The sequence below is a fragment of the Orbilia oligospora genome (genome assembly GCF_000225545.1).
Source record: "Orbilia oligospora ATCC 24927 unplaced genomic scaffold scaffold00215, whole genome shotgun sequence".
NCBI classification, from domain to species: domain Eukaryota; kingdom Fungi; phylum Ascomycota; class Orbiliomycetes; order Orbiliales; family Orbiliaceae; genus Orbilia; species Orbilia oligospora.
Window position 1 is genome coordinate 2,139,564 of NW_011645772.1, and position 68,158 is coordinate 2,207,721.

Consider the following 68,158-nt stretch of genomic DNA (forward strand, 5'->3'; position numbering starts at 1 on the left):
GCACCTGAGATACGGAGATGTGAAGCTTGAAGCTATTTGGTCAGCTAAGCCCTTGGTATATTACTTGGCTCTATTGCTGGGGAGGTTGATTAATCCGCATGTCCGTCTTGTGTGAATGGTTTTTTTATACAGAGAAAATTCGCACGATTGCAATTGGAACCGGTCCTTTCAAGATGGTGGGGACAAGGTTCCGCTAATGTCAGGGATCTTTGTCTCTCCTGTCCTTTGCCATGCTCGATGATATGCATGCGATGTATGGAAACATTCCTGCACCCATTGACGCACAACCACCAAGTGAAGTTTGGGGGTGCCATTAGCTGGCATGTTGGTTGATTTTTTCCAATACAAAGCTTCTTTTCCTGACGTAGTGGTCCGTAAGCAAGTCAGAAGCCAGACTCAGCAAGAAAAACTCTCGCCCGGATCCGCTTTAGCTTTAGAGACACCCACCAGCCTGTTCGAATTTCCGCTCCGGCACAGCTCACAGTGGCACGAGAAAGCGAACATGATCACACAAACATGTTTCAACTGTTCCCAGCAGCGCCCAGAAAAATGCCGCGCGTCGTTGAAAGGAGGTTGGTTTGGGATATTCCTTCTATTTGGGTATTAGGGTTTGAAGTTGGCCTTCGAATGCTTAATGTTCCGAGCCATCGTGACCAGTTTAACCCTGTCTGCCATGCTTTTTGATACATAAGGATTGTCGTTCTGTCCCGGTGTTCTAGTCTGGATAGGGCATCCTAACGGCCCTATCATCGAGCCACAGCCGCAAAATTTGTCAGCCTGCCGGTAGACACCATGCTGTAGTAAATACATACGTCAAGTACACTTCCCGCGAGGAGGGGTGCGGTTGTGGTTGTTATGGTGGTGCGACAGTCAGGTTTCGATGGTTATCCCATGTATCCTTTAGAATCCAAAGGTGTCTGGACCGCGAATGTCTGCGCGCCTGCAGCGTGTTGTGCAACCTCACTAAATCGAATCACGGACCTCCCAATATCTCCATGCTGCACGCTGGAACTATAGCCAAGTGTAGGCAAGTACTTCCTTATATCAAAGAACTTAAGTATCAGATATGATACAAAAATGACGAAGTCTATTTATATGCCCCTCGGATATTCCTGCAGGGCCAGAAGCTGCAGCACGCAATTGTGTTCATTTTCGCGAGGGGAGAAATCTGACAGGATGCAGTCGCCCAATGGCCCGTGCATAATCAGTAGAGCTCGCGCTCGACGGGCACCATCGTCAAGTTAATTAATGCAATGGGACACTGCGAACGGGCAGCCAGCAAGCAAGCAAGCCGGCCGGCTAGCTATGTAGAGCTCGAGGTCCGAGTACTATCAACTTGCTTCTCCCGCAATCAACGGAACTCCCTCCCAGTATGCGATTAGTTTTACGGTAATACGGCATGGAAAGCTGACGGTTATCTTTGCCAACGTTAATCAAACTCATATACTCACGACCTTGGCAAGTTCGATCCGTGATCTTCGAAGCAAGCTGTCATGAAGCATACCAAGCAACCCTGGCGGGTCTGATCTAGCTTAAGCTGCTTAGCTACCCCTCTTGCTTGGAGCTTCTCGTTTGATACATTTCTTCCATGCAGGTTGGACCCACCCCATTTACCCGATGTTTGGAACCGAAAGAACGGTTCAATTTCGTGGGCGGGCGTATAGCAAAATTCCCTCGGGTTTCTCGGGTCCTCATGTGCTTTTGAGCTTTAACTGATGTTACGCTGGTTTAGCTCGAAACTACTTAGCTCCTCGAAGTTGAATGCTGCATGGTTCTTGTGGAGCTATAGGTTCCAGTTTTGCATGGTGGGAAGGTTGGAATTCTATAACTAGCGGGCTGAGCTTGGGCAAAGCTACTGCAGAACTAGTGGATCCTGTATCGTTTAGAGCCCTTGTTAGCTGCATGTGCGATTATCTCATAATTTGCTGATCTGGTTTCGAGAATAGCTGCACGCATGCTACATAGTAGCGTAAGGACCTGGCATGGGGGGGTTCTGGGGCGGTTGAAGGGGTTCTTTGGGTATTATATGCCCAATTGCAAGCTTAAATTTGGCTGTTTGATATATGTTATGTTATGTTATACGGTGCTTGAACACCACCCCCTCTGAAGGTCCCTTGTCTTGAGCTGTACCCCGTTCCACAGCCGACGGCTGGCTACAGATACTCCTGTCTTCTTTGCGAATTGATCCCATGCCATTGCAATTGGGAGGTGCAGCTTATTTTTCTGGGCTCTGCATGCAACCTGCAGTCGGTACTTACATTCTAGACGGAAGACTATGAAGCATGTGCCCCATCTATTTGGGAGGCGGTGTGTGAATCGTCGGCTCCAAAGGCTTGTCTTTTTTTTCGTGGTCAGCCTCGAAAAATCACAAGTAGAGAGTTTTCAAGAGAAAAAAATGATAGGATCTTTGGGCCGTGGTTCCCGCGGGTTCGTGGTGGGTTTTCTTACAGACGATTGAACTTCGGGATATGGGGGTATACGGATATACAGTCCCAGCTTTGCCAGCCCGAGTTAGTTCTGTTCTGAACCCTATATTCGGTGGCGCAGAGCTGTGAGCCCTAGAGCTAGCCAGGATGCCATCGTCGACCATGCTATGCTGTGTCAATCAGTTTATGAGCTAGGAAAAGTATTTCGCGCACGGAAAACAACAGCTAAGAAGCATCCAAGTTCACCCAAGTTCATGCGTGGAACATGCGAGTTTATCTTGATCAAATCCCTTTTCTGAAAAAAAATATGGAAGAATGTAGCAGGTATGGGATTTTTCTTAGGTATGCTAATATGTTAGCATCCCTTTGCAGGAGATAAGAAATCCAAAAACCTTGACCTTGACCTTGACCTGTTACCTATGTTATTTACGGCGCTCGTTTATCTAAATACCAAGCTCGATATCGATATTTTAGATCTGGCCGGAACATTTAGCTAGGTCAAGTACCTGAACCAGACCCTGTTTGGCAGCCCGCTGCAATTTTTTCTCGAAATAAAATTAGATGCACATATTAAAGCTTTTTTTTCCTGCCGGGCTGTCAAACTGTATGGATTAGCAATCACAGTCAAAAAAAAATACGACCTCGTCTGCACAAAAATTTGCTAGAGGCGAAAAAGCTTGTTTGTATTCTGCTTACTCGATGGGAACGTAATTGTAACTTTGGCTAGAGCTCATCGACAAGGTGAAAATTTTCTCTCTATCCAGCTCCCAACCGGAAAGCAACCGCGAGGGCATAATTTTTACGTCTGCTTGTTGAAAATCTTCACCAATATATGACACCCACCACCGGTTTTTCCGTCATTTTGAGAAGTGCTGTCCAATCGAACGGCTCCCATTAGAACTCTTTTAGTCACAATCGACAGGGACCAACCAGTGCAAGTAGCTGGTCGCATCCTGTTGTTTGGAAACGACCGCAAGGCAAGTCGCCTAAGCTCTCGTGGCAAAACAACTGGTGCCCTGAAACGAAAGAAAGCAGGAAGAACAAAAGGAACCACGTAAGGCTCAAGTTGCACCTCCCTTTCATTCGGTTTTCAACTGGGGCGTTAACAAAAAAAAAAAAAAAAAGGCGACAGATACGTTTTGTACCACCGCGGCCGCGGATTTTCCGGCGGGATCCTCTCTTGTTCACCGTTTCTCGACGCAGGTGCCGGATTCATTGGAAATCTACGAAGTGGGTAAGTGATCAGTTAGTATGGTTTACACAGTAAGACGTTTCCCGTAACGTATGTAGGGTTTCCCGTGCGAATTCAATCATCAGTCCGCAGCACGCCGCGGGTGCCCGATTGGTTTTTTTCTTCTGCCCTTCTTTCCTTCTTCCTTTTCGGTTTGCTTTGGCGGTAAATGGACAGATGCACAGGGTTTTCCGGGCGAGTGGCAGGCCCAACGTGCCTGTCTGGCTGCATCAGCGAGGCCTGCCCTGCGTGCGCGCGGGGATACCTGGATGAACCATGACCAGATGCATTTATTTTGCATTCGAGCGAACTGTGGGCACAGTTTATAGTTAGAAAAGACGGGGCGCCGTCATAAACTGACTTCTTCGCCTCCTGCAGCGTCTTTTCCGACCTCGAATTTTGGTTTACCGCCCTTTCCTAGTGGTATATTAATCTTTTATCCTGCTGCATGTCGACTTGGATTTCCTGTTTTTCCTTTGCATTCAAACATTCATTCCATTCGATCAATCGATTTGATTCAAGTCCCAACTTGATCCGGGCAGAGAAGCTGGTTAGGTACTTAGTTAGCTAACAAAGCATCGAATTTCGCACAGCCACCAGCGTCCAATCAATCATAGTTGAGATTGACGTACCTGTACAATATTAAATATCACCTTCCCTGATCCCAGATCGAAGCCAATAACTGGGAAAGCTGCCCGTTGGAAAGTATCGGACGAATCGCTTGTACTTTGGGTGGCAGTTGCGCTTTTTCTCGTAAGTTTACCAAATCCATTCCGTAAAATGCGGGTCAGCTGGGCTGCTTCCGAGCAGTTGGAAGAAGCAGAGGAAGCATAATAACAGTCCGAGTGCCCCCCTCTTCCTCTGCCCCCTTCTGCTCCCCCCCTTCGAATCTGCTTCCTCGAGCTAGTTAGTGAGCAAGTCGCACTTACTTGGCTAGTAGAATAACTGAGGCCAAGGATCTTTAATTAACAGAGGAGCACGGAGAAGTAGTTGGAGATATTAATTAACTTACTTTTTTTTGAACATCCAGCTTGATCGATTTATAATCGTCTCTTCCCACTTCTTTTTCTTTCCTCCTACTATCATCATCACCATCATCATTATTATAATCATCGCCAAATTCCCATCTCATCAACACTACTCTTTATTCGTTACCCTTTCTCTTTCTTTCTTTCTTTCTTTCTTTCTTCCCTTCTTTCTCTCCAAGTCGCGAACAATTTTATAAAAGGAAGAACTACCAGTCTTTTCAGCCCGGAGAGTACGAGCTCAGCTCAGCCAGCCAGTGTCCCATCCACCAACACAAAGCTTGTCTAACCCAGCTGCTCTCCCACCGCATTCTCAATTCAACCATCTCCGCAACGACATCTCCAGCGTCAGTGATTCCGTCCTCAGCACCAACCAAAATCCAATCCAACTTTAGAATTACACCATCAATATTCCCAACCATGGCGACAAGTGCTGAGACCGAAAGCAAATCCGAGGGCCCTTCCTCATCGAAACCGCCTAATTCGCGGACATCTACATCGAGTAGTCGCCTCGTCGAAAAGCTTAGTCGCATTACCCCATCCTCTTCTCCAAAACTAAATGGTATCGTTGCTCCAACGGCAGACTCGGCTTCCGAGCGTAGCCCTGGTGCTTCTACCAAGCAGTCCCCTGTCCTTGGGGCACAATTGTCCAAGCAGTCTTCACCTGTCGAGCTCCCAGCTCCCGTTATCCAAGCCCCTGTTCCACAGAAGCCGAAGAACTCGTTGCAACGAATGTTCTCAAGGACCGGAAAGAAAGAATCACTTGAGGTGACACCAATTCACACCAACGCTTCTACACCCGTTAACGGCGAGAGGCCGTCCACGGATCGTCAGACCAATGGAGCCGACAAGAAATCTGATCTAAGAGGTCCTCTGAAGAAGAATAGCATCTCTGAAGAGTCAACAAAAGCTGTTACCAACAGCAAAACAAAAGATGCCCTAAAACGCTTTGAGGGCCTACCTGATGGCGGTCATATACATCAGCTAAAAAGTGCCAAGAGACAAGAGAGGCTTTCCGATATGCTTCGTGATCTTATCCTTGGGAAGAGAAAGGACGACCTTCCCGAGAGTGACAACCTCAACTTAGTATCCTCATGGGTAGAACAAATCAAGAACGATAAAGACAAGTTGGCAACCGACAAAAAAGGTGGTCCAAGTAGTACATCAACTTTGGTCGAAAAGTACGGTAAATGTCAAGAGGTTGTCGGTCGCGGCGCGTTTGGTATCGTCAGGATATCCCACAAAGCGGACCCAAACCACGAAGGCAAAGAACAACTGTATGCCGTCAAAGAGTTCAGACGCCGACCACAAGAGTCTGCGAAGAGATATAATAAACGTTTAACTTCTGAGTTCTGCATCTCCTCCAGTCTCCGACATCCAAATGTTATTCACACCTTGGATCTCCTTCAGGACGCCAAGGGTGATTACTGTGAAGTCATGGAGTACTGTGCTGGAGGAGACCTGTACACTCTAATCCTATCTGCTGGTAAACTCGACTGTGCCGAAGCAGACTGCTACTTCAAGCAGCTTATGCGTGGAGTTGAGTACATGCACGAGATGGGTGTTGCTCATCGTGATTTAAAACCAGAAAACTTGTTGCTCACAAGTCGTGGCGCCCTCAAGATCACCGATTTCGGAAACGGTGAGTGTTTCCGCATGGCTTGGGAGAAAGAGGCTCACAAGACGTGCGGTCTTTGCGGCTCTGCCCCATATATTTCACCAGAAGAGTATATAGAGAAGGAATTTGACCCAAGAGCGGTTGATGTCTGGGCTACCGGTGTCATCTACATGGCAATGAGAACTGGCCGACACTTATGGCGTGTCGCTAAGAGAGATGAGGACGAGTTTTTCCAAAAGTACCTGGAAGGTCGCAAAGACGAGGCCGGGTATGGGCCCATCGAAAGTCTTCATCGGGTAAGTTTAATTTTCTATCCTTTGAACTGCTGAACAATTTACTGATAATTGGAGCTAGGCTCGTTGCCGTAACGTCATCTACTCAATACTTGACCCCAATCCAACCCGCCGTATCACTGCTTCCCAGGTGTTGAAATCCGAATGGGGCAGAGAGATCAAAGTTTGCCAGGCTGGTGAAGAAGGCGACAACCCAAGTGTGCGAAACCATCAACCTCATTCTTCTTCGACAACTGCCCCTACGGACGACGCATTGAGCACCAAGCAAGTCAAAGCCTAAAGGGTTTTGCCTCGCAGCCTCTCCTACCTTTTTCTTTACTTTCTCATTCTCTCATTGGATGCTTCTAGTCATCCTCGAAATGTCCTCGAAGGATCAATCCTCCCCTTCTTCAATTCACCGCGTTTTAATCAAGCGCCAGGCTTGCCTCGTTTCTTAGATGCCAAGTTAGGCATTTGGCATATTACTTTCATTTAATCACGAGGCCTTTTCGGCCCTCTCCTTCCCGCGGACAGGCTCCCACTAGATCTCGAGGCTCAGTCCTTGGCTAATTGGAACTAATGCTTCTCTGGTAGTAGAACCCCTTTCTGGTCCCTTTCTTAATATGTATTATACACTCTCGTTGTTTCCTTGCACCCTTTCAATCTATGATGTTACGAAAAGCGGTGGTCAGAACAAAAAAAAAATACTTACAATCGGAAGGCGGAAACAAAAGTATTTTATGGTGAGGAATGGTTTAAATATTTGATCATAGACTTTTCAAATATGTATCTCGAAATACAGCATGTTCTTTGTTTTAGTTTATTGGGAGGGAACGTTTTCATTCGATTTTTGTAAAGCTGTCACGAGGAGTTCTGCTTTGGTTGTGATCTTTTTGTTTTTTATTTCTTCTTCTCCATTTTACCCTTCTTCTTCCCGACCCTCACTGACGACGGATTACGACCACGAAGGCGTTTTTTTGATTATTCTCTTCCCTTATGTTATTTTGTTTTTTGCTCCTTGGACCTCTTCTTACGCATTCTGGCGGGATACTTTTTCTATTGCTCAGAACCAGTACAGTACGGAGTCAGGATACGCACACCTATGTTTTACGATTTCGAAATTTCCCTTGTATAAAGATATCTACTTTTACTAGTTAATTTTCTTCCTATTCTTTATCATTCTATTATCTCTTTATCATTTTATGCATCTTTTTAGTATACCTCTCCGTTTTTGCCGCGAAGCTATAACAGTTGTTCGAATGCATACTTGGAGAGGCAAGATTGTGGATGGGTGGACGGACGGATCTCGATGCGGGGGGACCAAGCAGCCAGCCGCTACGAATTTCCTTATAACGAATTGTGTCTTCTGTACTGAACATTACGATATGCGATTTCGCTATTTTACGGTTTCCCCATTTCTTCTTGGTCACTGAGTCAAAGGAACCCCCTTCGACATGTTTCCTCGGTCTGGTTTGGATCGATTTTCTGCTTACGGATTACGCAAGCAGATGTGGCGGGCTTTTTCATACTTCTCGTCTATTCTAGTTTTTTTTTTTTTTGGCCTATCGAATCGAATCAATTGAATTGCAATCATGATGATGATAAATGATGACTACTCCACCACCATTTAGTTAAATTGTACTAAGGGAAAAATGAAATTCCGACGGAGAACTCCTAAGCCCCCTCAAATCTGCCAAAACTTCCCTCAATGCCCTCTCCGATAACCGTGCATTGTTCAACATAAGAAATAGCTATTCCAGCCGAATGCAACGATGATATCACGACAGTGATGCAAGGGAAAAGGGCTTAGAAATGTCTTTCTTCCCCACGTCTCCGTCTCTTGCCATTGCCGTCGCCTTCCACGGGGCGATTGAAAGTTGACCAATCGTTTCGAACGTTTCGGTTCTGAGAATGCTTGTTTTTGTCTTTTTCTCGACACCCAATTGCCTTCTATACCACCATAGGTTTAGATCGCGATCTACCATTGGTATTTCCCACTTGATTAGGGCTGTGGCTTGCGCTTAACCTCATTGTTTTCAATTTTGCTAGTCTTTATTTTATTTTTATTTTTATTTTTTAATTTTCCAAAGTGGCGGTGGGGATGTGACGTAGTGTTTGCGAAGGTGAATGTGGGGACCCTATCTGCGTGATATGGGTTTGTGACTTCTGACATGACAGGGGCGGGGTGAAAACGTGAATGATCGATAGCCACGATTCCGTATCCTTACAGACCAATAGTCCTGTATTCGAGATTCGATAGGTATAACCGTCATGTGTCGACTGACCCCGCGGCTTCGGGAACGGATTTGCAAAAAGAAGAGCTTTCTTTCTATACTTGCCCTTGGGAATATATTCCAAGTAATTGCTCATGTGTTCCTGGAGTAATTTTGCATGTGCACGCACACGCGACTATCCAGACGGTCTCGTCAACATCTCTCGTAGCCAGTATAGTAGTCCTCTGAGGCGGAGGAGACCGTAAAGGCTAACCGACGGCTTTGAATTGGAGAATACCGTGGCACGGTCGAAATGTCGTACACTTACGAAACGACATGGGGTTACACATGCGACGCCTTATCGATTATCTCGAACCCTTTCAGCCCATCGGAATTCGCTGAATTCCATGGATTCAATCATCCAGCGCTTCTTGAGAATCCGGAAAATTTGAAAGTCTGGCGGTACTGAACCCAGTTATGATATCCCATTCCGGGTTGAAAAAGCATATGAAAGGTTGAGGTTCGTAACAGCATCACGAGAGCATGGACCAGCCCGAACAAGGAAGCTGGTATCGGCAAACGATACAGGCTAGCTGCATATGCTTCACATAGTTGTCAAGTACTGGCGTGGACCCGCCGTACTGGAAAGCCTCTGCTGCACTTTTCGGTCTGTGGAAGAAGCACTCGCGACTTTGTCTTTATAACGGTTTTCCCTGTGTATTATAGGTTGTAGAAGTTAGTGAAGTATACTACCCTAAGGAATGCCAGTACTTAGCTCTTACATGTTGGACTGGGGGTTGAAGTTGTATACGTGAAACCGCAAACTGCCAGATCACATTCCTTAAGTTCCGTCCTTCCTCCTTCCTTGTCGGTCGTACACGATCTGGGCTGGCGGTGTGCTGATTCCCATTTGGAATCTAAATTTGGACTGTGGACCATCTCCCGTTCTCTGTTCTTTTTCTTCCCTTCCAAATCTCGGTTTCGGACTGCACAAGTCTTCCTCAGACATCATTTCTCGACGTCACAACATCGCATAGATCTCCCCATAGCAGCTAAACAGTGCCCCTCTACATCATCACATCACCACCATCGTTATCGTCAACCATCCATTCGAAAAGGGTTAAACGAAAATAAGAAACAACCATGCGATCCCGAAAACGTATCTTCCAAAAACCCGCTTCCGTCCTACTGCTCTCCGTCCTACTCTCCACAACAGCTTTTGCCGCTACCTCCGATGTCTCCGCCTCCACCGCCACCACAACGGCCAAAACAAAAGCCAAGAGCGATAAGATTCTCTTATCTCGAATACGCAGCTTGACGTTACGACATGGACAGATGACAACCAGTCGGAGGGTTTCGCCGATTCCTCAGTTGAAGTGTGTTGGTGGGGATGCGAAGAGTTTACATGTTCGTAATTTTTCCTTCTGAAAATCGACTTTTTATTTGCTTCGACATCTAGGTCTATACGCTGGCGTTTGGATAGTTTTAATGGGACGAATGTTGACTCAGTATGTTTTTTGGGGGGAGGTTAGGATGTAGATGTTATGAAATGTACGAATATGGATGCAGATTATGGTAGGTCTCTTTCCCTCGTGATAGCGGCTTTAATAATATTGAAGTACAGACTGACTGACCAATTTTTGTTATCGAAATAACAGACGACGACGAGTAAGTCCAATTATTCATTCTACGAAAATTGCGACCATGCTCTCTTCTATTAAGGTCTCATTGCTAACGATACGCGTTTTGGGGTTGGAGTAGTGTATCATGGAGCTGCGAAGCTACCTTACCGCATTTCTTCAAGTAAGATTTTAGCTATCCCATTTATAAATATAGAAGGATATATCTAACAAAGAGAAAACAGACTTGGAGCTACAGATGTCATCTGTGAAGGATATGCAAGTTCAGACGACCCATTTGTATTAAAAGGTAGCTGTGGGGTGGAATATATCCTTATGGTTAGAAGCAACCGACACCGACCTAACTTGAAAAATTCCTAAATACTTACCAACTCTCGAATATACAGTTAACGGAAGCCGGTCATAAGCAATATCCTAAAGTAGTTGAGGAACAACTAAAAGAGGAAGAAAAGAAGAAAGAAGAGGAGGAAAAAGAAAAAGAGAAGGAAGAGGTGAAGCCCGGTACTAGTAAGCCTCCCCCTTCTTTCGATCTACTTTGATCAGTCGGTGTTCCTCTAACGTCGATGATTGAAAAAAATTATAGGCTGGTCTGGTATGATTGAGTTTATATTATGGCTGGCAGCGATAGTCGGCTTCTTCGCATTTATCGCCTACTCAGCATACAAAGCACCAGAACAACGACCGCAACCACAACCTGGTGCATGGCAAGGCGATGGTGGATGGGGCCCTGGTGGTGATGGAGGCGGTGGAGGAGGTGGAGGTCCAGGGGACGGGTGGGGAGGATATAGAGACGATGCCCCGCCGCCATACACGAAACCCCGACCTCCGACATCGAGAAGAGGCACCAGCAGTTCATATAATGGAAGACAACAGCAGCAACAGCAACAACAGCAACAACAACCGATGCAAGAGCAATGGAGACCTGGTTTCTGGACTGGAGCGGCCACTGGGGCCGCTGCAACTTATTTGGCGAATAATACTGGTGCAACAAGGGGCCAGAGCAGTAGGTCAAGGGAAAGTTACGACCGAGAAAGAGAGGCAGAAAGAGTAGCCCAGGAGAGAGAACGTGCTGCACAGGGAAGAGAGAGAGCTGCACAAGAGAGGGAACGGGCAGCACAGGAAAGAGCACAAGAGAGAGCTGCAGAGAGAGCCGCGGAGAGAGCTGCGAGATATGGTGCCGCGCCTGCAGGATGGCGGACCAGTAGCTATGGAGGAAGTTCTTACGAAGGGGAGTCGGGCAGTTCAGCATATGAGCATACTAGCACTGGATTCGGGCAGTCACGAAGACGATAGTGTCACGAATTTCCTTTCTTCATTTCTTCATCTTCTTCTGATGCTTATGATGCTATGAAACGACCTTTGCATTCTCATCTAATCTTGCTTTTAGCATGGCGCCGGAGGTATAAATTGCTCTTTTTCCCAGTCCTTTCTTCTTTTCTTCATCCTTTTGCCATGGGAATAATAGCATGAACGTGTAATTGCTCTATATTCAACCCGCTCGAATAAACAAATAGAAAAGACCCAATTCTAGTATCTTCCACTGCCTTGTAAGGAATACCTAGGTATCTTCAGACTAAAGCGCTTCAAAGATAATAACGCCAAAGAGAACCGAACACATATCTTTCCATGGAAGTTTATAAAAAGACCCTCTACATAAGCCCCCCTTCAGCAAGGAGAACAAAGACGTCCACAAAGACGCCGGGGACAGGGATATGGACTTCTATTCCGTTCAATTGATTCTCTATCCCCGTGATTATCTGCCACAAGCGCGTGTTATTAACACCCTAGTTTGCAAACCAGGCGCTGATGGCGAAAGTGGAGGCAAATGAATATTTAAAAGCTGCGTTTTCTGTGAGCAATGGTTTTATGTCGGTTTCTTCGAGGAACTTTCTTATTCTATATTGACGCGGAAGAACGTGATAACCATGACGTTCCATGTACTATTATTCATGATACTGATTGTTAATCAAATACTAATATTTTGAGCGATTTGGGGTATTGTAGAGTAGTACTGACCTGAACCATCAGAATGACCAATAAGGATACGAATGCAATCATCTTCGATAGTCTTCCAATTACATAACCAACCATAACACCACTAAACGAACCCAATGACAATTGACGGTACTGTGCAGCATCAAAGATCGGAGTTCCACGTTTTTCAGTCCCATCTTCTTCAATATGTCGTCTTTTAAACTTGAACCTTTGATCATCCTGACTAGCTTCGATGATTCTGTCTGTCAAGTAAGGTGCATTTTGACATTGTAGGATATAACTACGCCTGGGGAATAAGATTTGGTGGGAGACGTAGAGAGTGGGTACTGTTAGACCGATTGTGAGGCGGAGACCGAGGGGGCGGAGGAAAGCCATCTTCCCTTTTTTGATGTGTGTATAGATGATTTGTAGTAGGTAGGTACCTAGGTAGGTTTGAATTGGGTATAGTATTCGTGATGATGGATTTGGGAAGATTGTAGGCTTTGGAAGTCGAGCAATTGATAGAGGTTAATAGAAGAGAAGAAGAAGCTCAGCCCAAGGAACAAAGGATTCGAGAGAGCTTCCCCAGATTAATGTGGATTGCGCGTTGGGATATGACGTCGATCCCGGCCCGATACGGGGTCTTGGCGTCGCGGGGTGGTTCCCTGGTTTCCCGGGACGCGGGCCTCTCATTTAACCACATTTTCAACACGTCCTTTTATTTCGGTTTCCGGTAAATTTATAAATGAATGCGATGAGTGGTCAACTGGAAGCAACTTAAGGCAATTACCGCCTGATGTTGATAATTTACTTTGTATACAAATCGCAAGAAATTGAAAACTGTTTGCAGAATTCAGAAACATCTTTTTGATTTGGTGGGTATTCTGGAAACTATAGTACATTTTTATTGATAGATAGAAATTTCGAAATTTCGAAAGACAACCGAAGAAAATTATGCAAACAGTATCGAATCCCCCTCCATCTCTAGATCCCATTTGATAGCACTATGTGATAAGCGCGGGGCTCCTTTCCGGAAGAGAATCTCTGGATTAAATCCTCTACCTCTTGTTGCATGGGCGGCAAGTATAATAGCAGCAGTTGTAGCAAGCATCGGTAGCATAGCCGTTCCTCTTGCACTCACCCCAGCAGGAGTTGATGACGGATGGGGATGGGCAGTGCTCGGCTGTTGATAAGATTGTGATATTAGCATTCAATTATTTTATCCTATTTTACTTATTTTAGGGCCTCTTCAGTTAAACTTCTTGGATGGTTTGCATACCAACAGCAGTGACAGCGAACATGGCTGGGATGGCCATGAGGATAACGGCGAAGGACTTCATTTTGATTGAATGGAAGTATTGAAATAACTCGAGAGGATTGTGTAGTTTGTTTGTGTAGGTAATTGGTTGCTTGACCTTGCTTGATGACTTGGAAGATTATAGGATTGATAATTCGAACTTCAACTGGCAGAGTCCTACTGTATTTATACACTCTCCTCGAGGCTGAAAACTCCTGGAGATCACTAAGTTCTGAACCCATATCTTTGAAAGCTCAATTACAAATGCAGCGGCCCGGCGGCACGATAAACCGCATCGAAGATATCTAGATGTAGCAAAAGATACCCCTCGATGCGATCTTCGCTTCATGAAAGAACCATGGAACGCAGTTCCAGCAGACGGAGTTGTGCGAAGATCGAAGGTAACCTACACCAGGACCTGGTCAATGAAGATCTATTCCCAATTGGCCAAATAACCATGCCCATATAGCCTAAGATTGAGCCTCAGAAGCAGAGCCTAGTCTTCTGATTGCTCTAGAGAGGCAAGGAGGGAAAAACCTTAACCCCGAACGATAATACGCATTCCCAGGTTCACTTGGTTTCAGGATCGATATGGCTATAGGGAAACTCGTCAATTTAACATTACAATTGGTCGCCGTATCAGGGTAACATTTCTCGATTACATGTAGTCTCGTTATTACATGAGCATGTATGTAGCAGCGCATGTCGGATATTATGTGTAATAGCTAGAGGGGGGGCTGTTCAGTCCCTGTAGTCGGAGGCTTTCGCCTAATATCTCACTACGGTATGGCTCCATGCAGTTTCGCTTCCCCCGGTCGGAAGCCCTCGATATGCTTGGCTAGGGTAAAATCGATCCGCCTATATGCAAGCCATTGCATAGTTACCCACGGCGGCATCGAATTTGTTTCTCTGTTATAATTTCCAGTTTTTTTCCCCTTCTTCGAACAATGGTCTTTGATTGTTGTTTGTTTATACTGAACTCGCATCCGTCTTGCCTCCAGACCACGTCTATACCGTGTAAATGCCGAAAATTTTATTCTTCCATAAACCCTGGTTCGGCGAATTTCTACCGTCTTGGCTGGGTAATCTTCATGTTACAGGAAACGATATTTGATTGAGTTTTTCCTTTCAGTACATTAGGTAATATAGTGCTACAATACCATCAACTCGTCCGAGCGCCCGTAAGGTAAGGCGTGGAATGGATCGGTGGCAAAAGATCGAATCTTTAGATTTCGATAGTTAGTTGTTCTTTTTGCCTCAGTATTTTGAAACTCTAAAAGCGGAGTAAGTCCTCACAGTTCCGATTGGATACCACGATAATAATTGTTCTAGAAGTTTAGAAGACGGTCTTGTATATACATCCTAGAGAACATAGAATGAGGAGCGCTAGCAGCATGTGTATATGTACCTCAGCTTATAAGTTTATGTAAATGTTGTTCAAATCGACATCATGTGCGGTTTCCATTAACTGTAATGACAGTGAAACCTTTCGAAACTTCTCCCTCTAATTATTAATATTACTTACGATAGATAACGACCTCGAGATTTCAAGCTTAAGGGAGAATACCGGGACTGTTGCTCAAAACTCCTCGAAAGCTGAGCTCACGGGGGGTGTAACGAACTATCGAGGCAATACTTGTAATTTTTATTTGATTTCCACGAATTTTGTCTGGCCTAGTTCACGAAGTGTTAATGACATTGCATTGTCACCGTATGCACCTAGCTAGACGCCAGTTGGCCAGTTAAACAATGATGTATGCCTAGTATATACACGAGGTTTCGAAATACGATCTATATGTTCAGAAGATGTGGAATGGAAAAATATTTGTTTTGTGATTAGCCCTGGAGGAGTGGCTATTGGGATTGAACATAACTTTGGTTCTGGCGGCGCGGTGATCGATCGAATGGTTTATAATTTATCCGAAAAGAGTATCGCAACCAAGAATACATTGATGATATCGATAGCCTCGGCACCAGCATTGATGAACGGATTGATTTGAGGAAGCTCACCTTACATGTGCAAGATCGAGAACTTCATATGTAGTACATGTGTAATTAGAGATTCGGGGCCGTCATTACGTACCATATGCATAACGCATAAAAACACACATTATATATATGTTATCCAACTTATATATAATTAAGTACCATGCTTAGGGTTTTAAGGTTAGTATTAGTATTAATTGTGATCACGAGACAGCACAACATACAAAATTTGGCTTACCTACTAACTTGCTTAAGCGCTTGTTAAAACAGATATAAAAATAAAAAATTTTATAATTAAGACTAACATGTTAACAAGGCCGAAGGAACTTTTGCTACAGTACAAAAATTTAAGAACTTTCCCTAAAGAACTCAAGCGGGATGATCGATATATATATATATCAATATAACATAATCAATTCATAGCTTTAACCGTCCTTTTTGGACAATCTACACAGTTCTTTTCTCATCTAACATCCTATCTGAGGATTTGCTCCCAATGTCCCTTTTCCAGACTCCTGAGCTAGAACCAAAATCTTGACCATATTTAAAATCGACAAATTTAGAAAACCCATCTCCAATCCCCGAACCAAGATCAGTCGAATCGTCGGGGTAATCAAGATCAGGGCCCTCTAGCCGGTATGGCTCCTTCGTATCGGGAGCTAGCTGAAATGTTCTATATGGGTCATTTGGAAGGGGTGGCGAGGGCCAAAAGACGCGGGTTTCCTTGCTATTGGGTGGCCAAAACCAGTTTGGGTTGCCAAATTTCTCCGTAAGGCCAAGTTTCCCGATAGCTTTTCCATGGTCGGAAAGAGAAACTCCTTCTTTAGGCTCTGGGGCCCCGAGTTCGTGGTAGCAATAACAACCTTTCGAATTTGACCAGGCGATTAATTTGTCAGTTAATGTAGAATACATGGACGGCAGGAAATCGGCATATAACAGTCCTCGCGGCTTAGTAGGGTGTTAGATTACTTACCCATTTGAAAGGTACATAGTAAAGCTATTTTGTCCGACTTACAACGGTAATATCTACGCTTCCGGCCGGCTTTGATGGGAGAGGATGATTTAATAATCAACCCATCAGCGGAGCAATCGCATTTTAGGCACTCCGTTTGTCGGCTAGCTACCACACGTTCCTTGCCATCGGTTTTCCAAAAACTCGAAGCGGGTATGCCTCGTGATGCTGCGGCTGCGAAGTTTGGGGGAAGCGTCCCGTCCAGTATATACTGTCTGTGGAAGCACTTAATGAACATTCTGCCCGTAAAAAAGTATGAGGGCCCGATAGGGTCTCCTCTGGTTGAATGGCCTACTGAGGTCCCGTGGCCACTGTCTTTTCCTAGCATCTCTTTGTTATCTTTACTCTGTAGCATATCGGCGGCAGCCTCTGCCATGGCGGGAGGGTGGTCTAGTTTTACAGTATTGTTCTGGGCCAGGCCCAGCGTTTTGGGAGCCATAGCAGATCTAGAATCAATTATCGCGAGTGTAGAAGAGTTTGTACCCGGGATGGTAGTATTCAAAAGCGGTGAGGTTGGCGGTTGGTCTAGAATAGGCACGGCCGTCGACAGCCATGAAAGGATAAGAAGGCCTAGTATATGCATTTTTTTTATGTCTCGCATATAGCGAAGACTACAAGCTTGATTTTTTGAAGTTGAAGTGATACAAGGTATAGGCCTGGAGCTGTGATGGATAGAAATGCGTCTGATGGAGGAGCTAGAGGGGGCCTATAATAGTCCACGCACATGTGATGCTTGTTAGCATTTCATTCCTTTTATACACTCATACTGATCTATGTTTCGGGATTAGGGTAGGAAAGTAGATGTCTGGAAAGGGATATTATAATACAATATAGATATGGGATCCCAAAAGGTAAAAGGAAAGGTCTAATCAGTTTTCGAGTCGTGTCGGTTAACAGTATCTGCCGGACGGTTGCAGGCGTATAAAATACGTATGCACAGCAAGCTTGCAAGTCGAGCCTAGCAAAGTACTTACTTACTTAGTACTAGTTATATATAAAGCAACTTACTTGTACAGTGTCTGTCCTAAATTTACTGAGTTATGCCGACGCCAGCACAATTTAATTACGTAGCCGGGCATGCCGGCAGTTAAATATGATTATGTAGAATTGATACCCAAATCCAATAATTACGTGAATCAGGTTTGTGTATAGATCTATGAGAGTAGAGAAGTAGGGGCATCCGTTGCCTATGACGATTATGCGGCAGAAGAATAGTGCTGCGTCTACGTCCACGGTGGCCTATTGACACCTTATACATATCGGTCCTGGACAACATATTTGGTACTTATATATACCGTTGAAAGTGAGAACTGTTGGTGTTTATCTCGTAAACCAGAATTAATTGCTGCTGCGGCGTTGGTGTCAATGCAATGTCGATGTAAATGCTAATATGTGTTGTAGTGTTGCATTTTGAGGGATGTCGGTTTCGCAACTGCAGTTATTATATTAGTCTTGATCTCGTAACCAAACTTAAGCTGTGTGCAGTTTGATCCAGCCTGGCTTTAAATTTGCTCGGCTGTTCTCTTGCTCGTTAGTTTCAAGACTGACTGCAGTTTGTATATATACTATACTATATATACTAGTACATATGTACATACTTTAATGCTAATTGTATTAGAATCAGAATTCTAGAACCGAATTAGCCTCGAATCCTTAAGCCGACTGGAGTGGTTGGTGTTGTGTTGTGTGGCTGAGGCCGACTTTGTATGTGGCCTCAGCTTCAAGCTCCAAAGCTCCAAAGCTCCAAACGTAACACAGCCGCCACAAGATAACCGGCCTCATATCAGACCCATCTACCTACCCTTCCCCCCACCAGAAGCCCGTAGTAGAATAAACATGGTTGTCTATAGTTTCTTCATATTCGACAGGCATTGTAAGTCGTTCAATAGTCCATAATCGACCTTTGATGTGATTCCGCGACTGACGGTGTACCGTACACGTTCTAGGTGAATGCATCTACATCAGGCAATGGCTCAATAACGTCTCCTCCGCGACACAACCACTCTCCCGTCCTGTAACCGCTTCGTCGGCGGCTACTGTTGCTACATCTGTCGCCGAAAAGCCAAGTTCGGGTAACAGGCTGAGTATGGCTGAGCAGGCAAAATTGGTATTTGGTGTTATATTCTCGTTACGGAATATGGTAAAGAAGCTCTGCGGACCGTAAGGATACCTTCCTCTTCTTTGAAATAGTCTTATGTCCGAAATTTGAAACGGTTTGGGAGCTAAAAAGGGGTTTATTATATTATGGATTGTTCTTATAGCGAAGACTCATTTCTCTGCTATCGGACCGGGCATTATAAGCTGCACTATTACGAGACTCTATCGTCGTTACGGTTCGTCATGTTGACGGACATTCGGACGGAAAGTCTAAAGTCGTCGTTACATCAGATATATGTGAATTTATATGTCGAATATGGTAAGACTGGCATAGCCGAATCTATCCCCACGAAACACGTGCAAATGAGACTCACTGACGCGATGCCTATAGTTGTGAAGAACCCTTTATCGCGTATGTGAAATCCCCGGAAGAGCCTTGATGATGTACATGGCATTTATAATTGACATTGGCGGGAAATCTAGCGGTTGAACACGCGGGTGGAGAAGGGGTAAATAATGAACTATTCGAACTGGGGATTGATAGCTTTGTGGTATTTCCTTGGCCCCCTAACCTCCAAACTCATAAAAACGAGTGTACTAACTTTTTCTAAATAGCGAACGATTGATTAGACAATAATATAGCGGAAGGAGGAGAGGTTTTCAAGGGTCTTTCCGACCCTTTTAGCATCTGGAATCGAGTAGTTCTAGCTCGTAATCGGGTTGAACAATCGTGCGATATATGTTTTTTTCGCTCTTAGCATGGTATTTTAGAGCCTTTTTGTTATAGCATTACGAATGATACCCCCTACGAATGACCTTCCTTCCCATGGTATCCTATACAACTAGCTTCTCGAGACGTGATTTCATTGGTTATCGAGATCACTTCAGTCGTCGATATTGCATATATTGATCCTACCGGTACCAATATTACCTCTTAGCTCCGAGGCTGCAGGGGAAGCTCTACCCACAGCTTCTACCGGGACAAACTCTCCGCGGGCGCAAACCTTTTTCCAACAAACAACAAATTCTTCCACTTATCCATCACTACATCTGATAGATCCAAAATGGCGAAGCTACCCACCATAATAATCACCGGTACACCAGGAACAGGTATAATACCCATCAAAAGAAAAGAAAAAATGGTTTCCGCATCTATAGCGGTATACTTAAATGTTACATACCCCCTAACACATGAAACCTAAAACCCACCAGGAAAGTCAACACACTGCGAGTTACTCGCTGAAGCCACCGGTTTAAAACATCTATCCATCAACCAAGTTGCAAAGGATAACAACTGCTATGAAACCTTTGACGAGGAATTAAAGTCTTGGGAGGTGGATGAAGACAAGGTAAGTTTATTATCGATTTAGAGTTGTAAAACTACCATGCTATGCCAGGAATGTACTGATGTTAACATACAAATTTTTTCTTTTTCTTCTTCTTTGTAGCTGTTAGATGCAATTGAGGATGATGTCAAGAAAGGAGGATACATAATAGACTGGCATGTCTGTGACATCTTTCCAAAAAGCTGGATCGACCTTGTGGTCGTTTTGAGGACGGATAATACAGTGCTATTTGATCGGTTGAAAGCCCGGTAGGTGATCGTAAATATTGAATATTTTGGAGTATATCAGCAGAATTAGTGTGCTAACAAGATTTCCCCTATTAGAGACTACTCTGGTATTTCTTTTTCCCACTTCCATTTCATTATGCTTTTATAGGTTTATTGACATACTAATTTATCATGACCAACAGACAAAAAGCTTGATGAGAACATTGATGCGGAGATCATGCAGGTTATCTTGGAGGAGGCAAGAGAGGCATATGACGAGGATATCGTCATCGAGCTGCAGAGTAACGAAACCGATGAGATTGAGAGCAATGTGGAAAGAATCACAGCCTGGGTGGAGCAATGGAAGGCGAATAACAACGAATCGGAGGATTAGATTTATTACCAATAATTCTAAAAAATTCGAAGAGATATCTAATTTCTCTTTTTCAAGCTTGACTCCATCTATTTCTCTGGTCTAGACTATTGCTCTATCATAAACATTCAGTAGTAAGGAGATATAACGAGGGCTAGACTTTAGTCTGTGAGACAGTAATCGGCTTCTAAATTTTTATGCAGATGTCTCCTCCCTCTTCTCATAAGTCTCTAAGAACTCCTTGAACTTCTGCAAGGCCTTACCCCTATGCGAAACACTATTCTTCTTCTCCTTATCCATTTCCGCATACCTAACCCCCCAAAAAATCAGCACTCAGATCATAACGTCAATACCAGCCTCTCCTCCCTAAACTGAATACTCACGTTTGTCCTTCATACTCAAAAATCGGATCCCATCCAAACTTCGGCGGTCCTCTGGGACACACAATCTTCCCTTGTGTCCTCCCCTGGAAGATCAATGGCTCACTGCCAGGTCCTTCCGAAAACGCGAACGTACAGACTGCTTCTGCGGATTTATCTTCAAACCCCGCCAGAAGTTTGTTGAGACCGCTGTGGCCGACGCCTTGCATAAACCATTTTCTGGGTTGATTCGCATTAGTTAGTTAGTCAGTTAGTTAGGTCGACTAGGTTGTTGTTAGAGTGCTAATTAGGCCGGGAGTTGGATGTTGAGTAGTTACATGTATGGACCAGGAAGGCCCTATGTTATATTGTTAGTTGGTAATACATGCTTATAGTGACGATTAAGTGATGTTAATATAAGTACTTACGTTTAGAGCATTGAAACAGAGACAAGTATCTTCTGTAAGCACTGGCCCTTGGAGCTAATCATCGAATTAGTCCACCTGACGAATTCGAGATTTGCCATTTTGGCATGTGAAACTCAACAGGAGTCACAGGAATTTATGAAAAAAGACTCACAGCCTCAGCAGCCTTCTTGCATTTCGCCGAAGAAACCTCCTCGATCGTGCCTTGAATCTCTTCAAGATCGAGTCCGTGATTATCGATCTTGATGTATTGTCCAAGGATGGCTTGGACTTCAGCTAGTTTCCCGGCGTTACCCGTTACAAAAGTGATGCGGTCGAGTGGCATATTGTTTTTCTGTGTTGGAAGATCAAATCTGAAGGCGCAGTGAGTTAGGATTGATCTCGTTGGAGAAAGAGATGATATCGTTACGACCTTAATATATCGGACAGAGTTATAAATCCAATCGCTGGAGAGGGTTTGATGTTTAGTTTTTGTTGTATTTTGTAAAGTCCCAAGCTTTTTCTTTGATTGCAGAATCAAGGTTCGATAGATAGACGCTGAAGCTAGAAAGAGGCTAATCCATGCTATGGAAGGGGAAAAAAAAATCTTGGCTAAAGAACAAACGCCATCTGCTCCAGAAATAAGAGTTCGAAAACCATCGAGCATTTGCTGGAAAGACACACAAAAGCGTCGGAAGAAAAATATAAAAGCAAAACTTATGTCCACCGCAATTCGCCTTCCTGAATTGAGAAGAAATACCCATTATTTGTTCGATTATTGCCAAAGTTTCTTCTGGCACAAAACGCAAAGAGATTGTTAAAGTCAAGCAAGAATTAGAATATCGTGGGTGGTGGGAGCCACCGGAGCCTAGATTGCCCAAGTTATCCCGTTTACTCGTAAAGAGTAGAATCGGGTTCAAATGTTGGAGCAAGTCTATAATGATTTATTAGCCAATAATGAAGCATGCAGGGGGGAGATAATAGGTTATGAACCACTTACTCAACCATCTCAAAGATATCATACCGTTTGAGATACGGTCCCCCTCTTCTAAACGACTTCAAAAGCTTCCCATGAGCGATGTTCGAGCGGATCCTCTTCTCTCCGATGAGTTTGCGAATGTTTTGGGAGGGGCTAAACATTGGATCGAAGCAAAGCAAGCAAAGGGTTCCACATTTGTACTGTTCAACCCCAACGATTGTCATCGAATGTCCTTGATGTTGGAAATATATCGGTGCCTTGTCTGTTTGGACTACCCTGTCGGTTTCGTGGTCAAACCCCCTTGAGAAATAATTCCATACATGTCGAAGAGCGTTGATCTGTTGGTTTGGCTCTGAGAACTGGCGAGGAATCGTAGATGTTCCGAAGGATGTGAACATAGCTTCGACTTCAGACGACCCGATGTACTTCCTAGTGTATAGGATCCCACCAGTTTCTTCTCGAGCGTGTGCATTGATACCCCTATCCCACGCCTGCTCGATCCATTTCTGGATATCGATGATAGTCGGAATCCGCTCACCATATAGTCGTTCACACCCAGGAACAAAGTTTTTCTGACAGAAGGAAGCCATCATCTGGATATTGCGATAGCCGCAGAACCCATTTGCCGCAGGGTGTTCTTTGTAGACATGCTTTACGGATGGGTGGCAGACGTATGCTTTTTTGACACTCGGGTCCGCCGCACAGAGCTGTCGTATAACGGGGATAAGGCCTGATGTTTCATTTTCGTAGCTCTTCTTGATGTATATGGTGCCGTCGGAACCGATGTTTTTGGTAACTATTTGCCTTCCTCCCTCCTTGAGGGCGTCTTTGAGCCATTCGGGCATTCGCTTTTCGTTCGCATAAGGTCCAAGCTCAGACTTCTTCTATACTGAAGTTAGTAGACCGTATAACAGTCAGCTTGACAGGCGTGTACGAGATCATACAAGTTTGGCTTTAAAACGTGCAGCGACCTCGGCTGGCTTGCTCGTCCCACTGGACCCGTTGGTATGCTTCTTATGGGGTCGCCTTGGATCTGAGAACTCGTAGCCTCCGTATCCGTTGATGGGTTGACCCGGATTATGTTTGTGTAGCCTTTTGCCGTGACGACTCCCATACTGACGGCTTTCGTCGCCCTTAAGCTTTTCCTCATCATCTTCTTCGGTAAATTCATCTCTGTTGATAAAATCGTAGTCCTTGCACTCAATGTCTATTTGGGTCTTGGGTTCCGGGGCGACTATTAACTTCTCCACTTTGATCGTGTCGTTGTCGTCTTCATCTAGAGTCATTACTAAGACCTCGTTCGCTATAGCTTCACTCTCTAACCTCCTCTCCATCTGGCCCATTTTTTTCGGATGACGGTTGCTTGGCCCTTCCTTCTTCGGGGTGTATCGTTTTTTGCTAGCAGCGTCCATCAAAGCATCGCCTTTCCTCTCCCTCTGGCCGACAATAGAATCTCCGACTTGAAGGCCCCCATCACTCTCATTTTTGTAGTCGTCGTCGTCGTCGTCCATGATCTCCAGCTCGGTTTCATGCATTGCAAAGTGTTCTTCCAACTCTAAGAAGCTAACGGGCTCCCCGCAACCCTTCCATTCGCATATTACATACTCCACCTCTGCATTAGGTGCGTCTCTTTGTACGGCCGGGACGACAGCCGGTTTATCTGTTTTGTTGGCTGCATCGACCCTCCAGACCGGTGCACCGACGATTTCCTGGCTGTTGTTATTCGGAACTTGGTACCTGAAGGGATCATAGGCATCGTCTTCATAACCTGCAACGGGAGTTTGAGGTTGAGGTTGAGATACCAGCTTCTGTTTGGTGAGAGGTGGCCATCGAGGTGAATCCGGTTTCGGAGGGACTGGTGGGGGCGCGGGGTTGTCGTTATCATGAATAGCTTCGAAATGCAACTGTATGATGGATTCGTCATCTGCAGTATAGCTACACAAGGGACAGGATATTTCGGGAACAATCGGACGACGGGATGATGAGGATGAGGATGCCATGGCCGGCAGAGCTCCCTATCGGTTCCTCTTTTTTTTTATCTTAAAAAAAAGAAAGAAAAGAGATTGTTCTAGTTGGTGGGTTATTTGATCTCCTACAAACGGTAACAGTTCCCACTGCTCGGGTAGTGTAAATACAACGATCGAAGTAGTTTCCGCGCTCCGATGATGTCTCTTTGTTAGAATCGCGGATATCGAATATAATACTGGCAGAAGATTTGAAGGTTGATTCACGTTCACGTCGGAGCGTGGCAGAAGGCTGAGAAGGTTTGGTTGCGGAAGGATGGAGATGGCAGGGAGCACATGGCAAAAGCGTAAGGCTTTAAAGGCGGGACGGAGGGGCTGCGAATAGGAAGGATGCGTGCGGGCTGGGTAGCTGGGCTGGTACTTGCTTGTACGGGCTTATGACTCGATGGGTACATTGCATCGACTAACTTAACGGGCATTGCATGATGGTTCACTATGACGCGCGGAGGTCAACGACATCACAACACAGTAGTTACAGGGATCATCTAATTTCGTTTAAGACCATTCGATTCGATCCATGTAAATTTCAGAGGTTTATCCTTGAAGTCTGAGACAATATAGAAAATGTATTAGACTTGATGGATTGATGTCAAGTTAACTGGGTTTTCGTGTTTATAATAGAAACCCTCGAAACCCGAAACCCTGGCTTATTTATTTTCATATGCATGTGCATGCAAACCCTCTGGTCTACATCCGGCTCGCTCAGAATATTAAGATTAGTTCTAGAATTTTGTCTCTTTAAACTCTCGTACACAGCTAGTAATGGCCTAGTCGTGCATGTAACATGGTCGTGTAACCAACAGCAGTCAATGTTATTTTTAATCGCGGAAACATTTCTGCTGATATATCAATATACCTCAGTACCTTACACTCGCTACTTAGCGAAGAACCGCTGACTACATTTGAGCAGGTTTTGCAAGCATACATACGTTAATAAGCCTTCGTTTAAATAATAAATGAAATAAATATATATATATTCTACATGTTGAAACAATATCGGTATCGGAGTCGTTTATCATGAGTATAGCATGTAAGTCTGTAGTCTTGCAGCCATAGCTACTGCATACATAGTATAATAATACCTTCCCAATACGTGATTTATCTAGCTTAGGCCATTCGCCACCGTATCCTAGAGCAGAACTCGATACTTGGAGAATGATCTTAATTGATTATAAATCCCAGAAGTTGGCTAAAGATGTATCTTTACAGAGGGAGACGATTCCGGCACTCACAGCTAGCAAGCTGGTGAAAGGAATGTGAAAAAATTAGTCAGGTATATTCATTTAGTAATAACATTTTCAAGGAATGTAAAGAATTTGGCGAATTATGCCCCAGAACTCTACAGACCTTACCAAACTCTCACTAAGGGATTATATCAATAGAAAATTGGATTCGATAAATTATTTAGTTATTATAATTAACTCTCATGCAATTGAAGTTTCGGTTTAACGAAAAGTTGGACAGCAAAAAAACGTGTTGATCGCGTGTGATTTTCAGCCCGCCGCTAAGTGATCAAATTACACCATACTAACTACCTAGGTAGCAGGAGTAGTAGTAATAGTAGTAGCAGGAGTAGTAGGAGTACTGGTGGTAAGAAGAGTATGGCGGGCGCGCTATGGGTTTAGGCTGTCCAGCATTACGATATCTATTATCCAAACCGGCGGGGTTATTCGTAATATGACCGGCCTCGTTGACAAGACTTGTGACAAATATCCAAAATTCGGTGCTTGCTGCACCGTTTGCATGGGATGGGATCAATTCAAAGTGCAAATGACTTACTTTTTTCGTTGCAGCGCAGGGTGGGGCGAACCAACCAGGTCATCTTGCTGGGACACACGAGCTCTCCAAGGTCTCACGCTTAGCTTAGCTCAGCTCAGGAGATGTATCATATCGACCTTAACAGTTCCCGACTATAGTTTATTATCGTCGGTCGAATGTCCGTTCCCGCTGTATCTGTATCCGTATCCGTATCTAGTATATCAGTGCAGTGCTGGTGTCGTGCCCTCATGTTCACGGTCATAACCAAATATCTCTCTTTGGGAGCGATATAACGGAATCAACCTCACCAACCATCATCACCATCCTCTCCACATTCCCACTCTTCCATCATCATCACCACTTTACCCCCACTACCAACTGTAACAAACTACTAGGTATTTATATATACTAGAAATTTAGGATCCTTTGGTGTCGACAAACATCGGACTTCGTCAGTCTTCTACAAGCAAGCTAGGACAGGACCGTGGTGGTGCGGGAAGTGCAGGGTTCAGGACTCGCTTAGACTCACTTTGGACTCTCATTGATGTGATCCCTCACCCAATCCCCGAACCTCTCTGCAACTTCCCACTCCTCTCTTCCTCTCTTCCTCTCTGCTTCTCTTTCTTTCTTTCTTCCTCTCTCCCTTCTTTCTTTACATTCACCCTTTCGTCTAGCATCTTCGAATTTACCGCCTTGCCACCTATCACCATCCGAGCCTACTTTTTGGACACAGAGATATCCACAACCTCGACCTTCCTATCCTGGCATTCATTGTCGTTCCTACCAGTCGGCCTATCAATAAACGTCGTGGCCATCGACCACGTAGTAGAGTCATAAACTACCCCGCGAAGCCTGATTCACCGAATCAATCCTGCAACTTTTATCAAAAGGAAATACCTTATCTGCACGAGACCGGTCGAAAATGGCGGAACGAATCTTGATGAACGAGTTTAAGCAGCTCTCCAAGCCCGGCGAGAATCCTTGGTTGAATGTCCAGGTACGGCGAGGGTCCGAACAGTTGGTACTGGTGGTTGTTACAGGCGCTGATTTGGGTTTCTGTTTTTTCCAATGTAGCTGGGCAAAGGTGACAACCTCTTCTTGTGGGACGTAGCCATTATTGTCTCCAACCCCACTTCCGTCTACCACGGTGGGTATTTTAAGGTCAGCATGGATCCTCCCAACCTCGCTTGGTCCGCCTCGAACCACTAATATGTACCAACCACACATTTTGTTTTTCCCGTATAGGCCGAATTGAAATTCCCTTCAAACTACCCGTATTCTCCTCCGGAATTCCGCTTCCTACGACCTCTCTGGCATCCGAATATCTATCCCGATGGGAAGCTCTGCATCTCCATCCTTCACCCGCCAGGTGAAGATGAGATGTCTGGCGAGCTTGCAAGCGTATGGGAATAGAATCATGGCTATATTTAGAAATAAAAGACTAAAGCTTTTATTAGGAACGATGGTCGCCAGCCCAACGCGTCGAATCCGTTCTCATCTCAATTCTGAGCTTATTGGATGACGCTGAAGTATCTTCGGCCGCCAATGTTGATGCCGGTGTCATGTTGAGAAACGACCCAGAAGCGTACAATGCTAGAGTTCGCGGTATGCATTCAAACAATAACCGGGTCATAAAAAGTAGTCTTAAGTTCTAACGTTGGATACAGAGAATATTGAAACTTCTAAGAAAGATATACCAGAAGGTTTCATCATGCCATCAAGCGCTGAAATCAAGCCCCCACCTAAGGATGATGCTTCTGATGATTTCTGGTATGATTCCGGAGCGGAGTCATTTGGAGGAAGTGACGAAGGTTCATTCGGAGGAAGTGATGCCGAGATGACTTATGGTAAGAAGATCATTGCAAACCAGACTTAGCAGTTGAGTTGAAACTTACAAACTTTGCTAGATGAGGACGACGGCGCCGAGGATGATACTGAAGATGACGATGTTGAAGAGGACCCAGCCGAAGATGAAGCTAAGAGACTTGCTGTTACTCCCAACAAGCAAGTCCTTGGTATCAATCTCGAGGATAGTTCCCGAACTGCGACTCCACGCCCGACATGAGCGTCTTCAAAGTTTACTGTTACTTCAGTCCGAAGCTCTTTCACAAGCACATTATTCGTCGTTCACAAACACTAACACTTCTTTGAGCCTTCCCTATTTATTGCTCCCCTCTATTTGCAATACCTTCGCTCAGATCTTTATCCACTCGGTTTTATTAGCGTGCATGCGTCCTGGGGTTTACGCTTTGCTGTTTCTCTCTACATTCTGATGATTTTTCACACCCCTCTCCGCGTTTTATCCGTGCTTACTACCACAGACCCTATTATGGCTGTGGATCTTGGTTTTACTCCCCGAGACCTGCTGGTGGTTTGCTTCTTGGATTTGTAATGCTGTTGTACAGGCGCTTTTGGAGGCTAATCCAATTTAAAAAATATTATTACAAATTCACGAGCCCAATCATTTTTTAAAGGAGTTCTAAAAAAACTTACTATATATAAGTTAACAAATTAAAACATCCCGATTAGTCTTACAAACACCATCAGCCCTACTGAATTAATTCGGTATCATAGTTCCGTTATTAACGCAATTGCAATTCTTATATTGTAGTATTCTAATCTTTATGTACGGCCTGGCTTGTTCGACGCTCGCGAAGATATTTGCGTATCTAACTGGCAGGATTAGGTCTTTATTGTTAGGGAAGTGAGTTCTATCGATATTGTTCATGTCTAAACCTAAGATAGTTTTTACGGTTGGGTATTTAATTGTAATTTTGTCTTTATAGAACCATTGGGGGCTTATTATGTCGCCGTAGCGTTTGTCGGTTTTAGTGGGAGTTTCGTCAGTTGAGCCTGTGGTGGAATTAATTTTGTAGGAGGGGATATCTCTGGCGGGGTTTTCTGATTTTGGGGAGGGTATTGTGCTGGTGGAGCTGATGGTTTTGGTCGATAATGATGATTCATTGGAGAATACTTTAACGCGGGTGGTTGGTTTCGGTTCGAGTTTTGTTTGTGTATTGGTAATGGAAGTTCTAATACCAGTATTATATTAAATATTGTAGAGATAGATGAGAACGATACTAAAGACGTTTTACTCGGGTTGTCTGTGCTTAAAGGTGCGGCTTGGACGAGGTCATAAAATGGTATATTCGGGGAAACCAGAATCAGAATTAATAACTATTTGGGGAAGGGGCTAGCTTCTGAGTCCAGCCTTCCGAAACGATGCTGGTAGGGTATTCTAAGATATCCAAAAATCAATCCAGGTGTAATATAAAGCCCAAGGCTTTAGTAAAAAGTAGAGAGAAAGTATGATGTCTCAAGGTGTTTGTATCGCAGAAAGTTGATCTCGTAGGCCCAATTTCCAGAACCATATATACCTATTAATATATTCCGAGGAAAATTAAACTAGGTGAACTCATTACTATAATTAGAGATGGTCTAGAGGACCTCCCGGCATTATTCCACCAGCTCGGGGGTAATATATATCAAGCGTCGAACCGCGGTACCGCCGTAGTGGACTACCTTGGACGTGCACGTGGTTCACTCTTTGCGGTATCGTATACCAGGTCGACGGCCCAGGCCATAGGACTCCAGCTTCTGTTCCACACCATTTGTTTCAAATTATATTAATCTCGTCGATGCTTGGCCGACTGGTAGCATAGTCGTAGCACGTCACCTGATAACAACATATTGATCTCCTCTGACAGCTCATATTCTACTGAACAGGTGCAAAGCGCGCTGGCGTATTGTTGGCGGTAATCAACAAAGGATCTATGTATTTCAAAGAGAGTGTGATCCAAGACATAACCGATATAAGGGGGTCCAATGAGGCGCGAGAGGCGCAGATCGATATTTAGTGTAGACTCTGGATAGGAATGTGACTTCTAGAATTGTATCGTTTTAAATTTTGCATAATTGGCTCCGCTGGATTACTGGTTCTTCTTTGATCCGATCGAAAGAACTACCTATTAGGTTCTGTGTTAACATTATAACATGTTCAGCTAATCATGTTCCTCAAAGAAGCCAAAAGATTTCCTAAATATATTTAGTTTGAAGTTGTGCAAAATAAATACCAGTATATATATCAACTTATTATCATGATTCCAACTTTTGTACATAGATCTAGAAGATAGAAGAGCTATCGATTTCAGTTCTAGATTTCTAATCATATATCACAAAATATAAGCATTGGCCCAGTTAAGCACAAACTCAGTTTCGAATTTCACAGCCTTTGATTACAATCACCAGGATCCAAATACTAAATCGATGGGTTGCGTACCCCAGGGGTGCTTGCAGTTAGCACGTGCACAGCCGTGGAAGTGTCGAACCTGGGTTATATTAAGCTTGAGAGACTATGTCTAAGCATCCGATACCTGAGCTTGTCTCGTCGCCAGACTCCTCAACTGTGACCTGAGCCTTCCAAACCTATTTTGGAATAGATTCTGTTAGTGCTGAGCCTCTACTCGTCACCAAGGGTACTAGTATTTCCAATAAGTTGGGTTGGGGATTCGCACCATGGTTCGATTCTCATCGAACTCTCGTCTAATTTATATTGTTAGAGGAAGCCTTAAAACCAGTAACCCGGAAGCTAGGTAGCCTGGATTATTTTTCTATTTAGAAGTGTTTGCTCATATAAAAATGTTCCCAACGGGGATTTCCTCGTTCAAGGGGTGCGGCGGGACAATTTGCCCTCTCGATTGTCTAAGTACCTGTAGAAACAACATTATTTTGCAAATCTAGATTCACGAAGACCATAACCTTTTTAGTCATTATTGTTTCATGAACTAGGTTAAATTACTATCTCCGGAGCCTTTTCGCTAGGTGGGCTGTTTGTTATTATGTAATGGTCCTATTTATGTTTTAGTGGTAGACGGGACGTCTAAGTTGTCAAATGTGATAATATTGATCGGACTTCTAGAATCTGGCGAGTGAGCATGCATGCGGTGATATCATGATCTAATGCGTGCCATCCCACCAACGAGAGCCGCGGGGCACGGAACAACCATGCACCAGGACATCGGGATATTGAATAGCTTTGTAGTATTCGGAACGCTCCAACTGTATATATAGATCCACTTTATGAAACCATGCAGTTCTAAGTTATGTTTTAAAGTGCGTAGTGCTGGAGGTGTGTTGTGCTTGTTGCATCTGTGCCCGATCTTCGCCGGGGAACTAGGATACCCGGGGGTGGCAACCCAGTTCAGACCCTGGCTCAGGTGGCGCGAAGATCTGAGCTTTGCTCTGCTCGTGTGGGCTTTTATCGTTACACCCCCTCCACGTCCCATAAACAACACCAACCCACAGCTTCTTCGTGATACCATACTCTTTACCGCAGTATCCCCGATCCCTCACTTATCTTTCTATTGGATTCAATACCTCCGCCACTTCCGTACTACAAACCTGCTATTAGTAGTTGAAGAGCCACCAAAACGAACGAACAGCCCCACCAACCGATATCGGTATTACGGACACATCCCGAGCTAATCCTACAAAAAGTTTCCACATAGTCGCAAAAGGGAGAAAACGTTAGCTCCGGCTCACTTTTGTTGACAGTCATGGCTTCCGCAAAGGAAGAAGCAGTAGCTCTGAAGGATAAGGGTAATGCAGCCTTTGCTAAAAAGGATTGGAACGAGGCCATCGATCTGTATTCCAAGGCTATCGAGCTGGATGCTACTGTTCCAGCATATTTTTCCAACAGGGCTCAGGTAGATTTATTTCTTCTTCTCTCGATAAGTTATAGTTTGTGAGATGTTATATGATATTTTTCTAACACTTCGATCGGGATCTTTAGGCATACATTAAAACCGAAGCATACGGATATGCTATCTCCGATGCGACAAAGGCTATCGAGTTGGATCCTGGTTTTGTCAAGGTATGTTATATCCTTCAATTTGCACTCACCCAACAAAAATGATATTGGGGAACGATACTAAGGATTATCATCGGAGATAGGCATATTACAGACGAGCCTTGGCAAATACTGCGATATTGAAACCGAAAGAAGCATTGAAGGATTTCAGGGCCGTAACAAAGAAAGGTTCGTCCGAAACATTGTGGTGATTGATACAATGATTTTGGGATCAGCCAGTTAACTGTTTGGATATAGCGCCCGGAAATCAAGATGCCAGACTCAAGCTATTGGAATGTGAGAAGATGGTCCAGAAGGCCGAGTTTCTAAAGGCTATCGAAGTCGGAGATCCCCCATCTGCTGCTGAAGGACTAGATCTCGACGGCATAAGTACGCTTTTGTGAATTTCCAACCATATAGTAATCTATACTGATCGTGTTCCTGCAACAGAGGTCGAAGACACCTACGAAGGACTTGAGCTTGGCGAAGAAATGACTCTCGATTTCATAAAAGACATGACCCAGCGTTTCAAGGAAGGCAAGAAGATACACAAGAAATACGTCTTCCGTATCATCCTCAAATGCAAGGAAATCTTCTACGCCGAACCCACAATGCCTGAAGTTACCGTCGAAAAGGGTAAAAAACTCACAATATGCGGCGATACCCACGGACAGTACTTCGATTTGCTCGAAATCTTCGGCAAGAACGGATACCCGAGCGAGTCGCATGCTTATCTATTCAACGGAGACTTTGTGGATAGAGGCAGCTGGTCGACAGAAATCGCTTTACTCCTTTTCGCATACAAATGGTTGTGGCCAAAGGGATTCTTCATCAACAGAGGAAACCACGAAGCCGACCAAATGAACAAGGTCTATGGATTCGAAGGTAAAAGAGAAAAACACCCTAACCCCACCGCATATCGCTCTATTATAACCGCTAACACCCAAACCAGGCGAATGCAAAGCCAAATATACTGAGCGAGTTTACAAGCTCTTCTCCGAAACCTTTTCCGCCCTCCCTCTCGCCCACCTTATCGGCTCCAAATACCTTGTCCTCCACGGCGGTCTCTTCTCCGACGACAAATACACCCTGGACGATATCCGCAAACTCGACCGCCATGCTCAACGCCAACCAGGTAACGAAGGTTTAATGATGGAAATGCTCTGGACCGACCCACAAACCGAACCAGGCCGTGGACCTTCGAAACGTGGTGTAGGTCTGCAATTCGGTCCAGATGTTACCAAACGTTTCTGTGACAGGAACGGATTGACAGCCGTCATTCGAAGTCACGAGGTCAGAATGGGAGGATACGAACAAGAACACGACGGCAGGTGTATTACCGTCTTCAGCGCACCGAATTACTGTGATTCGACAGGTAACAAGGGAGCTTACATCAATGTCAATGAGGACTATAAGTTGGACTTTGTCACCTTTGACGCGGTTCCACATCCTAACATTAAGCCGATGGCTTATGCGCAAAACTCTTTGATGCAGATGATGTGATCAATTTCTTTTTCTTTTTTTACACTGCTTATTTTATTGAGACTGAGAAAGCATTTCTTTTCTTTTCTTTTCTTTTTTTTATTAGGATGGGAGAATGTTTCAATAGAAACTGGGGCCTTTTTTTTTTCTGTGTAATATAATATGACGATCATGCGTGACGATGCATTAATGATGTTAGTAACCCTCTAGACAACGGCATGTCTGTACATTGCCTTACCTTGCACTGTCGGTTCCCTAGCTTTAGCTTTAGCTCAGAATGAGCGGTCCGGATGGGGAGCCAGCAGAACCCGACTATTCGATGTACTTATTGTTATCCGGGGAACAGAAATCAATTTGTCGATTATCAAGGGGCTAATAAGCACCCTCCATTGTTACTGCTAGGTGGTCGGTCTGGCAGAAGATACTTTTAGAAATTTACGCGGGAGTATGCACATGATAGAAGTATTTCATTCATTCAATCAGTCATGTCTTATGTACTTGGATCACAAAACAAAGACAGAAAAAAAAAGTATTAAAATCAACTAGACAGAAAAGCAATGGGGGAATCATTTCACGGTCGATAAAAGGAAAGCACGAGGTATAGAAAACCAAAGAAATCGGGTAACTATGAACAATGGGTAGAGGGGAAAGCTAAGAGGGTTCCAATCATTAAACAATCCATATAAGCTGCAAAAAAAAAAAAAAGAAAAAAAAATAAGGGGGGGGGGGATTAGTCCAACGGGTACCAGGTGGAAATCCACTACTCCATAAACGCCTGCCAGCCGCCAATGTCAAAAGAAAATATAAAGAAAAAAATTGAGAAAAGGACAAGGAAGAAAGAAAGAAAGAAGGATATGTAGAGGTACTAGCTCTCATACAAAAGAAGACGTGCCGTGACCCATGGAATTTTCTGACGGTTCCAAAATGTGGTGCAGCAAGTAAAGGAAAAAAGGACACTAAGTTGGTGTGGGAAGCAAGAGTTGTCAAGAACTCAGTTCTTAGCTGCCTTGCTCTCTGCTTTCATCCTTGCCTTCATTTCTGCCATTTTTGCGGCAGCCAGCTTTCGCTTTGCGTCTGCGTCGGATCCAGCACTGGTCTTAGCAGTGACGCCAACGCCGGTAACCTCAACAGGAGCCGCAACAGCCGCCGTAGTCTTGAGAGATATACCATCGCACAGCTCTAACGGACTCTTCTTAGAAAGCTTTGTATTAGCAAAGCTCCGTAGGCTGGCAAAGCTTCCTCTCCTTGGATTTGGCGATTTTTCGAAGTTGAAATATTTGGGCATAGGGCTCGTAGCTTGTCGTCGCATGATAGCCTTTTCGTCATCGGTTTCGTATTTCGGCGGTAAAACACCGATTTCAGGCATTGGACTAGAAGGTGGAGCGTCATCAATCCCACGAGCCTTCATGGGGCTGACGGGTTTGGGTGCTGCGGGATCGTATTTAAGGTCCTCCCGGCTTCTCCTTGGAAGGGGCTTTGCAATGCTCCTCAATTTATCAAGATCGGTGTCAGACATCGAGGCCATTGTTGGAGATATTGGGGGAAGAGACAAGTCGCTATGGTCAAGTTGTCGTAAAATCTCCTTTTCGGTCATAATTGGGGTTGAGATGACGGATCTGCGAGGCTTAGGCGTAGACTTGTAGTTCGGGTCGTTTTTTGTAGTAGCAGATCGAAGGTTTGCGACAGCGGTGGACTTCTTGGGGGTAAGGTTAGAATCCTCCTGCTTGAGATATTCGTCAATCGTGGGGATAGTGTCCTTTGGTTTTGTGACCGGTGCAGGTGTGGGTTTGGAGAATATTCCACCGAGCTCAGGTTTCCTATCAACGACGCTAACGTTGGGGAAAGCCGAGTGCTCAGTGATTTTGGGACTGCCACGGCTACGGGGTTTGTCTTTAGGAGCATTGAGGCCAGAAAGTGATTGCCAGATGTCTTGTTCGGGAGCAGGTTGGGAAGCGGGAATAGATGTTTTGGCGGGGTTGACAGGAATATCGTCAAGAGGGTTGTCAGATTTCTGTTGGACCTTGAGGCGGTGGTTTTCTTCCTTGACAAGTGATAGCTGTTGCTTGAGCCTTTCCACCTCACGTTGGGAATTCTCGAATTTTGCGGTGAGAACATCTTTTCCAGCGGCGGCGGCTTCTGCCTTACGAAGTTCACGTTTGAGGTTCCTAACTTCAGACTCGGCATTGGCATTAAATAGGGAGACTTCATCTGCCGCTTCTTTTTTAGCCTGGAGGGAAGCCTCGAGATCCTTGATGCGGCGAGCCTGGCGGTCGATTTCACTTCTCTGTCGGTCCAGCTGGTATTCGTGGTCGGTCATTTCAACTTCCTTCTGTCGAATTAGCTCTCGGTATTCGGATGTTTCACGGCGGAGGCGTTCGATAGTCTTTTGTTGGTATGTTTCGGTAAGAGGAGCGTTTACAGTTGGATTTGGTTCAGTTCGGGTTTCCATTGCCATCTTTTGCCATTTGTCGATCTCGGCTTGCATCTTTTTTCGAAGTTCGATTTCTTCCTTGAGCCTGGTGGCTAGATTGGCGGCTTGCTCATCTTTTTTAGAAGCAAACTCGACGGAGGTATCCTTGCGAGCCTTGTAGAATTCGACTTTCTTCTCCGCCTGGTTGATGTCATTTGAGTATCTATCCTTCCAATAAACTCCAGAACGGGAACGAGGCTCATCAAGGTTAACTGTAATATCGACATCGGTGGCTTGTTGAACGCTGGCCTCCTCAATCATATCATTAATTCGGGCAGTGTTTTCACGAAGAGCTTGAATTTGATCGTCTACAGATTTAGCGTCATCCTTTGTCTTTGAGACTGTCGAGGTTTTTGTCTTGGGCTTTGGCGTTCCCTTATATGGTTTGTTCTGGTCCTCGAAGATTTCGATCTCCTCAACACGGGCAAGTTCTCGAGACGTCCTTCTCTTTGGGAGTTCGTTGGTGATCTTTGGAGTCCACGGGCTAGGGAATTTTCCAGGGTAGTCCGCAGGGAGACCAGATCGAACACGTCCTGTACGAGATTCATAACAGAATGTGTCCTCATGGACTTGATCGGGGCCAAAAGAAACTGTCTTCTTTTTGGAGATCGTATTGCCAGGTGTCACCAAGATACTCTGAGGATTCCTCCTTGGTGGAGTCATAGCATCCTCGAAGGTCTTGAAACGGCTAGGGCTGCGACTTTCGAGGGGTATTCGTCGCTTCGAACTCGTAAACACATCCTCATCACTCATAACGTCCCGGCCGAACTTTGGACGATGATCCCGTTCACGGCGTGGGTTATGGTGCGGGCGGATATCCTGAACTTCGAGGTCTGGTTTTGGAGTCCCAAATAGTCCGTTTCTGAACGCATTGAATGCAAAGGTGGCTGGGCCTGGAGTTTCTGTTTCATTTCCCACAATTTAGAAGTTAATTGATATAATCATTGAATTATTATTTTTTTGGGGCAATAATAGCAATCCGTTGGAAAGAAGGATATGCAAATACGTACCAGGGTCATCAGGGAGATCTTGATCTGGTATTATCAAATCTTGGTCGACCTCCTCCTCTTCGCCCTGTTGGTCTCCTCGTAGCCAGGCCAGCATATTGAGAAACGCGTCTCGCTTTCGAATTACGTTTTGTGCTTCAGGATATTGTTGGTGGATATATTCGACAGACTCAGACGATGTTGTAGTTGAAAGTGAAGGAGAGATTGGTCGGGAAGAAGAAAAAGAAGAAGAAGGCGATTGGTTATCAGGAGGGAGAAGGGACAGAGTTATCGAATGAGAAGGGTGGGGTATGGCAAGAAGGGATGGAGTTAGACTAGGCGTCTTCCGGAGGGATTGTTTTGGTTTCGGGTCCGCCTGCAGGGAGACGGGGGGTGGGCGTTGTTGTGGTGTGAGCGGTTGTTGTGGTTTTGCAGGTCGTGGTGGTGCAGGCGGTTGTTGTTGTTTTGGTTGCAGAAGTTGCACCCTTGAACTTGAACTCGGTTGCCGTGGACTGGCCATCAAGTCGGGCAATGCAGCCTCAAATAAGGCGTGGAGGTCAACCTGAATCTTGACTCCTGTCCCCGTCCTGGGCCTGCCATGATTACGAGTATTGTTAGCATCCTCGGCCTCCTTGCTTCTGCCCCCTTCCAGCCCCTCTCCTGTATTTTGGGCATCTTCACTTGTGACAAAATTTCCAAAGTAGCGCCCGCCGCTGTTTTTGTTCTGCGGCATCCGGCCTTAAACTTGCAAGGCTTGCATCCAATCACCAATCCTGGTCACTCAGCTGCATCTCTTCACGCTAGTAGGCTGAGGATGTTCCAGATGCCCTGCCGAAATCCCCAACTTATTTACTGCCGGAAATCCTGAAGTATATTGTCGATTGAGGGAAAAAGAGATTTTCTGGTAAAACGGGCGACAGATGGTATACTGGTAGGTTTTAATCATTCCGACACTAGCAAAAACCTCCACCTTGATTCTATTGTCCTTTTTTTTTTTGACAATTCAATAATCGTATCCGCTTCATTTCACGTGGCAGGTTTCCAACGTTTGAAATCGTATCATAGCCATCTTTATCCGACCCAAACTCCAAACAGCCAATGGCCACCCTCTAAAAGATCCTTGCCAAGACGGTGATTAGGCCTGTCCGTCAATACCTCACCCGTTTTTCAGCTGGTACATCATATTTCTCGATGAAAAATCAACAACTTGCAGGATCGTTAGTGGCTTTTTGGCACCGTCTTTCCCGGCAGCCTCGGGAACATTGGACACACACTTCTTGCACCTAACCCTTTCGGCAACAGTTTGGTGTATTTCAAGTTACAAAACATTCAATGTTGGCAGATTGTGTGTCTGTACCCCACATTCCCACCACGCATAATATGAGCTCGCCCAGCCGGGGAATGGCAGAATTTTTAACAATTCTGTGAGTGTTTCGGCTCTAAGAATCTGGAAGCATTCCGAATGCTGCCCTTGCTTGATATATTGCATCAATACCATCTGGAGAAATCAATTCGATCGAATTCCTTCGAATCAAAAGCGTTTCAAAGGTCCTCGATTTACAAGTGTGAATTAGCGGCGGTTTGAATATTGTATTCCTGTATTTTGTTATATCATATTAAGCTAAACTTGCATTTAAAAAAATTTCAGATTTGCTGATGTGGGCTACCTACGACGTACATACTTATGTACCTTCCTGAGATATAAATGACGGCTTTTGCCTTGATGCACGCGGAGCTACTTTAGCTCGGTCATGGATCAGAGATGGCGATTCGTCTCTAGCGATCGAGGTGGTACCGACTTAACCCTTTTGTAGCAACTGATCATTCGTACAATTGCATACGTATATAACTTTTATTCGATCCATGGAGCTGCAGCGCTGCACCACCAAAGCACATATTACCAATTATAGAAGCCTCGCCAAGTATATCATGTTGTAATTTCGACACCATCAATATTAATTGTCAAAGCTTTAAAGCGGGGATAGAACAGTACTTTCAAATCGAATATCCAAGTCCACGATACTGGTCCCATGCCACTACTTAAAGTTTTATTTTCAATACATACTTAAGTAATTACATTATAGAGAAATGCGAGTACAAAACCACCAGAGGTGCCGTGTAGACCTTCAGGACATCAAAAAGTTGCGGAGATTATGTAATACAATGTTGGATTATGAACATCAAACTGTGTTGGGCGCGAGACCACCTTGACTCAGTCTTCTGATTTGTCGGTTGATCCAAACCCACCCTCAAACCACGAAGCTTATACACTGCAGTACGTAACTGCAGGTCCATATCCACGAATAACAACAACCTCCCTTTCGAAAACACCAATAGTAATCATGTATTCCAGATCCGAACCCTAAATCTGCAGCGTCAGCTGCAGAATAGGAACGGTGGCACTCGCGTCTAACGTCTTGCTCCTGATCTGAGCGAACCCGAGTACATACAAGAAACAACGATTAACTACCACTTTTGCAACAAGAGCTCATATTATACTTGAATTCACACGACACTACCAAAATGCCGCCTAAAAACCAGAAAAAGAATACCGTGAAAAGTCATGCTGCGAGTGCCCCTTCTGTACAGACAGGAGGGGTCACAAATTACGATGATATCCAAAGCAATGAAGTTTTGGTCATGGAATCGATGTACCCAGATGAGTTCCAGCTTGTCGAAAAAGGAGCAGGAGCATGGAACGTAAGTTGGGGTTTATATAGTCTTTTTTTCAAGCAATTTCTAATACACTTTTGCAGGCGAAAGTGGCCCATTGCTTCAAGCTAAATCTCAAAGCTGAAACAGATTCCGAAATTGGGATAACTCTAAATGTCGAGTTTCCATCCGTCTACCCTAAAGTAGCGCCTGTTATTCGGCTGTCTGATCCAGTGGGGTTAAGGGGGGAGCACCAGAAGTCCCTCGAAAATCTCATCAGGAAGCAAGTCGCAGATTGCATGGGCGATGAAATGATGTCCGTCATTGCTGAAGAAGTAAGGCAGTACCTCAATGACAGAGCCAATGCAAAGGACGCAGATGCCCATAAACCGGCATTATTCGAAGAGAGAGCTTTAAAAGAAGAGGCCGAAAAGAAAAGACAGGCTGAGGAAGCTGTCCAAGCAGAGAGGGAGCGAAAAGCAGATACAGAACGCCGAGCTGAGGCGGAGAGGCAACGTACTAAGAAGGCGTTCAATCAAGCCCAACAAAAGCGACGAGTTCGGCTAGAAGCACAAAACTCACAAACTCTTGACGATGATGCTGCAGATACTGGAGATGGAATTTGCCGCTTGTTCCCTGAAAGGCTGGTTGTAAAAGATACAATCGGTAATCACGGGAGATTCAGAAAGGTATTTTCTAGTTAACTCAAAACCATTGCACTATCACTGATTCGCCGCGGTACCTTGTTAGGTTGGGGGCATGGTCCTTTTGCAGAAGCATGGAAGAACAAGTGTATACGTCGTCCGTCCAATATTTGAAGTTCCACAGGACTTTGAAGTTGCACTAGTTCTAAAAGAAATGGAATGGACAAACTTAAATCCGAGCTCTTCAGAGGGAACACAGCTTCTTACAAAGCTTGAGACCGACTTAGAAAAACTGATACCATCAGAAGACAACCAACGTCACAGCAGTGTTGTGGAGGTTCTCGCGACTAATATCACAGAAATTCCAATGGACTATATGGGTGATGACCATGGAGACGCTCGAAAATTCAGAATTGATATTCTAATGGAATACGCCAACAAAGGCTCACTTGCAGATCTCCTCGAAACCGTTGGTAAACTCGACGTTTCAATGGTTCGATCTTACATACTACAGTTAATTGATGGTCTCCGAGATCTTCACCAAGCTGGTATCATTCATCGCAGGATACACCCAAGAAATGTTCTCTTGTTTCAATCTGTTGGCGGTAAAACAATTGTGAAATTCGCAGATCCGGGTATATCCTACCGCCTTCAAGCACTAGAGAACTATCAGGACGGTACCGAGGAGCCTTATGATAGCAAAGACCCTTGGGTGGCCCCAGAATTGGCGACTTCTAAGGCACCCACCAAGAAAACCGACATTTGGGATTTTGCTGTCCTTATTCTGCAAATGCTGCTGGGGCTTGACCTACGAACGAAACATGTTTCTCCCCAAGCTGCCTTAAAAGAGAGACTTCCTTTATCATTGAAAGCTTTCCTTGGGAAAATGTTCCTTCGGGAGCATAATAAGCGGCTGGGTGTTTTTGATCTTCTACCGATGGAATTTTTACGGCAAGGTGACGATGCTTATGATGATGACCCGACGGACAATGAAACAATCCCGACGGCAATGTCACCAGTCAAGAGGCGCGGCTCTTTTAGTGGCAAGGTTGGGCGATATGCCCAAGAATGGGATGAAATCCAACGTCTCGGTCGTGGAGGTTTCGGCGAAGTCGTCAAAGCAAGAAACAAGTTCGATGGTAGCTTCTACGCCATCAAGAAGGTCATAGAAACATCTTCCAATACCCTTACTGACGTTTTGAAAGAAGTTTTATTGCTTTCGCAACTGAACCACCCGAACGTCGTTCGATACTATTCCACTTGGATGGAATCAAGCGATAGGAGCACATTTCTAGGTGTTGATAGTACGAGTGGGGAGGAAGGATATAGTCTTACGGATAACGGGACCGATTCTGTATCTCTGGATGAAGGGCGCAGATCACATCTTGATTATATCAGCTTGAAAAACGATGGTATTGAGTTCGGGTATTCTTCAGACGATAGCGAGAACGCAGTCTTTGAATCAGACAGTGACGATGATGACACTAGTGATGATGACACGGCGTCGGAAGGTGCGACTGGTGGCGTTGAGAATGATGAGAATGATGATGAGCAATCGCATCTTCAGATCCGCGAAACCAATCGCATGCAAACTGGAAACAAACCCGACGAGATCTACTCTGAAGATGAGGATAGCAGTGGTGGAACGAAGAAGAGTGCTCCAGAGCGTTCACAAACACCGATGATTCTTTATATCCAAATGGAATTCTGCGATAAACAGACCCTCAGAGACGCTATTAATAAAGACCTCTATTTGCGGCCCGAAGATTACTGGCAATTCCTCCGTCAAATCCTCAATGGTCTAGACTACATTCACAAAGAAGGAATTATCCATAGAGACTTGAAACCGGAAAATATCTTTTTGAGCCAGACCAATATGCCACGGATCGGAGATTTTGGTTTGGCAGCCAGTGTTGGAAATCACCGCCCGAAGTCTTCTCATACACACGCCACGCCCAATAAGACGGAAGATGGCAATGAAAGCGTTATGACGACTCAAATTGGAACCCGGTTATACATGGCCCCGGAAGTTTTGGACAAGTCGAACCCACATTACACAGCAAAGGTTGATATGTATTCGCTTGGGATCATCTTTTTTGAAATGTGTAGTAGGCCAGCATCCACTAGCTTTGAGCTGCAGGAGTATATTACCGGATTGAAGAGCAAAGAAATAGTCATCCCTAGCTGTCTTAATCCGGAAGTTAAGGCTGAAGAAGTGCATATTATTCGCCAACTTCTGCGGAAGGCATCCGAACGACCAGACGCTGCGGAGTTACTCACAAACCATTCCATACCTCTCAGAATAAATGACGACAATTTCAACCAAGTCATTGAAAGTTTAGATGACCCGAATACTAGAGACACCCGGAAGGCCATCATATTCAAAAAACTTTTCTCTGACCCTTCCAAACCAGCCAATGATCCATTCTTTGACAAAAAACCTGTTCAAGGCAGTGCTGTTGATAAATTGGTTATGGACATGTATGTGAAGGAAAGGATTTTGTCAGTGTTCAAGCGGCATGGAGCAGTTGAAGTTACAAAAAACTTCCTTGTTCCGGACTCCCAGTATTACGAGGCGGAAGCTATGAGACTAATCACTGAACGAGGACAACTGGTACAACTTCGGTACGACCAAGTCTTACCATATGCAAGGCAGCTTGCAATACAAGAACAGAATTACACCAAAAGCTACTCTTTTGGAATCGTTTTCCGAGAGAACTCTCACGGTTTTGGACAGCCGAGCTCGCATGGCGAAATCGTATTTGATATCATATCAAAGGGTCGAGATACCGACCTCAAAGAAGCAGAAACGATAAAAGTTCTGGATGAAATCTTGGATAGCTTCACATTCTTCCGAGGAGCGAAAATGGAATTTAATATCGGCCATCTCGACATTCTAAAGCTAATTTTTGACTTCTGTGGGATTGCGCAATCAGAGCGACGAACTCTTCTAACGGAACTAAGCAAACTTTACATGGGCGAGAAATGGGATACCGTTCTTCGGGATCTGAAATCTAGCAAGGTCACCTCCACAGCATCCCTTGCGGAACTGAAGCGCTTTGATTGGCGAGAGCAGGATTTCGAGAAGGGTTTTAAGCGGCTTAGAAATATTACGTCGAATTGCAAAACCTTCCCTTCATGCTCAAAAGCATTCGACCATCTCAGAAATGTCTTTGACTACCTCAAGAAGTTCGGCGTCAAAAAGAAATTCTACTTTGCACCTTTGTGTATTTATGATCATCAGTACTACAACGGAGGGCTTGTCTTCACTTGTTCTAGTGATGGTACACAGATGACTCGGCAGACGCTAGCGAGCGGCGGAAGATACGATGATTTGGTCAAGGCTTCGAGACCAATATCCACCCCGGGAGACGTGGGCAAAATCCACGCCGCAGGGTTTAAGTTAAGTTTCGATGCCCTCAGCAGAGGGATTTTGAAACATCATTCGCAATCGAGCAAAACGAAAAAGAAGAAACACCTGTTGGATGAAGATCACACGATATCAACGCGTAGGGTAAGCTAACCAAACTACCATCCCTTAGATATTAACGGCGCTAACTATGGGTATAGTGCGACGTTATCGTCACTGCCTCCAGCATCGAGGACCTCAAAACATACGGCATACGCATTACCGCCTCACTTTGGGCTGGCAACATTAGAGCTGAGCTAGACGATGACATCTTAAGCGGCGCTGGCACCTCGAAATCCCACTTAGATTTGTATGGTTGGCAAATCATAATTAAAAGCAACATCGCCGTTCACCAAACTGTCAAAGTCCGAAACTTGAAAACAGGAGAAGAAACGGACCAACTACTAACCTCATTAGCCAACCACATCACCGCTGAACTTGGAGAAGGGAAGAAGGATGGAATGACAGAGATGCTTAAGGCGAGGAGATTGAGTAGTACTCAAGATCTTCTACCGAGTTTGCGTCACTTTCACCATAAATTAAACACTAGCGGAGGAGGAGGAGGGGGGTCATCTATTTCCAGTCCATTTGATGAAGGAGAAATCCTAGTCATTTGGCCGACTGAACGCAAAGGTGCGAAGAAACCAAATAGGCCGCAAGTGATGGAAAATGCACGACGAAAGATGGCAGAACTTGGGGGGAAAGCAGTACCAATTGTTGCAATCGACGTGTATAACGAAGTTCTTGAGGCCATTAGGCTGTCGCAGTTGCAGGGACCAGATGGCTGGAAGAAAGTTTTTCAAACGGCAACTAGCGGCGCAGATAAACAATATCTACAGGAGGTCCAGCAGAGGATTGCGGGGTTCACACAGAAAACTCGCAAACAACCTGGAAGCTACTGTTACATCTACAATTACCGGACTGACGCATGTATATTTTACTACCTTTCCTAATTAAGGGAGAGTTATTTTGCATTATTATTACATACTGGTTGCGAATCTATGAGAGCGAATGAAATGATACAATGAATAGCGTGTGATTCTCCCGTACATGTAAATCGACAATCTGAGTAGAAAACACCAAATGAATGCTTTGATGGATTCTACATATTGGGTGCAATAAATCCCCATCGCCTCTGTGAGACTGTTTCGGGCACCACGTTCTCATTAAGTTGGTCGGCTCTCCAAAGAGTGTTAACAGAGACCCCCCATGTGGCACCCTCATCTTCGACTATTCTTGTGAATTTGCACGACACATTGAACGGTTCGTGTGCTCCAAACATGAAGGACTCTTTTGCAGCCCCATCATATCGGTTGATCCGAGTTACAAGCTCATCGAATTCGTAGGTTAGATCAATCCCAACAGCTGGGCCTTGAACAGCTACACCAAGTATGATTGAAGGATGGGTAGGGGCATCCACGAATAGAAGCTTTCCACAATAGATGGCTTCTATCAAAGGAGTCATCAAAGCGTTTGCCGCGTCAGATAGCTTCGTAAATTTCTTTGGGAGACTAAGGGTACTATCCCGAGGACTGATTGAACGGTGTCTCTGGTTTGTTCCTGCACCTATGAGGACCCCTCGAAATTCCGGAGTGTGAGGTTTGAATATCTGAACCTTTTGCCATACTGGAGTGAATTCTTTGATAAGTTTTCTCCCGAGGCTGGCTACAGCTCTTTTCCTCCTCCCGACCTTGCCAGCCTTCAGCTTTATGAAGGAGGCTGCTCTGAGGGTTCTTGATACTGGTAGGTAGATAAAAATGGTTCCCATGATGAGAATACATTCTTGGAATTTGTTCATGGTGGAGCTACTGCTGCTCCGACGGCTCTCAGACCGTCTTTGTACATGTTGTGAGTGTGCCCCATCCCCTTGTTCTCGTCGAAAAAATGTTCTAACCGCCCATTCTCGTCGTGGTTGCTCGGGCTTGTCAACAATAATCCCATCTTTCGCCAGTCGTTTCCAAAATATGGAAAGAATGTCAATTGCAATTGGGGTTAGGAGTTGAGGGTGAGGACTCCGATCAGGGGTAGACCTGGGGCGAGCGCGGGATGGCTTGACCTTAGCCGCATCCAGATCGGTGCGTCTAAGACCAGATGTTGAATAGTATTTCAGATCGGGTGAGGTATTCTCAATAAGATCTTTCCATATTTTGCAGACGCTGCGACACCTGGTCAAGACGTCGATTGCTGGTACGTTTAAAAGGATTTTTTCTATAAGTTCAGGAATCAAGAACAGAGGAGTTGTTGGAACAGAGATGGTCTTAGTGGACTTCCTCCGCAAGAACAGGACCATTTTGGTAATTAGGAAGTCAACGTTATAACAAGTTTACGCGTTCCCGATATCGATTTTAATGGGTTTATATATATTCGTAATCAATAACTTTTAGTTTAAATTTATTATTTAAGGTCAACCAGACACCCGCCCAAAAATATGGGGTTTACATGCCGTATCATAGATTACGATGCACCCTGTCAACTTTCTGTCAATGCTACATTAGTGGCTCTGGTAGTTGTGAATCCCCATCGGGTGACGGAAAGTTCACAAAAAGATGACTTTACGAGTGGTGGTATAAGCGAATTTCGTTTGAAGTGAGCCGTCTATGCATTGCATGCCATACATGGTCGGCCGTCCTCTGCAGCAGAGTCTCCTAATGAACCCGAACATCTCCTTAGAATTGAGGCTAAAAATTATATTCATCTAATTACAAGACAAATATGGAGCTATGCATTCAATGGAGTTGAAAATGCTCTTGTGAAGAATAAAATACAAAAGCAAAGCTTCAGCTGTAACAAACGAGTTCGTAGGCACGAATACGCGAGCCCGTTTGTGAAACCAACCCGTCGACTGTATGCAGCCGACCATATCGATCCCAATGACATGTAACCACTGGAAGTTAAATTATAAATAATTTTCGTTTCCGCACGGAATATCCGCTTTAAATTTTTGAAGCGTATCCACAGGGTTGGGACGGGGTCTATATTCCCGTCCACCTCGACAAGTTCGCATATATATTCTCCAAATTTGGGAACATCTCAGCCGAGCTGCTTGTTGTGGGTTGAGTTAGAGGTTGAGATTTGTGGGGACATTGACCCATCTCGGCCGGCAATTAGTGAAGATTTGCAGCCCAATATTGCCAATATTTTGGCGAGGTTATAACGTTAGTTAGATCATATCTATGGATCCACCGCCAGTATGTCTTTAGAGCTCAAGAATAGCTAAAGATGAAAAGAAAGGAAGAAGGAAAAAGTCAAAAAATCTGCTAGAAACGCCATAGCAAGGACCTCAAAATAGAGACATCCTCATCGAGTCGCGGAAAGGTCCAAAAACATCAGGGAAAACCATTTTGACAATCTTATCTGATTCTCTTGTGCTCAATTTCATTGCTCGCTCCACAATTCGACACAGCGGCATTGTAAATGCGGGCTTCCACCTTGGTGACATCTTTTCCGCCAACAATTTAACCGCTGGGCCCCAAGTAATAGCATCCGTTCTCAGTGGAGGCTCGTTTTCAAACAGAGATGCCGACAGCGCCAATTTACGCTGAACCATCATCCAATCCATCGGATCGATACCCATGTCCTTGAGTATATCGATGAAAAGGAGATTGCATCGATACTGGAGCGGATATTTCACATAGATTTTGATATCGGATGGTCGATATACTGGAGTTTCCCTGTTTCGTCTCCAATTGGGTGGGATAGGACGATGAGGTTTGTAACCTGGCCTGTGCTGAAGATAGATTGATAGGCCGCCCCGTCCGAAGGTTTCTCGATAAAGAGCTTGATGGACTGATCCATAACTTTTCGGGGTCCTCAATGCTGTAGAGAACAATCGAGCACTGAATTCTTCAGCAATTCTGTTTTCCAATGTTCTGATCACGTATGTGACTTTGCAGATCAATTGGGTGGGGATGATTAGTGCGGGAACTTCTCGCTTGTAGATGGTGTTCAGCTCAGAGTTGTAGATTTGGATCCTTTGTGGACCTTGGCCTGTTTGCGATCTCAAGTTCGCTGAACTTTCCTGACTGCTACTCATTTTGCGGATTATAGGTTGATCTTTGATCAGTATTTAAACTGTGAGGGTTTATATTTGTTAAAGAATAAGTATATTGATAGAGATGGAATAAGAAGTTTTGGGTGGGCTTGATTCAAGCTACCTGGAAACCGTATTGTGGATATTGTATAGGAGATGGTTAACAAAGAAGAAATAGAATTATGCTAGGGGCTACGATTTAAATACTCTTCCACTATACATGTCGACTAACCTATAACCTTGAAACCGCAAATTTAAAGATTGGCATCGTGAATGATCTTCCGCAGGATATATATAAAGATCGTCAGATCTAATTATCCTTCAAGCTTTTGTATAGGAGCTGCTTGGTGCGAAGCTCTATCTTAAGTAAATTATAATATTTTCATTTCCTATTATGTGAGTAGATCATCGTTATAGCCTTATGGGCATACACTATTTAGGATCGAGGCCATATTTTCAATAGTCTAGATGTCTATATTTAGTTGGTTGGTTGAATGTCCCAATGGTGTTGAAAACGTGGTATTTTAGGTTATGGACGATGGTTTCGGTTCAGGCCGATTCTTCGCGATTTGTCCGAACTCATTGGGCTGATGTCCCCGACACACCCCACGTTTTATCAACACACAAGACTTTGCTGGTAGCCATCGCTTTGAAAAGCTTCCTCGTTTTAAATTTTAGCTTCAATCGTTATAAAAAATAAATTAAAAAATAAATTGAATAAAATAAAAAAGCAAGAAATTACACATCCGTTTCTTCAGGATCTCTTGTTTTGGGTCAAATCGAGAAAAGGTCCTCTAGAATCCCGTCACAACTACACAGTGCAGTGTCTGCACGCGATCTAAAGGCTGCCTCAGATACGAGCATATAATGTCACCTGTTACTCACGAGCCCAAAGACCCAAAGCAGACTAAATGTTTCCGCGGTGCGATTCGCTATAACGGCCTCCGTTTTCCAGGAATCTCAAAGTCTGATGAACAGGTGGTCTTGTGGGATATCGGACCGCTAAGACATCGAGTAGCGTGCCCGTTTTCTCGTGAGTCAAATGCTTATAAAAAGAAGAATCGAAATGTTGCAGATTAGCATTACGAATACCTGTTCAGCGGCGTCACCTTGCGAACTGGTTTGAGCTGGCGTGGACCCTGACGTTTTGCCATTATCGATCGTTGGGAGAATCCTGAACCCTAGTCTGGCTGCACGTCATGTGGATGTGGGGAAATGCCCCCAATGACCCTGACCGCCGCATTTACCCACTCCCTTGAAGCCTCTCAATTGCGACTGTTGAAGAGAGAAGACCTTGGTGCGGCAGCACGTAAGCGAGATATTTAGAAAGTTGGTTATTGGAAGCGACAACCAGCAAAACGGATCGAAAAGATCTCCGAGCCTCCACTCCAATAGCAGGCGGTCTTAAGATGGCTCTCGCCTTGAATCGTGACCATGACTGGTAAAATGCACTCATGGTGGGGGAGATCCGTCACACGAAGCCTCAATTGACGGTGAAAATTTTTTCGATCTTTGTCATAGAATCGCCATGAACGTTCGAATATGATGATGATGTGTAGCATGTAGGAGCCTTCGGGCGCTCACTTCGCCGACACTATCTCCTAATAGCACTCCTTTCTCCGTCAGAGGAAAGAAAAACTATTATCCCCGTTTTCTGTCGCCTGGCCTTGTTTAGGATCACAACCCGGTTCGAATTTTCGTCGGGTCTTTAGTGTTCAACTAGCTTCGGGTGAACCTGTTGGGATTGGAGTTTTTCTCCCGGCTGTCGGTAACATGGTGCCCCGAGGACGAGGTAGACGCTGGAAATTTCCAACATCTGACGAATTTTCTTCCACCAGCGGCGTCCGACGAGAACGTCTGCACAAACGAGTGGACTGGATCGAGTCCGTTGAGGACAGGGCCAGGCAGCCTGCCGACCTCGTGTTCCTCCTGCTTGGGTCCTTGTCTCATATCTGACCAGAGCATTCACGCTAAGATTGCCCTAGCCGGCCAGTAAGAACGAGTGCGTATGCAGCTACAGGGTCCTTCCCAATGCAGTGTGTCCGAATAGCTTGGGCGATCCTGAATTTGTCAGTCCGAAAGCTCATACCATCTGCGGCTTTGATACCCCTCGCTTCTGGCAGCCCGGTCGCAGGTACAGATAGCCCAAGTGCGGAGGCCACCTAAAAATAAGTATCGATAACCGTCAGAAGGCCCCCGCGGTGTATACGACACCGAAGTGGTGAAGTTGGGTTGGGTCCTTTTCTCAGCGGTGCTGCCTGTTAGAAGTTCTGCGAATGATTATTTGGTTAATTGTTATTGGGATCCCCTTTCACTCTGCATTAATCCCTTTCTTCCCTCTAACAAAGTATTTACCTATTACTTACCTATATACTCTCCCCGGGCTCGAGTTTGTAATACTTTGAAACTTGATATCGATAATATTCCAGTTGTTTGCTTCACCAAATAATCGACTCTCGGACGGTGTTTTGTACAGATAGCTCATTGCAGAGTAAGGCTTGGACTTATCGACAACAACCTCGAATCCCCTCGCTAATACTGGCTCTCAGTCCATCCACCATCTTTGGCCTTTCCCTTCAGCCCTTCGACGAGACAAAAAGGAAGCCTTCTCGAGAAAAAGAAATCTCTGAAAGGGATCTCATCAACCTCATCGTAGAATAGGCCATTGTCATCGCCATCGTCATCGCCATCGTCATCATCATCGTCAACTCTTCTCCACATCCAAAGTCCTCAAGCGGACTGTTTTCCGTCCGTAGCTAGTATCAGCATACCAGCTCAAGCTCCAATTGTTTCTTTCAGCTCATCAACAACAGGCGTTCGGCGACATCGAACACCATCCATCCCATCCATCTACCACCACCACCCGGATTTTACCCTCTCGAACTCGTTTAGCAAACGTCGACTGGTCGACAACGACAAGGACGTCTTTACCCGGTCTTAACTTAGCTCCCAGCAAGCCAGGTCAAACAATCGTCACCTGGCCTCTGCATAGGTACTCACATACACCTCTTCTTTCCGTTACCCCAGCGAATCCCTCCGAATTCCTACTGCCGTAGGACCTTTTTTTTTTTTTTTTGCCCGAATTGGCCCCGCCCTTACACTGCTTAGCTGCTGCTGCTGCTTAGCAGCGTAATAAAACGGCTGTTCTTCGTCTTGATCGGCCTGTTCGAGGGTGCCTGATCGTCTTCTTCCTATTTCCATGAAACCAACATATTATTCCTGCACCAGAAACATTTTCAGCCGTCTTGATTGAATGCCTGTGTATAAGGCTGAACACCGACACTGACCTAACTTCCATCCACCTTGAATAGACATACCTTTCCTCGTCCTCACCTCCAATTATTATCATCCTCTCTCTCCCTCGTAATGTCGCACCCAACAGAAACAGACTCGGCCGATAAGCATGTCGACAAACACGCTGCTGATGTCCACAAACCGAACCGAAATTCAAGATTCGAAAAGACTTTGTCGACATCGTTGAGTAGATTGATGAGTAAAAAGGATCCTCATAAAAGAAGTTCGTTGATTGACAAGCAAGCTGTGAGTGTTTCCTTCGTCGTTGATTTAGGAAAAAAGCGGGTGCATGTGATGGATTGTTAACAACTCTCGCAGCCTCGGTTCGTGGGAGATCTTTATTGTACAGGGCCAGACGAGAAGCTCAAGAAGCCTTCCAGAGAAGAGTCGTTTCATGTTAGTTAGCCTTCGTATCCAAGCTCTTTTGAAACTTAACCATCATCATTATACTGACCTCTGGCATTAGATCTCACATATATCGCAGAAACTGACCAATCTTGGAATACCACCAAACGAGGACCGAATATTACGCATCCTGAGAGGCGGTTACGCCAACGGTAGTGCAAATAATGCCTTGGATCTTTACCGACTATGGGAAGACGCCTCTGCCGGAATCCTCAAGGAGTGGTCGGCGGATGTCGCCTTGAAGGGAGCCGAAAACAATGGCAAAGTCACTTGCTATCTTGATTCTCTATTATTTGCTCTCTATGCCCATCTCGATTCATTTGAGGTATGATTTTACCGGCCACATTGATTATGGAGTAAATTGCTTTTGGACAAGGAATGGAATAGCTAATAAATGGCAATATAGGCGATGCTATACAATGTCTTCGATGATGACAAGCGCAAGAAACTGTCGTCGCTACTCAGACTCTTTGTCAACATGCTTAGGTCCGGGAAACTCATTACAGCCGACATAGTAAGCAATATTGTTTCTAGCATTCCCTAATAACCCCTAACACGTCGTTTTAGATACAAGAGATACAGATTTCTTTGGCTGAATGCGGCTGGAAGGAGGCCGCATTAAAGCAACAACAGGATGCATCGGAAGCTTTCACTTTCATCGCGGAAACCTTGGAGATGCCGTTACTCACTCTCAAAATGGATATCGCTCACGGAGGCCTTGATATCCCTGATGATGACCATAAGTTCATTAACGAGAGATTACTCAACGTTGCAATTCCATCCGAATCCGAAACGACTGGCCCAATCACACTCGAGAGATGTTTGGAAGAGTACTTCAATAATCGAGTCGATGTGCAGAGGAAATTGGAACAGAGAGCAGGATCAGCCACAGCAGAGCAGCCAAGCGACACAACCATCGACTCACTTCTCTTAGACGAAAAGCCACCGATAAATGGTTCTCACATCGAATATGCGGACCTGGGTTCCGCGCCACAAACGCCTAGTACTCCCTTATCCCCCAAACCCCTCGAGCGTAAAAGCTCACTTCTTCGAACTGTCGACGGGACTAGTAAACATGGTTTGCCTAAGCAGCGACGGCGGTCTCAGTCCGTTCGCAAGGAAATAACAATTCCGGCCTGGCAGTTCTTCAACTTGCTGCCTTTCTACACCGATTGCGCGTCGACAAACGACAAGGAGCGGTCGACCACAAAATCAACTTTCGCCAACCATTTTTCGTCTAAGAGACCGATTATTGGTTTGTGCTTGAAACGTTATACGTGGTCTGCTGCCGGAACGCCCATTCGAAATGGGGCGGATGTCAAAATTCCGACGGAAATCGAGCTACCGCATTTTGTAGGTGACGACGACATGGAAGACTCGGGAAATTTTAGATTGTTGCTACAAAGTGCAGTCTGCCATAGAGGAACGACTACTAACTCCGGTCATTACATTTCTTTGGTACGCACCGAGGACGATAAGTGGATGCGATTTGATGACCTTGCAAAGGAGCGAGTTGTTGAGGTGGACAGAACCAAGGCTTTCGCTGAAGAGTCACCCTACCTCCTATTCTATCAAGTTCAAGCCATGGAGGGGCCGCCACCGTACGAAGAAGTTGATAGTAGTCGATCTTCACAAGAGGAGTCCCGCGGCTTGCCCACATTCGATTATAGTGTTGCCGAAGGGCAAGACGGATACAATACTTCGGCATCATCTTCTCCCGTCCAGCAACCCCAGATCAGTGAAGAATCCCTAGCTCTCAAAGGACGATATTCGCTTGATGCACAGTCGAAAGAATCGCTTCGACCATCCTCACGGCCAGAGCGGAGAAGCGTGGATATCAAAACGAATGAGGCTAAGTCTCGCTCTTTGAGTCGTAACACCGAAAATAGACTTTCGTTCGCCGGCCTCAGCCGACTGGCTGTTAGAATCAGCAGGGACGGAAAAGATGACGGTTCGACAAACGGAAATATTAGCAGCACGAGCTCGATTGACGGCGAATCGCACAACGGCGAGAAAGACCGAGAAGCAAAGCCGAAGAAGGACAAGGGCAAAGAGACTTTGAAAAAGGATAAGCGAAAGTCTAGGAGACGCGAGACTGGTGAGGATGATAAGGAGTGTGTGGTTCAGTAGTATTGGATTGCGGTTTCTATTGTCGCCAGATTCACCAGGAGGCTTCCTACGCACCATCGAAGATGTTCATCTAATAAACTGGAGCAGCCAGGACAGCCGCCAGGTGATGATGTTCGTTGATTAGGTCCGATACTTTCTTCACGGACATTTACTTAATATTCTTTTCGTTTTCGCTATTGCGTGGGCTTGTATTCTTTTGTTTCTTCCTTTTTCTTCTTTTATGTCTTTTTCAATTTTCCCTTCGTTCATTCTACTTGGTCGGTAAGCGTTAACGTTCGGCCTCCCTTCACTTTTCCTTTCTTTATCCCTTTAAGACCTAGGTTTTCGCATTCTTCTCGAGCATATCTTATTTTTTTTTTGGCCGTTCCGTTGGAGGTCTGACTTTCACCTTTTTCTGCTTATCATAATGGGTTTCTTTCTTCATGCAAGCCGGTCCATTTTGCGCATCATATATATATACCCTTTGGTTGTTCTTCTTTTTACCTTTTCTGCTGCGCTTCTTTCTTGTCCTTTTTCTTCCCTTTTTTCTTTCTCAGAGCGGAATCTTCATGACAGACATAGCAGTTTCTATGTGTTTCCTTTTCATACGAATTTCCTACTCTTATACGACTTTGGCATCTTTTTTTTTTTTGTATCATTCCCATGGCGTTTAACTTGCCTCTTTCTTCCCTTCTTCCTTCTTCCTTCTTCTCTCTTAACCCTTCTCCCAATGCGGTTCACGCGGGCTCATACCCAAAGCTAGGAGGGTTTTTCTTTCCGCCTCCCTTTTTCTTTTATATAAAAAACCTTTTTTTTCTTTTAATTTTTCTGGGGTCGGAGAACCACGGGGTTTTAAATCATGATATCATACCAGAGGGTTCGGAACCAAATCATAGTAGACCGGAAGGAGGGTGGGAAATCAAAAGTACTCTTTTTTTTATGCGCTTCAAAGACTTCTTGCAAGTTATGCCCAAAAAAAAAACCAAAATCGAATGGGACTCATTTTTTTCTACTCTTAAGTTTTTTCTGGTTCAAGATTCCCTATTCATATTCTCTTCCTACCATCGATGCATCCTATTCTCTAAAGCTATGGGGGGGGGACTTAATATACTTGAGTATGACAAGGAAACAAAAAGTATGAACATGAAAATAAATTTGGGAAAGAAAAGTGACAATGACGTGTGTGTGCTATGTACGTGGAAACCGAAGAGGAAAAATGTACGTAGACGTGAATGCATCAATTTATGCAAACGATAAGGGAGAAAAGAAGGTAGAAAAACAACAATTTCCCTTCCCTATTTCAGGATATAAAAAAAATTTGGAAGAAAAAAAAAAGGTGTATGCAAAATCACAGCAAGGAACTTGAGAAGAAAAGAAAAAGGCGATGAGTATAAAGAGAATGATATCTGCTTATCAATTTTGTTTTAATGCTCTCACCCTTTCCCACTTCCTCTGGTAGTCACCATCCATTCGTGTCGAATAAACAACCACAACCCTTTCAAAGACCCCCCGCTAAACAACTACCATATTGCTCGTTTCTTCATCATATTTACTCATTAATACTCAAGCTCGACAATCCAGCCCTCTTAACTGGCGGAGGAGGTGGTGGCGGTTTCTTTCCAGACACGCTCCTCGATGCCGGCGGTGGAGGCGGTACGATCTTCCTTACCCCGCTGCTACCACCCAAACTCTGCGAGCTCGCGTTCCTAGACAACGGTCTCGAGAGGGGTCGCGATTCGGGGCTTGGATGTTCAACCGGTGATGGATCTTCGCTATGAGTATTATAACTAGGCGTTCTGGTGATCACGGGTCTCAAACCACCTCTACCAGCTGGTAAAGGTGGAGCAATCGGTTCGGTAACCGTTCTTAGCATTCTAGTTGGAGCGGCGGATGAAGACTCTACACTACTAGTGCGAGAGAGGGCTTCACCGCCAATTTTCCATGATGAAGCGCGGGAACGGAGTTCAGGTGTTTGACGGCCGTTGGAGTCCCAATCTGAGGCATGAGATGCTGAAACACCACGGGATTTGATGCTGGGACGTTCAGGGAGGGCGGGTTGTGGTTCTTCTTCGTATTCTTGCGGGGATTCTCTGGTGCTGAAACCGTTGGAGAAAGAGTGAGCGGTGTTAGAGCGGGATCTGGAGCGATCCTTTGTTTTCTTGGTTCTAGAAGGGAAGCGAGGTTAGCTATTATAAATTTTGGAGGGTACGATATGACGATAGGAGTTTGACATACTGAACCGGCCATTGTTCCCTCACTCTCAACAGGAGATTCCTGCATTTCTCATAATACTCAAGCTCAGCATCGAGGAAGGCGCCAAGTTCCATGAGGGTTTCTTGCTCGCCATCTCGGATATCGTTCATCCGTCGCAAGACCTCATCGCTCAATTCCTCGTATTTGATTCGCTGAGCCCGCAATTCGTCCTCTAGTCTGAAATCTTCCCTCTTTTGTTTCTGCATCTTAGATTGTGCGGTATCGTACGCTAACCGCCTAGATTCTAGCTTCCTCCTTGCAGCCTAACTCAATTACAACATTAGCCACCTGCGATTTATCACACCACCGCCAAACCACCACCACAATCACAACCACCAGGGAAACGGAAGGTACACACCTGATACTCCTTCATATGGGTCAGATCCCTCTCCAATCCGAGTAACCAATTATCATTGATGTTCTGCACATAAGATTCCTGCACGCGCGCAATGCTCTCGTGCGCCCTTCCAAAGTTCGCTAGGCATTGGCCATACAGCGAGTCCTGTTCGAACTCCTCGCCGTGAATAACCATAGATTGTCCGACAATATCGATCGGAATCATTTTCTCGCGATCGTCGCCTTCGCGACGTTTAGAGAGGGATTTGATGTAGATATTTGCGGAGGAGTGGAGTTTGTCCATGCCTATGAAGAGGAAGAAAAGGGAGCTTTGTTAGCTGATTGTGATTCCCGTAGAAAGGTGAGCGATTAAGCTGGGGAAAGGGAGAGAGAGCTGTACCCTCATGTCGCATTTGCATTTCCATTTCCATTGTTTTGAACTCATCTGTCGCAGATGTTTTGCTGTCGTTCCCCATCTTCTCCTTGCTCCATTGGAGCACTCGATCGAATTTCTTATTCATTTTGGCGGTTGTATGGTTGAGGTCAGGAGACCTTCGAAGTGAGTGACGTGTGTAGATGGGAGGTTTGTATCTTCCCGTTTTCCCCTTCCTTTTGGCGACTCAGGGATATGGCCGACTGTAAAAGATGTCAAATAACAATTGCAATTGATAGTATTATTGTATTTCCTTCTTGAAAAAGGATGGAGAACGAATGAATAACAGAACCGAATATCGAACACACAAAGCAAAGGAAAGGGGAAGCCGGTGGGAGGTTTTTAAGAAGCGTTCTAGTTGAGTTAGTAAGTTATGTAAAGGTCGCTTGTAGTTTGGGGTCAGTCGTGTCTCTCCCCTGGATCGATGAGAAGTATTTTATTTGCTTCTTCGGTCGAGACAAAAATTTAGAAAAGAAACTCCGAACGAGGGGGAATGGTTTGCGAATGGGGTTGTTTTAGGGATTTGGAGATTAGAAAAAGGGTGGTAGGAAGGCAGTGCAGTGGTCAAGATAACTGGGGTGAGTGGATCTTTTGGTAGATCGCTTGTCGGAAATTGCAGGCAAAGGGAATTCAAACAAAGCAAATGTCAACTACCAACAAGTAGAAGTTGCAAACGTAAGTGTTGATGGCGAAGCTGTTTAGCTTTCTGAAGCTTGGAGACTCGGAGACTTGGAGATGGATACTTGGAGGTAGTGTAATTGCAAAGGGGGGCAAGTCGGAAATGTAAATGGAAATGGATGGTGATTCTATGGTGATTCTGGTGATGTTGGCGGTTGTTTGTACGAGCTAGTTAATTAATGCTGCAATGTGGTGGCGGTTTTGAGGGTATGTAGCATGTATGCAAAGGCCAGGGGGGTAGATTCCGTTGGGCAGCTACTTTGCAGAGCTAAGCTTCGAGATATGTACCGTGTACGACCATGTACCCAGCAAGAACTCGGGGATTAACTAGCGGGATCCAGATCTGGTGCAGTCAATGCACGCGCGTATGTTTCTGTATGGGTCGTATGGTATGAAGCTATTTTCAGGAGATGACGATGTTATGTTAGCTACGAGATCGACTGATATCTGGCCCAGTTACCAGATTCTGGAACTGTCAGGGGAAGGAATTTTCCACGGCACGGGATAAATAAATAATCTTTTTAAAAAAGATGGAATAGCTGCGGTATATAGTGAATTCCGTAGATGTACCGAATGATGATGTTTCTGGGAAGCGACGGATCGAGGGCCGAAGGATATATCCTTGGCCGGGGTGTAATTCTTACCTAAGAAGCCAGAAAGCTGAGAAAGCCGTCGATGGAATTCAAATCAAAAAAAAATAAAAAATAAAAAATAAAAATAGCACAACCGTTTGTCTTATTTCTGCTGTATCGTTCCTTCTTTCCTTCAAGTTAGGCTGGCCAGTAATCAGGAAAAGACAAGAAGCAGGAGTATGTATCTATCGAAGATACTATGCTCGTATGTACGGCATACGACGGTGTTTCGGTCGCCGTGGATAAATATAATCGAAAGACCTTAAGAACGATCGAAAGAAGGAAAATCGCAATGACGAACAGACAAACAAGACAGAGAAGGAAATGGAGGAAGAAGAATAATAATATTGTAATTATCTGAGCATGCAGATACTCAGTATGAACGAATTCGAGGGTTTTGATCCGGACCAGGGCGGGCGACCTTTGTCATATATACCACCAAAGGCTGATAGTAGTAGTAGTATAGATTCGAAAGCATATACTTCATGCAAGAGTCTGAAACGAGATGTTTCCTTGGACTGGTACTGTGTGTCTTGTGTCTTGTGTCTGCGTCTGCAGAATGCAACTTGCTAGGTATTGCATGCACTGCACTGCACTGGATGGGTGGATGGTAAATAATTGGTACTAACCGCCGTAGGTTAATCCTTCCGTGGATCGATTCGACGATTGTGATAAATATAGCTTTCTCTATTTCCCTTTCCCTCTAAAAAGAAAGGAGTAAGAAAAAGAAAAAGAAACGGGGATGCACAATGATGCCTATGATCCGAAGCCAAGTTGGGGACAACGGTTGGTTGGTGAGTTGGTTGGCGAGGGCAGTGAGCTAGTTCGACGCTGTTACAGCTTTGGCGTCAGAGAACCGTTTGACAGGCGGTGCCTATACAATAGCTTGCAGGGCTGCCATTGGCGAACGAACCATAATCATCACTGGTCTGGTAATAACTTACTTACTGGCCAGGAACCGTCCGGATCGTTATATGTTAAAGCGCTCTTGATATGTCGATATATATCTGCTACTGAGTATAGCTGAGGGACTATACTAGTATAGTATATAAATGTCGATTATATCAAAATCCCCCGAAGCCCCCTTTGCGAAAGAATCGGAAATATTAGATATGGATGTGAAATTAAGGTCTGTATGTTCGAATCAAGTTGGAACACCGACTAAGCGGTTTTGCGGCAGACTGAGATGAATTCGAATAAGTTCGGTTTAGGGGGCCAACCAAACATATGTAAGTTGTCAGTATACCTACAGACGTATTTTAATTAATATTATACATACAATGGCCAAGGCAGTTGAAACTCCTTTCATGTCGAAGGGAAGGCCTAGAGGGTAGTTCTTATCGACTTGCCCAATTGGTATCGACTGTGGCAAAGCTGCAGGACCTGGGGGGTGGATGTATCTCACAATCTGAGAAGGTACGGCCGTACGGTACGGTACGGGACACACCAAACTACCCGAACTGCCGGGAATATCTGCTCGTCCCGTGGATCTATCTCAATTCGATTGATTCTTAAGATCTTATATACCTCGTATTATAACTATAAGTATGTTAGCACAGCCTTGGAAGAAGTTTCTCTTGGAGCAGAGTAGATTCATAAAAGTTAAGTGGTTGCCTACAGAAGTGTAACCCGCTTCATTCTAGAACATCGACGCATCGACATTGAGGCATATACCTACTTATATACTATCCGCTCGCCTAAAAGAAAGCCTATACCAAGAATACCTACCAAAAGAAAAGAGAGAGAAAACTTGCCTTTCGAGGTGTGTTTGCATTCGTTTTGGCGTAAGTACTCTGGTAATTGCAGAGTCGACTCGTGATCTTTTGTGTTGATGGGGGCATGGACGTCGTCTATCTGTCTAGCCTCGACTCCATCTATTCAATCATCAATACTATCCATTTTACTACACAATTATACTGGCGTTAATATATTATTACTCGGATACAATGTTATACGTTATCCAGACCCTACAAACCCAGCTACAACCCCCAGCCGGAGCACTCTGGATCTTTAGTGCATGTAGTTCCTTTTTTAGCTCCATAGATAGAGACCGTGTAATATAATGTGCAAACAGCGAAGATGTGAGATCTGAAATTCCATGAAACCGTCTATTGAAATTCAACACCGCCTATTTATTCCATTATACTAATAACACCCCACTTCCTCATTCCAGACGCCCGCTCTAGTTATGACATTCGGCATAAGAGATTTTATAAAGAATCAGAGCGAAAAAAAGGCCGGGTTTCAAATAACCGCATTCCCTCCGATGATTGCTTTTATGTTTGACAAAAAAAGAAAAGAAGAAGGAGAAAGTGCCGTCTCGCCTGTCGAGTCCTGTCGTATGCATATGAGAAACAGGCAAATATTTGACCCTGCACGCATACCAATAAGGTGATAATAAGAATAATAACAAGAATAAGAATAAGAATAAGAATTAAGAACCAAAGGGTTTAAAATGACCACCGCGATCTACTGTCCAATGCTTGAAGCTGGTGAAGAATTTGACCCTTTGCCGGATAGGAAATTAACCACAACATGCTCGGGAGCGGGTGTACTCTTCTTATCACCAGGGATCTTTGGTGAACTACCCCGGATAGGGCTCGTGGGGACCAAATCGACGTCTCCGTCGTCAACATCCTCAGCTGCATCGATATCCATTGCGCCATCATCCTGCTTCTCAAGATGCGGGGCCGGAGTATCGTGAGCTTCTAGCTTGGCATCGTCGTCCTTGCATGTCTTCAAAACTACCTTGCTCTCTGACTTCTCGAACTTCAGTGTAGCCCATAAACTCTTCCCGCTCTTGTCGAAGCCTTCATCTGTACCATCGGTCAAATCGTCGTCGTCCATCTCTTCTACTGGCTCATCACGGTAATCCTCTTCGTCGTCCCCTTCGTTATTCTCACTTGGGCTCTCTGCCCCTCCGAGTACATCGGCTTCATACTCCTCTCTATCTCTCTTTAAGGACAGCCTCCCAGATCGACGTGTGCTCCCACCACTGTCGCTACCAGCATAAGGGGTGCTCGTTTCTCCGGCGTTGTCATTCTGGAATCCGTACTGGTTGGTCCTTCGAGTGACCCTGCCCGACCCAGTGATATACGGCTCGTTGGCCGTCGGCGAGGCTCGTCTGCTCGCGCGGGTGGCTCGTCCAGAAGCATAGCCACCTTCTTCATCACTGTCGAAGGTGTACTTTGCCTTGTTGCCACGGGTTCGTCCCTCGTATAAAGAGACTCCTGGGTTGGAGAAAGCGGCCTTCCTGGCGCTTCGGTATTCGCGACGCTTGCGCTTCTGGTCTCCCTCTTCGAATCGAGGGATCGCGGCCAGGATCTTCCCTTGCAAGTCTTTCGCATTCTTTGACCCTTCCTGGGCCAGCCTCTCCGCCAAATCTCTGAGCTCCTCGATGGAGCCCGCAACCGAAATCCATGTCGCATTTCTGTACCCAGGGCTGATGTGTTCCTGGTAGACTCGGAAATAAGTATCATCTATCGATATTCTCGGTCGTATTAGCACTCAAATGAACTTTTGCAAATTATCACACTTAATATCACTACAACTGGTTTTGCCGTACCTCTGCCCTCGATGAGATAATACTTATTCTTCTCCCTGTCCATGCCCCAGCAATGGACGGCGAGGGAGATGTTGGAGTCGTCTGTCTTCCTGCCGGGTTTGTAGACATCCTTGAGGATGTCCCCCACCGCCTTCGAGTGCCGGAGCACCCAAAGGACCAGCGTCTGCAGCATCACCAACTATACACATACACATATTTAATTAGCACTGCACGCTTCACAACACATCCTTTCCCTTTTCTTTAGGGAGAAGTCTAGATAGCTAAGTAGATAGGGAGGGAAATCACACACACGCTCGTCCAACGTCATCTGGTTGAAGGTCTTCCCGCCTTCCAAGGGGTTCTTGCCATCCCACTCGGGAGGGGCTTCTTCAATATATGTGGCCACGGCCTCCTCAAGTGCCCGACCATAGTGCCCTTTCCTATATACGTTTTTAAGGTTATTAGCAATTCTGTAAACACCGAGTTTTCTATTGACGAAATCCCTTCGACGCCACCCCAAAGCTCCCCGAACTTGCAACAACAACAGCACCAACGACCCGTTTGATTTCGTCCAAAACAGCAAAAACACACAAAACTGGTTACAGCCCAAAAATAAAAACCCCCAAAAGAGGGAATTCCGGAAAAAAACAACAGAACGGAAGGTGGCTTTTTCTTTTTCTAGCAACAGTATTTTTTCTTTTTGAGGGAAGGGAAATTTTTAGAGAAAAAGTGAAAACTGGTGAACTTACTCAACGGGCTTCTGACGGTTCAGTGCAAGTCCGAGCAACTTGCACAGAAGTGATTCAACCTGGTCAGAGATTGGTGTCTCTGCCACCCCAGCTTCGATGTCTTGGGGCCCCAAGTTTGGGACCCCGCGAAAGACCTGGTTAAACTTTGCCTGAAAGGCAACAATGAACGCATAGCGCGGGTTATCGGCAGGCAGGGGGTCTCGGGGGTCGACGACCTTGCGCCGCTTGTTGGGTGGTGGCGATGCCTCTTGCGAGGATCGCGAGGGTTTGTCATCCAGGCTATTGGTCGTGAATGTCGACTTGCTGGGTTGACCGAACTCCAGCTCAGGATCGGAAAGATCCTGGACCGACGACAGCGGCGAGCTCGAACGCGAGCTCATAGTTGCTACTGTGGTGGGTGGTGATGGTGGAAAACACGTCACGAGCAGGAACTCTAGTTACCAGATACCCGTTTATGCGAGCTACACGGAGCACGAGAAGAGAAAAGAGAGATACGTGAATAATAAGAATTTGAATTTGGACTGTGTACAGGCCGAGAAAGCTATATTGCTGATGATGATAACGATGATGATGGAGGTGAAAATGGTGATGGTGAGGAGAAAGTTGGTGGAGGAGAAGCTAGAAGCTGGGATGTTGTAACGGGGTTTTTGCAAGAACAAAAATGGAGAATGTTGTGCGCGCAAGTGGTGAGGAGGAAGGAAAGGAAAGGAAGGGGAATGACGGCAGTGGGGTGGACCAAGGAAAATAAAGTGCAAGCAGGCAAAGGAGACAGAAAAGAAAGCATTGGACACTATAAAACACACTCTCAAAAAAACACAATTCCAAGAACAGGGCCTTAACATCTCCCTCGAAAATCACGCTCTGGCAAACCCTGCCTCGGGCCACCGCTTCCAAACACGTCCAATAGTCCAATCACATACTCGAGGGCCGGGAAAACTTTCAATGTCGATGCAGAGCCGTTTAGTCAGTGAAAACCGGTATCTGCACCGGCGTAAGGGTGGAGCACAGGAGTCACAGCAGCACTCGTGGCCCAGCATGCCAGCACAGCTATATCCGACCCGGGGATAGCATATATAAAGCCCCAATGACCAGCTTGGGCCATCTAGACATGTTTAGTCCACCAGTCAGGCCAGTCGAAACGATCATGAGGCAGACCGTGAACCCATGTGTTGAACATAAGCCGGCGCCTGCGAGGCTACCCCTATCTACCCTTCTACCCAGCACTAGACATCTGTTAGTTCCTCGAGGATATGTTCAGACCATTTCTCGAGTCATTAACCCTCGAAAACCGAGTCCGGAGGCCATAAACATCGAAATTGGGAATATTGGACGACATATCCGCACTTCACAGTAGACGATACGACCAACCAAGGGTCTCCACGGTCGGTATGGCTTTGAGAAGCATATACCCCTTGGACTACATGAAATCCGAACTGCAATCCAACTTTCGCATCATTTCAGCGAATATTTGGGCTCATACATATGGCCATAGAGTGGCTAGCCGCTGCTCCTCGGAGAACTGGTTAAGGGTCTCCCTCGAGCTTGTAACGGCCGCAAAACGCGGTCCAAAACACTGGCAGGACATCGACAAAACCCGGGAGTAGCATCTTAGATATTGCATTCCACGGTCGCCCGGAGTACTGCAGCGGCTTTCTCGGGGGTTAAGATGATTATATACCCTGGCACGCATTAGACAGACATCGAGAAGAATTACATTAAGAAGACTTACTAAGAGTTAATCTGTAGTCTTATAACCATACCCCTAGTTACTGTTGCTACGCGGAGGTCTTGGGGTATGGTTCGTGACATTTGGTGGGATGTCGATGAAGCCAATGTGGGGGCGTGGTGATGATGGTCAGGAACGTCTGTGATGTTTGTTTAGCAGAGGTTGCGCGTGTTGTGAACCCTGGTCCGCCTGAAGAAGCAAGCTTATGCGCCAAGACGGCGCCAGGGAAATGACATCACAGCTGCAACATTCTGCAACACAAACTGCTCATGATCCTCGGCGTGACGAGACTGCCATAAATCCTGTCTATGCATTTCAGAGTATATGTATGGTCTACAGTCCTGTACGACCTAGACCAGCTCATCAACTCTATTATAGACAGTCGACTCAATTTCTTTCTAACCCTTTGCCACAGTTTAAATTATTAGTCTTTTCAACATCAGTTCTTTAGTAAAATTGTTTGATTTTCACAATGGCAGATAGAAATCCTATCGAGGACCATCACTGGTATGTGTAACGATACACCTTCTCCAATATCAGAGGGTGCTGCTATTAATATCTTCCTCTGACACGGGCTTTTGAATAGGTACTCTGTGTTCTCGAAAGGATACAAAACTAAAGTTATCAGTCCGTAATCCCTCAGAAACTTATATGCTAAGCGCTGTAGAAGCTAATTGGATACTGCCTTATAGCATATTCCATACAGCGTGCGTTTCAGGAAAGTCTCGGGGTCGAAGAAGATTACACCGATCCAAAATGGCCACCATATTCTGCACCTCCTATCATTCGAACCTTCAGTTTTTCAAATTTCTTCCGACTCTGTAAGTTCCGTGGAGAAACGATACAAACGTCATCATTGGGAATACTAATCGAAGAAACCTAGATGATTTACCGTTTAAAAGAGCCGCACCCTTACTCTTCCAGCAATTAAGATCAGACAAATGGAGTATTGTAGGCATCTATATGATCCACCTTTACTATTAGTCAGGCTGCATACTGACCTTTTTTTAGAACGACAAATACTACCATAACCAATTAAAACAAGAGCTTAGCCCCGTCGGAGGTCTTGGTTTCAGTGGTTCTCTTTTCTTCTTTACTGAAGATCACTCATACATTGTTAAATCCGTTAGTAGACGGTTTGAATACACATTCCTCTATACAAAATGCATCGAGGCCTACGGACAGTACATGATTTCGAACCCGTCAAGTCTTCTATGCCGGATGACAGATGTTTTATTCTGCTTTGATAGACATCTAGGTGGCGTTTTAGGTGTTTCTCCATCACATTATGTGGTTATGGAGAATTTGCTGAGAGAGATGGATGCGGAGAAAGGGTGGGTGAAGTGGGATTTGAAACCCCAGCAGTTTTTTGAGCCGACAAGGGATTTGATTCCAGATCAAATTAAGTATGGACACTTCTCAACTCTCTAATGACGGGGCTTATCTAATGTCTCACCATAGAACGGAGCAAGCAAAATCAGGTCTTGCGGATGCAATGGAGGAAGATCGCATAATCTTAACCAAAAAACAGCGAGACGAATTATGGGAGTTACTCAAGCGAGATACTGAATTCTTGGAGGAGATCGAAACGATCGATTATTCCCTTCTTCTCGGCAGATTTCCTGTTTCGCAGAACAAAGACCTGACACCGTCAAAATTCAAGCACGAGAACTGGATTACTGGTGTTACGTCTGCTGATGGGAAGTACATCTATCGTGCTTGTATTGTGGACTTTTTGGTGAGTGAATAAATTCGGATAGTAGAAAACCTGCAAAACCTCTGGCTAAAGATCGGGATATAATAGTGGAATGTCAATCAATTGCAAGCGAAGATCACAAGAACAGCTGGAAAATTACTCCCTGAGCAGACAGTTACTACGGAGCCTGGGCGTTATCGAAGAGAGTTTCTATCGTAAGTAAATTTATCCTGATATATGGTTTGGAGAACCGTGCATGCTAACACATAGGTAGAATGATGGAGGAATATATTGTAGTTCCTGAAGAGACTGGTCCTAGTAGTAGTAGACTGACTGTCTAGCTGAAACACCGTGCAGGACTTATAGCCCATAGTGTGCACTTCAGGGGTAGGGTTCTTCAAGCGTTGGTAGTCATATTGGTATTTTCAGGTGTTCCATGGTCGGTTATTGAGCGTGCATCTTTTCCTGGGAACGAGACTACATCTTTTACTATTTAGTGCCCCTTTTCTTAGTCTTCTTGTTTGTTTTTGTCAATAGCCTCTAGTTAGAGTTTTATTTACATCCGAACTCTCTCCATATTATCCCACAATTATTTTAAGAGAACTCCACTCTCCTCAAACAAACATCTATATCCCCTGCCCGAAGGTCAGTAACGATATGCACCGCCAACCAACACCCTTTCTCAAAATCCAGTCCACACGGTATCATCTCTGGTTCATCAGAGTACACGCCCCAGTCACCCTCCAGTTCATCATGGGCCTCGTTTATGATCGTCTCCAATAGTTCTTTGACAGTTGGCGGCGCATGTAAGTTATATGTTTTCACCCACTCCGTGCAGAAAATAAACATCTTCTTTTTACTGTAAAGATTGATAGAAACGTTTTCATTGTCATGATTGATCGTTAAACACTCTGCTGGCACCTTAAAAAGGGGCTCGTCAAGGAAATTTGTAGATTTGCTGAAGAGATTCGTGAAATTCCCGTCTATAGATTCGTCGTTTTCGTTCTCTTGGTAATAAAAACCCTCGACTAATTTCTGGTTTTCGACGCGGAAAACGAGTCCGCTGGGTACTGGTCGGTCATCCATTGAAATTTGACCGTTAGGTCTGTGCGTAAATAAACCGAGAAGTTTGTGAATTTGCAAAACGAAGAATGGAGGAGGTATCTGGTATCTGGAATCTTCGAGGATCTTGGCCTCGTTCAGGAGGGTTTGCCAGAGGGTACATGTTTGGCTGGCTCGGATTTGGTCTGCGAATGTTAACAGGGAGAGGATGGTGATGTGGAGCTCTATCGGGAGGAGAGCGATTGGTGAAGCCATTTTACGACTCGCAGATTGTGAGATTGGATATTTGAGAAGTAAGTAGAAGCAGTGGTTTTGTAGAAGAAGAATGGAAGCTCGATGGTGTATGCTAACAGTTACTTGGTATTTAAGTAAGTATGCTAGGTATTCCTGAAAGATCGGGAAGATTCATTTCTGAGGTAAGTTGCCTGAATTCAAGGTATTATCGGATCTAACTAGAACTAGTCACAGATGCCATAGCGCCAGCAGGCGCCACCAACAGTTTACTAGAGTTAGTGGCAACACGGGATGGGATTTGGGCTTGTTGCATTTTAGACAGGCCGTTTTGATGAACTGAGGTGTCTAAGCTGGTTTAGTGTCGAGACGCTGAGGTATCAGATATGCAAAATTAATGATTGATAGAAATCGATCTCTTCTTTCTTAGCTTTCTCTTCTATGCATATATGCTTTCGGGCGGCTCGATGTGACCTTATAGATCTTAGGTATTTTGTTACTTTGGCACTAGAGCCTTAGGGGTTAGCGCTTCTCCTAGCTATAAATTATAAAGAAATATATCTAGATATCTATGAACTTGATATATATATTGATAAACTTAAACCTGCTAGCAATACAAAGTTCATTCCTAAATATTATCCAACCTGTAGATAGACATCTCTATCTCATATTCTCGGTGGTGACGACGGCGGAGTGTGGTCTTTGGGGCTTAGGTCCCATCTTGCGAATCCTGATGGCCTAGAGGCGCTAGAATTCTAAGGCTGAATTCATGAAATTAACAATTTAGGAAGCTAGATAGCCTATAGGCTGATTTGTTAGTACGAAGAACCTAAGTTCCAAGGACAAAGTGAAGTAGGTTGAAGGGAGAATATGAGACAATATTTTGGAGATGACAGTAACGTGACATAATTACTTATATGGTAAATTTATAACCATCATAAAATCTAGATTAATATAATGTAGGCCGCTTCGTGAGCCGGGGAATACATATATATACGAGACAAGGATGTATATAGCAAACATGTTAATATAATATTGACTTAGTCACTTGAACTATTAATATTACTGGATGATTAGTGTTCTTTTAAATTTGCATTTTGAAGTTGTATTCATAACATTTAAAATTGTACTTATCTTTCATCAACATCACAACTTAAGACTTTATATGAGCTTCAAATCTAAGTTTACAGCTATTTTTCGGGGTGGGAACCCATACTATTGGTAGGCTATCATGCCAAATTTGGTTGGA

General features: G+C 44.9%; 20 protein-coding genes across 20 annotated transcripts; 9 read left to right on the forward strand and 11 right to left on the reverse strand.

Annotated features, from left to right (window-relative positions):
- Nucleotides 1-5,102: 5,102 nt before the first annotated feature.
- Nucleotides 5,103-6,873, forward strand: AOL_s00215g627 (uncharacterized protein; the record flags this gene model as incomplete). Its single annotated transcript, XM_011129829.1, has 2 exons — nt 5,103-6,596; nt 6,655-6,873. The coding sequence occupies 2 exons, from the start codon at nt 5,103-5,105 to the stop codon at nt 6,871-6,873; spliced, it is 1,713 nt and encodes a 570-aa protein (XP_011128131.1).
- Nucleotides 6,874-9,928: 3,055 nt separating this feature from the next.
- Nucleotides 9,929-11,718, forward strand: AOL_s00215g628 (uncharacterized protein; the record flags this gene model as incomplete). The annotated part of the gene is made up of 7 exons (XM_011129830.1): nt 9,929-10,192; nt 10,318-10,360; nt 10,444-10,453; nt 10,547-10,588; nt 10,650-10,743; nt 10,812-10,932; nt 11,009-11,718. 7 exons carry the CDS (start codon nt 9,929-9,931, stop codon nt 11,716-11,718), a joined length of 1,284 nt encoding a protein of 427 aa, XP_011128132.1.
- Nucleotides 11,719-12,209: 491 nt separating this feature from the next.
- AOL_s00215g629 (uncharacterized protein) lies at nt 12,210-12,795 on the reverse strand (the record flags this gene model as incomplete). The annotated part of the gene is made up of 2 exons (XM_011129831.1): nt 12,210-12,365; nt 12,442-12,795. 2 exons carry the CDS (start codon nt 12,793-12,795, stop codon nt 12,210-12,212), a joined length of 510 nt encoding a protein of 169 aa, XP_011128133.1.
- A 662-nt stretch (nt 12,796-13,457) lies between these two features.
- AOL_s00215g630 (uncharacterized protein) lies at nt 13,458-13,739 on the reverse strand (the record flags this gene model as incomplete). Its single annotated transcript, XM_011129832.1, has 2 exons — nt 13,458-13,582; nt 13,679-13,739. 2 exons carry the CDS (start codon nt 13,737-13,739, stop codon nt 13,458-13,460), a joined length of 186 nt encoding a protein of 61 aa, XP_011128134.1.
- Nucleotides 13,740-16,129: 2,390 nt separating this feature from the next.
- On the reverse strand, nt 16,130-17,277 carry AOL_s00215g631 (uncharacterized protein; the record flags this gene model as incomplete). Its single annotated transcript, XM_011129833.1, has 2 exons — nt 16,130-16,545; nt 16,698-17,277. The coding sequence occupies 2 exons, from the start codon at nt 17,275-17,277 to the stop codon at nt 16,130-16,132; spliced, it is 996 nt and encodes a 331-aa protein (XP_011128135.1).
- A 1,253-nt stretch (nt 17,278-18,530) lies between these two features.
- On the forward strand, nt 18,531-19,421 carry AOL_s00215g632 (uncharacterized protein; the record flags this gene model as incomplete). Its single annotated transcript, XM_011129834.1, has 6 exons — nt 18,531-18,567; nt 18,641-18,854; nt 18,956-19,110; nt 19,183-19,203; nt 19,275-19,342; nt 19,407-19,421. The coding sequence occupies 6 exons, from the start codon at nt 18,531-18,533 to the stop codon at nt 19,419-19,421; spliced, it is 510 nt and encodes a 169-aa protein (XP_011128136.1).
- Nucleotides 19,422-19,855: 434 nt separating this feature from the next.
- On the forward strand, nt 19,856-20,737 carry AOL_s00215g633 (uncharacterized protein; the record flags this gene model as incomplete). The annotated part of the gene is made up of 5 exons (XM_011129835.1): nt 19,856-19,901; nt 20,004-20,140; nt 20,240-20,385; nt 20,461-20,471; nt 20,547-20,737. 5 exons carry the CDS (start codon nt 19,856-19,858, stop codon nt 20,735-20,737), a joined length of 531 nt encoding a protein of 176 aa, XP_011128137.1.
- A 174-nt stretch (nt 20,738-20,911) lies between these two features.
- On the reverse strand, nt 20,912-21,825 carry AOL_s00215g634 (uncharacterized protein; the record flags this gene model as incomplete). The annotated part of the gene is made up of 5 exons (XM_011129836.1): nt 20,912-21,026; nt 21,100-21,315; nt 21,414-21,433; nt 21,504-21,557; nt 21,655-21,825. The coding sequence occupies 5 exons, from the start codon at nt 21,823-21,825 to the stop codon at nt 20,912-20,914; spliced, it is 576 nt and encodes a 191-aa protein (XP_011128138.1).
- A 545-nt stretch (nt 21,826-22,370) lies between these two features.
- Nucleotides 22,371-24,458, reverse strand: AOL_s00215g635 (uncharacterized protein; the record flags this gene model as incomplete). The annotated part of the gene is made up of 3 exons (XM_011129837.1): nt 22,371-22,413; nt 22,480-23,342; nt 23,403-24,458. The coding sequence occupies 3 exons, from the start codon at nt 24,456-24,458 to the stop codon at nt 22,371-22,373; spliced, it is 1,962 nt and encodes a 653-aa protein (XP_011128139.1).
- A 2,704-nt stretch (nt 24,459-27,162) lies between these two features.
- Nucleotides 27,163-28,305, forward strand: AOL_s00215g636 (uncharacterized protein; the record flags this gene model as incomplete). Its single annotated transcript, XM_011129838.1, has 6 exons — nt 27,163-27,237; nt 27,315-27,401; nt 27,486-27,641; nt 27,698-27,845; nt 27,908-28,087; nt 28,148-28,305. The coding sequence occupies 6 exons, from the start codon at nt 27,163-27,165 to the stop codon at nt 28,303-28,305; spliced, it is 804 nt and encodes a 267-aa protein (XP_011128140.1).
- A 3,490-nt stretch (nt 28,306-31,795) lies between these two features.
- Nucleotides 31,796-33,591, forward strand: AOL_s00215g637 (uncharacterized protein; the record flags this gene model as incomplete). The annotated part of the gene is made up of 6 exons (XM_011129839.1): nt 31,796-31,945; nt 32,032-32,112; nt 32,193-32,277; nt 32,347-32,478; nt 32,539-32,973; nt 33,041-33,591. 6 exons carry the CDS (start codon nt 31,796-31,798, stop codon nt 33,589-33,591), a joined length of 1,434 nt encoding a protein of 477 aa, XP_011128141.1.
- A 970-nt stretch (nt 33,592-34,561) lies between these two features.
- On the reverse strand, nt 34,562-37,759 carry AOL_s00215g638 (uncharacterized protein; the record flags this gene model as incomplete). The annotated part of the gene is made up of 2 exons (XM_011129840.1): nt 34,562-36,942; nt 37,051-37,759. 2 exons carry the CDS (start codon nt 37,757-37,759, stop codon nt 34,562-34,564), a joined length of 3,090 nt encoding a protein of 1,029 aa, XP_011128142.1.
- Nucleotides 37,760-39,549: 1,790 nt separating this feature from the next.
- AOL_s00215g639 (uncharacterized protein) lies at nt 39,550-44,684 on the forward strand (the record flags this gene model as incomplete). Its single annotated transcript, XM_011129841.1, has 4 exons — nt 39,550-39,726; nt 39,783-40,367; nt 40,429-43,836; nt 43,893-44,684. The coding sequence occupies 4 exons, from the start codon at nt 39,550-39,552 to the stop codon at nt 44,682-44,684; spliced, it is 4,962 nt and encodes a 1,653-aa protein (XP_011128143.1).
- Nucleotides 44,685-44,833: 149 nt separating this feature from the next.
- Nucleotides 44,834-46,021, reverse strand: AOL_s00215g640 (uncharacterized protein; the record flags this gene model as incomplete). Its single annotated transcript, XM_011129842.1, has 1 exon — nt 44,834-46,021. The coding sequence occupies one exon, from the start codon at nt 46,019-46,021 to the stop codon at nt 44,834-44,836; it is 1,188 nt and encodes a 395-aa protein (XP_011128144.1).
- A 990-nt stretch (nt 46,022-47,011) lies between these two features.
- On the reverse strand, nt 47,012-47,764 carry AOL_s00215g641 (uncharacterized protein; the record flags this gene model as incomplete). Its single annotated transcript, XM_011129843.1, has 1 exon — nt 47,012-47,764. One exon carries the CDS (start codon nt 47,762-47,764, stop codon nt 47,012-47,014), a length of 753 nt encoding a protein of 250 aa, XP_011128145.1.
- Nucleotides 47,765-52,135: 4,371 nt separating this feature from the next.
- On the forward strand, nt 52,136-53,590 carry AOL_s00215g642 (uncharacterized protein; the record flags this gene model as incomplete). The annotated part of the gene is made up of 1 exon (XM_011129844.1): nt 52,136-53,590. One exon carries the CDS (start codon nt 52,136-52,138, stop codon nt 53,588-53,590), a length of 1,455 nt encoding a protein of 484 aa, XP_011128146.1.
- Nucleotides 53,591-55,118: 1,528 nt separating this feature from the next.
- On the reverse strand, nt 55,119-56,679 carry AOL_s00215g643 (uncharacterized protein; the record flags this gene model as incomplete). Its single annotated transcript, XM_011129845.1, has 4 exons — nt 55,119-55,734; nt 55,805-56,085; nt 56,181-56,464; nt 56,559-56,679. 4 exons carry the CDS (start codon nt 56,677-56,679, stop codon nt 55,119-55,121), a joined length of 1,302 nt encoding a protein of 433 aa, XP_011128147.1.
- Nucleotides 56,680-60,370: 3,691 nt separating this feature from the next.
- AOL_s00215g644 (uncharacterized protein) lies at nt 60,371-62,574 on the reverse strand (the record flags this gene model as incomplete). The annotated part of the gene is made up of 4 exons (XM_011129846.1): nt 60,371-61,380; nt 61,467-61,644; nt 61,756-61,885; nt 62,195-62,574. 4 exons carry the CDS (start codon nt 62,572-62,574, stop codon nt 60,371-60,373), a joined length of 1,698 nt encoding a protein of 565 aa, XP_011128148.1.
- A 1,818-nt stretch (nt 62,575-64,392) lies between these two features.
- On the forward strand, nt 64,393-65,957 carry AOL_s00215g645 (uncharacterized protein; the record flags this gene model as incomplete). The annotated part of the gene is made up of 8 exons (XM_011129847.1): nt 64,393-64,427; nt 64,507-64,547; nt 64,613-64,741; nt 64,804-64,871; nt 64,932-65,326; nt 65,382-65,658; nt 65,725-65,831; nt 65,891-65,957. 8 exons carry the CDS (start codon nt 64,393-64,395, stop codon nt 65,955-65,957), a joined length of 1,119 nt encoding a protein of 372 aa, XP_011128149.1.
- A 253-nt stretch (nt 65,958-66,210) lies between these two features.
- On the reverse strand, nt 66,211-66,933 carry AOL_s00215g646 (uncharacterized protein; the record flags this gene model as incomplete). The annotated part of the gene is made up of 1 exon (XM_011129848.1): nt 66,211-66,933. One exon carries the CDS (start codon nt 66,931-66,933, stop codon nt 66,211-66,213), a length of 723 nt encoding a protein of 240 aa, XP_011128150.1.
- Nucleotides 66,934-68,158: the final 1,225 nt, after the last annotated feature.